Source organism: Lepidochelys kempii, unplaced genomic scaffold (assembly GCF_965140265.1).
Source record: "Lepidochelys kempii isolate rLepKem1 unplaced genomic scaffold, rLepKem1.hap2 scaffold_95, whole genome shotgun sequence".
Lineage (NCBI taxonomy): Eukaryota > Metazoa > Chordata > Testudines > Cheloniidae > Lepidochelys > Lepidochelys kempii.
Window position 1 is genome coordinate 10,079 of NW_027333649.1, and position 70,651 is coordinate 80,729.

Below are 70,651 nucleotides of genomic sequence, written 5' to 3' on the forward strand. Positions count from 1 at the left end.
CGTGCAGTCCCCTTGGGTTCTCCGATCTGTCTCGCAACCCAGGTGAGCCTGCCTTTGAGAGACAGATGGTCTCTCACACTCAGAATCACAACAGTATTCAGGTTACTCCCAGTCTCACAGGTCCAGGCACCCCAGGTGAACTGCACCTTAGACGTCACACCAAAGACTGCGCACGTAGCCAGTCTTATTATATGACAATTATTAAAAAGGAAATAAGATTTATTTACAAGGCTAAAGCGGGTGAACATACATACACAACGAAGCTACAAAGTTTCAAAAGGTAACAGAAGCATCTATAGCAGACATGGGGACTTTGGCATGACCTGGCACCTGGTCTGTCCGTGTCACACCTACCCCCTCCCTGCCCTTTTCAAACCCACTGGGCTCCAGGAAGGGAGAGAACAGACATTTCTCCTCTTGCTCCTCCGTTCCAGGCCCTAGGTGTCCCACGAGGAGTGTAACAGGGGGTCTACTCCCTTGGTGGGTGCAGCGCTCTTAAAACTAAAAATGGAAAATTAAAACCAGTTTAAAACATTCATGCTTTTATCCAAAGCAATATCTCGCAACAACAAAGAAAAGCAACTGGTGGTGTAAACCTGCAAACTTCAAAATCAATTGGGTTTTCAAAAGACCCCAAAAACTGACCCATAAAAAAAACTTTGTTAAAAAGTTCCTGGGCAGGGGGGCGGGGGGGGGGCAGTGGCGCGGGAATGTAGAACATCCCCCCATAGCTCTATGCCAGACCACCGAATGGGAATGATGAATATTTTTCAAAGATTCCATACATAATTTTCTAGAGTAAAAAGCTTCTGTGGGGGAATGTCAGGGCAGCGAAAGCTGAGGCTGGTGCCTTGGCTCAGTTAGGCAGAGTTCCAGGTCCAGTTGAGGTAGGTTAGAAAGGCTGGATTTGAGCCGTTCCACTGGCGGAAAAAGAGATGGCACGGGTGGGGGGACAAGATGTGCAAATAGCATATCTGGTTTTCACCTAAGTCCACAGTGCTCTGCCCAGTGATGCGCAGAGCATTCCCTGATATTCCGGAATTGCTCAGATGTGATCTTGTCAAGAGATCAGTCCGGCTTTTCCGGGACTAATTCCACAGTACTCTCCTTACAAGCCCCCTACCACGGCAGCCTCCTGTGCCTGTGTAAATGCATCGGGTTTGGTGCAGATCCAGGGTCTCTCACTGCTGCATCGCCAGCTGCTGACCCCATTCACATCGTTCAGATATGCACAGTCTCCTCCTCCTCCGATCGGAAACCTGCAAGACAGAAGCCAGGGAGCTGGTGTCAGGTAGGAGTTGGACATTTCCCATCAGTCACAGGCAGGGAGAGACGCTCTCGCACAGTGCAGGGAGCTGCTGCACTCACAGCCCCTCACGATTCTCCTTCCTGCACCTGCCACAGGCCCCAGCTAGAAAGGGGGCAGTGGGGCAGCAAGGCCAGGAAAGGTTCTAAGATCAACTGACCTCCATGGAGCATTTATGCCGGGTGGGTATTAACCCAGTTCCTACTCTCCCCCCCACACACACCCAGCTGGGTCTGGATGGGCCCCTGCAGGCCTAACCCACCCAAACTGCCCTGGGCGCAGGTTCCAGGTGACTCTCAGCGTGGCGAGGAGCAGGAGTAATGCTGCACAGAAGAGCTGGGTCCAGGGCTCCCTGGATAGTTTACATCAGCTCTCAGGCCAGAGGCCTGTCAGGACAGGCTGTATTGCAGGGGGTAGCTGGGGTGAAATGCCAGCAGCACAAACCCAGTGGCCATGGTGTGACCCCAGCCACTCACACAGAGCTTCCCGTCAGAGCTGGAGGCCAGAGCTTCCCACCTGGGAACAGGGTGGGATCCAGGTCCACAGGCAAATCCTTCCCCATGGTCCCATCCTGGCTACTCACAGTAGACATGTGCTCGGCTAGGAGAAGGCCCAGCACTATTCTTTGGGCAGGCCGGGATCTCCCTGCCCTCAGGCCACCAGCCTCTGGCTCGGGGTGAGATCTGTCCCAGAGAAGGGAGAACCCAGCTCACAGCCACCTGAGCAGATGGCTGTGGGTGGCTCCCCCACCGGCATCACCCCAGACGAGCTCTGAGGGGATGGCAGTGATTAACCCAGAGCCTTCTGCTGGTGTGGGCGCCCACAGGGTGGCAGATTTCAGGGTTAACACCCCACTGAGATGCCTGTTTACCCAGTTCTGGTAAATTGGCGTCACATTAGCTATCCTCCAGTCATCGGGTACAGAAGCGGATTTAAATGATAGGTTACAGACTACAGTGAGTAGTCCTGCAATTTCACATTTGAGTTCCTGGGACTGGTGACTTGTTACTGTTTAGTTTCTCAATTTGTTCCAAAACCTCCTCTAATGACACCTCCATCTGGGACAGTTCCTCAGATTTGTCACCTAAAAAGGACGGCTCAGCTTTGGGAATCTCCCTCACATGCTCAGCCGTGAAGACTGCTGCAAAGAATTCATTTAGTTTCTCTGCAATGGCATGGTGCCAGCTGCGGTGTGGACAGACCCCAAACAGGCCGGCTAACAGATGGACTCATGATGCAATCACAAAGACAGACTGCTGCCAACATCAGGGCATCCTTGCTGGAATATGTGAAAATATCTGACTGGGATCAAACAGGTCATCAACTGACTTGTTTTCTAAGCCTCCTCTGGGCACATTTTCCAGCTTCCCATCAACCGCAAAGGGCTCTTTTAAAAATGCCATTCAGCTGTAAGTACCTAAGACTGGCCACATGGGTCAGACCAATGGCCCATCTAGCCCAGTGTCCTGTCCTCCGATACTGGCCAGCGGTAGGTGCTTCCGAGGGAATGAACAGAACAGGGTCAGTATCGAGTGATCCATCCCATTCACACCAGGCTTCTGGCAGTCAGATGTTTATGGACACTCTGAACATGGGGTTGCATCCCTGACCATCCTGGCTGATAGGAACTGGTCGAGCTATCCTCTGTGAACTTATCTACTTCTTGTTTGAACAGAGTTATACTATTGGCCTTCACGACATCCCCTGGTAACAAGCTCCACAGGTTGACTGTGTGTTGTGTGAAGAAATACTTCCTAATAACATCAGCCACACTATCAGAGGCTAGTTCACCTGTACATCCACCAATGTGATCTATGCCATCATGTGCCAGCAATGCCCCTCTGCCATGTGCATTGGTCAAACTGGACAATCTCTACATAAAAGAATAAATGGACACAAATCAGATGTCAAGAATTATAACATTCATAAACCAGTCGGAGAACACTTCAATCTCTCTGGTCACGCAATCACAGACATGAAGGTCGCTATCTTACAACAAAAAAACTTCAAATCCAGACTCCAGCGAGAAACTGCTGAATTGGAATTCATTTGCAAATTGGATACTATTAATTTAGGTTTCAATAGAGACTGGGAGTGGCTAAGTCATTATGCAAGGTAGCCTATTTCCCCTTGTTTTTTTCTCCCCTCCCCCCCCCCCCCCGACGTTCTGGTTAAACTTGGGTTTATGCTGGAAATGACCCACCTTGATTATCATGCACATTGTAAGGAGAGCGGTCAGTTTGGATGAGCTATTGCCAGCAGGAGAGTGAGTTTGTGTGTGTATGGGGTTGGGGGGCGGGGTGTGAGAAAACCTGGATTTGTGCTGGAATTGGCCCACCTTGATTATCATGCACATTGTGAGGAGAGTGGTCACCTTGGATGAGCTATTACCAGCAGGAGAGTGAGTTTGTGTGTGGAGGGGTGGAGGGTGAGAAAACCTGGATTTGTGCTGGAAATGGCCCAACTTGATGATCACTTTAGATAAGCTATTACCAGCAGGAGAGTGGAGTGGGAGGAGGTATTGTTTCATGGTCTCTGTGTGTATATAATGTCTTCTGCAGTTTCCACAGTATGCATCCGATGAAGTGAGCTGTAGCTCACGAAAGCTCATCCTCAAATAAATTGGTTAGTCTCTAAGGTGCCACAAGTACTCCTTTTCTTTTTCCTTTTGTTTGTGTCAGACCTGCTGCCTATTCATTTAATTGTGACAGGTTTCAGAGTCGCAGCCGTGTTAGTCTGTATTCGCAAGGAGAAAAGGAGGACTTGTGGCACCTGAGAGACTAACCAATTTAGTTGAGCATAAGCTTTCGTGAGCTACAGCTCACTTCATCGGATGCATTCAGTGGAAAATAACAGTGAGTAAATTTATATATACACAGAACATGAAAAAATGGGTGTTTAAAACTATTTCTCCCCCCCACGCCCCCACCACCACCACTGCTCCTCAGATGCTCTTGTAAACTCCTGGAAATGTGCTGGAAATGGCCCACCTTAATTATCACTTCAAAAGGTTTTCTCTCTCTTCCCCCACCCCACTCCCCTGCTGGTAATAGCTCATCTTAAGTGAAAAGAAAAGGAGTACTTGTGGCACCTTAGAGACTAACCAATTTATTAGAGCATAAGCTTTCGTGAGCTACAGCTGGCAGTTTCCACAATATGCATCTGAGGAAGTGAGCTGTAGCTCACGAAAGCTTATGCTCTAATAAATTGGTTTGTCTCTAAGGTGCCACAAGTACTCCTTTTCTTTTTGCGAATACAGACTAACACGGCTGTTACTCTGAAACCTGTCATCTTAAGTGATCACTCTCCTTACAGTATGCGTGTTAAACACTCATTTTTTCATGTTGTGTGTGTATATAAATTTACTCACTGTTATTTTCCACTGAATGTATCCGATGAAGTGAGCTGTTAAACGTTTAATTACATTATGGTCACTATTACCGAGCAGTTCAGCTACATTCCCCACTTGGACCGGACCCTGTGCTCCGCTTAGGTCTAAATCAAGAATGGCCCCTTCCCTTGTAGGTGCCAGGATTAGCTGCTCCAACAAGCCGTCATTGATGGTGTCTAAAAATCACTTCTCTGCATCCCATCCAGAGGGGACATGTTCCCAGACAATATGGGGATAGTTGAAAACCCCCATTATTATTGGGTTTTCTGCTTTTGTAGCCTCTCTAATCTCCGTAAATTTCACAGTCCCCATCCTGGTCAGTAGTATATTCCTGCTGCTAGATTCCTATTCTTCAAGTGTGGAATTTCTATTCTGAGAGATCCTAGGATACAGTTGCATTTGTTTAAGATTTTTACTCTAATTTACTCTATGCTTTCCTGGACATGTAGTGCCACTCCCCCGCCAGCGTGACCTACTCTGCCGTTCTTTCAGCACTGATGGTCCAGGGTCAAACCCTGCTATCGGATCAACTGGGGTTTGGTTATTTGATCCCACCCACATCCCACTGAAATCCCTCTTGGGATGTCGTCTGGGCCATCTCTACTGTACCCCACTTCTCATGGCAGCCCAGGCACTCAGCGTTTGTGACTATCAGGCATCTTTAAAGCAGATGGCCCCACTAAAGCCAGACAGATCTGAAAGCTTTAGCCAGTCTCCCAGCAGACAGCACTTGCTTCCACCCATCACTAATACACAGAGTACATAGCACTGACTGGTGCGTCGGCTTGAACTCGCTATCTCAGACGCCAGGGACCCAAAGCCCAAGGAATTCACAGAGGACTTACAGGTTGTTGAATTTGGTGCCATTGGCCCATTTCGAGAGCTGCCTAGGGTCCCTCCGGAGGCCAATCCAGTGGTCAAATCTACCTTTATAGCACAGCAGGAAAGCCTAAAAACAGCAGAGGGAGAGGTGGGGTCAGAGCACAGGCTATGTGCACCAGAGATTCACAGGGATACACTGACGGGCTCTGTTTTCAGGGAACAGCTGGGGATTTTCACCTCCCTCTTGCCCAGCTCTGGGTAATTCAGTATTAACTTTCTTATCCCAAACCCAGCTCCCCCTCACACCAATCCGCCCAGGGCTGGAGCACCTCTTGGGTGCTGCTGAGTCTAAGCTGCCCCAGCACCTCTCTACAGAAGGCCACATTCTGTGTCAAAGCCTTGCCTTACAGAACAGCTGAGCTCCCCTCCCCATCACAGGGGAAGGGGAAGGAAAGAGCCCAGCTGAGCTCAATAAGGGATGCTGGGAAAGGCCAGGGATGAGAGTAGAGCCACCAAATCCTCAGCTAGAAGGGGCCAGGGCTAAGAGGAGCCCCTCCCGCCCCCCCATCCTCATCTGGCTACCCAAGAGCACTGGCTCTTCAAGTCAATCTGGGATCTCAGTACCCCTTTGGCCCCATGCCACCCAGAAGACACTCAAGCCAGCCTAGCCCGAGAGAGGGGCGGTCTCCTTTTGAGAGGGCTGACAGTGAGTGATCCCTGCAGTCAGACACGGACACTAGAGGTGCCCTGGGACAGACAGCCAGGCCTGGCATTCAGCAGCTGGAAGCTCATTTACTCAGAGCTGCTCCTCGAGCCCAGGTTCTCCTGCAGCAGCTGCTGAGCCAAGACCAGAACGTAGCAATTCGAGCATCTCTCACCATTTCCTGCTCACTGTTGATCTCAGCCAGGGAGGCGCTGAGCGCAGAGCAGTGGGTCAGGCTGCAGGTCCAGTTCCTTTCGGCCTCAGAGAAATAGTAGCATTTCCCTCGGTATCCGATCCAGCAACGGGCCCCGGTTCAGCTGACGGAAGCTGAGGTCTCCACACTGAGAATGAGACAGTGACACGAGGTGTGAGCGAGACCCGCCAACGAGGAGAACAGGGGGAGATCAGCCCCTGCGCCCCAGGCTTCTGAGACACCTCGAACCAGGGTGGGTACTGAAAGACCGTGAGGGAGCCAGGAGGACACTGGGAATCCAGCCCCAGAGGGGGGTTATCTGACTCTGCTCTCACTCTCTTGGGTTCACATTCAACAGGAATGCAGCTGACAAACCGCTCATGCCATGAAGCCCAGGACAGAGAGCTGGGCCCAAGCTCCGTGTTACAACACGGGGTGGGCAGAGAGCTGCAGAGGGAGGGGACGGTTACCAGGGGGCCAGCAGGGGGGCAATAATTAATGGGTAGGAGATTAACTGCAACATGATTTGCCAGGTCTAGTACCCCAAGGAGTTCTGCTAGCCTGGACTGCTGCCCCCTCCCCCTGCTCTGCGCTTTGCTTCCCTGGAGAGGCAGGTTGAGATGAGTACGGGAACAAACTCCCTTCCCTTCAGGAGACCGAACGCCCGCTGCCCGGCCTGTCCAGCACAGCCAGCCAGGTTCACGGTCACCATAAGCAGCTGCCATCTGCGCTCGCACACGCTGTCTGTGCAGGCGGGGACGTCAATAGCGCGACGAGACCCTGCCCTGCCGAGGTCACCAATATGTGGGTTTCACGCTGCGTTAAGGGAGGTGTCCGTACTGCGTTCCACGGCTCCTTTCAGTGACACGCCAGCACCTGCCCAGCACTGGGCACGACCCGGGGATGCAGGAAGGCCAGGCTGGCACCTCAGGGCGACACGCTGCAGGCAGAGGGCCCAGCTCATTCCTGCCCTGCACCGTCAATCACCCCCACTCTGCACGGGTATCAGTGACCGTGCCTGGGGCCCGGCAACAGTGACTTGGACCCAGAGTGCTCAGAGATGGGCTGCGGGGAGCTAATGTCAGTCCTGACACAGAGAGTGCCCAGGTGCAGGGGTCTGGGAGGGAGCAGGAGGAGGGTCTTGGAGGAACACCCCCCAGGAATCCTCTGTCCCAGGGGCAGAAGCCAGACAGGCCAGGAGGAGAGACTGACTGTGGTGGCTCCAGGGGGAATGGGATGTGCAGAGAGGGGGAAGGGAAGGGAACGGTGAGAACTCACCTGCCAGGAGAATGATGAGAACTAAGAACATGGTTGCGAGGGCGACTGGGAGCACAACTGTACGTTTCTTGTAGTTACATTTCCTGCAGTTACGACGAGGGTCTGAAACAGAAAGACCCGTCAGGCAGGGCCGCGAGGACACGTCTCCCTGACGGCACCAGGGCTGGAGCTTCCTTAGAACAGTGGTTCTCACCCACCGGTTCGTGTACCCCTGGGGGTAAGCAGAGGTCTTCCACGGGGCACATCAACTCATCAGGAGATTTGCCTCGTGTTACAACAGGCTACATAAAAAGCACTAAGTCAGTACAAGCTAAAATTTCCTACAGACAATGACTCGTTTATACTGCTCGATAGACTACACACGGAAAGGTACAGCGTTGATAGTCCAATTGATCTATTTCATAATTAAATACGCAACAATCAGAGAGAGTCAGCAATTTTTCAGGAATAGTGGCTGTGACATGTTTGTATTTTTATGTCCCATTTTGGAAGCAAGTTGTTTTTAAGTGAGATGAAACTTAGGAGAGTGCAAGACAAATCAGCCTCCTGACAGGGGGACAGTCCTCTGGAAAGGCTGAGAGCCACTGGACTCGAACATGCACCTTTCTGTTGATTGCTCCTTCCCTCAGATGCTGAACAGCCCCTCCTTCCCCTCAGCCCAGTGCCCTCCCCTGGGCACTCCCAGCCAGGCTGCCAGGAGGCCTGGTGAGCTCAGGGGCACAGAGATAAGGACCCGCATGTCCTGGTGGCAGTTGCTCCAACTGCCCCCCCACCATCCCCACCCCCATTCTGCCCCCTGCCGAGCGCTGGCTGGGCCCACACTGCCGAGTGCCCCTGTCCCCGCACACTGGGGCCTCACACTGGCCAGACACAGCAGAAGGGGGGAGAACGAACCAGGCAGAGATGGGCCAGGGCTGTCACAAGGGGTCTGACACACCCAGCCCAGGAGGGCCCTGCACAGCCCCACGACCTCCGCTGTGTGCGCCAGACAGCAGCTGTGAGCCAGGGATCGGTGCCCTGAGAGCCCCTGGGGGTGATCCAGTCCCTGCTACCCACAGACGGGGCATTGCTGGGCACTGGCTGCTGCCACTGAGAGCCTGGCCCCATGTGGGGAAGCCTCAGTGTCTCTCTCCAGCCTGTTCCCAGGCAGCGACACCCCATTACCTGGCTCTCCTCCAGTCTCCAGGTCTCCATTGCCCTCAACAGACCACTCCTGCAGTGGCTCTTCGCTCCCAGCAGGTCCAGATGCTGGCCCCATCGTCTCTCTCAGTGACGCTCGGGCTGCACACGCTGCTGGAGGCGCTGGGCTGGGGTCGGCTCCTCTCTGTGACTGGGTCTGATTCAGCAGCAGCGAAGCCGAGCTGGGGTGGGGGTCCTGGCCCTGCTTCCCCCCACACCCTGCTCTGGACTCTCCAGCCGATCTGAAAGTCGAGACGGACCCAGCAGGACAGGTCAGTGGGGCGGGGGGGGGAGGGGCGCGATTTGTGGTTTCTCGTTCCCTGCCCAGCAGCCCAACCCCCAGCCAGAGGCTGTGCCATGATGATTGAACCCCCTTAAACGCCATGGCCCCTCCATCCCCCAGGGCTTCAGAGACCTGATCTGCTGAGGACCCCACCCGCCAGGCACCACCCACGCGTGACAGGCACCCAGCTGGGGTTGACAGGAGGGAAAAACCCTCCCTCCCCACACATACTTCCCGCAATCGAGAGCAAGTCGAGAATCCTAACAGGAGTGGGGAGTTGGCGGGTGGGGGGGAGAGAACCAGGATGGAATGAGTAAAATCAAGGCAATTAAATCACCAAGTCCAACGCCTCAATTTAAATAATCAATTTTAATCAACTTATCGATTCACACTTCAGTAATTTTCTAAGGCCAAGTGCCCACTCAGTGGGTGACAGAACCATTAAAACTTCATGTCCAAAACTTCCCCCACGGGGGGGAGGAGGGGCGGGGAAATTGTGTGAGTGGCCCTTTCTTTCCCCCTTTTTCATTGGGAACGCAGGGAAGGGGAGGATGCCCGTGGGAAGCCCGGCCTGGGGCCCCCAAGGTTGGGGGTACAGGGAGCAACAGTGCGCTGATGCCCCCCCCCGCACTGGCTTGGGGCCATGGGAGGGGAAGGGCCCAGGTAGCTCCATGCTGCACACAGGTGCCCCATCCCCAGCGAGCCGACCGAGGCGTGGGGAGAGCCACCAGACACCTAAGAGAGGCCCTGCCCCCAGAGGAGAAGGAAGGGGGACAAAAGAGAGCCCCCTCACCAGCCCAGAGAGGAGAAGAAGGGAAGGGAGAGGAGGCACCTCCCCCCCCCGAGCCTGGACAGTGGGAGGGGACGGGGGGGGCGCGCCCTGTCACAGAGTGTGGGGGAGTCCAGGCCCTGCACCCCTCTTCCTGGGATTCACTGAGACTCTCAGCCAGCCAGTAAAACAGAAGGTTTATTAGACAACAGGAACACAGTCCAAAACAGAGCTTGTGGGTACCCCCAGGACCCCTCCGTCAAGTCCTTCTGGGGGAGCAGGGAGCTTGGACCCCAGCCCTGGGGTTCCCTGTGTTCCTCCACCCAGCTCCAAACTGAACTAAACCCCCCCAGCCGGCTCCCTCCTGCAGCCTCTGTCCACATTCCCGGGCAGAGGTGTCACCTCCCCCTTCCCCTCCTGGCTCAGGTGCCAGGCTCTCAGGTCTCCCATCCCCAGGGCACATTCCCAGGTCAACAATCCCCCCTCCCTGCTGCCTCACATCCTCACAGGCCTCCCCCCAGAGCCCAGATGGGGGGGGCGCGCCGCCTCCCCCCCCCCCCCGCCCCGGAGCCCAGACAGGGGGAAACTTCCCCAGAGTCCTGCCTGGCTTCATGGGGAGCAGTTCCAGAGCATCGCCCAGGGACTCCGGGACACCCCCCCAGCCCGGAGAGACGGGGGGTTCCAGCCCCTGCCCCCCCATGTACCGGCGCTCCCCCCACGAGCCCGGCGTGCGTGGCATGTTTCTCACTGGCTCAGCAGCGACCGTCACCGTCCGGAGCCTCCCCAGCCTCTGCGACCGCCCCCCCCCCCCCGGGCTGCGCTTTAAACCTCGCGCTGACTCCGCCCCCGCCCCGCCCAGTCCTGCCATAAAACATTTGAACATTTTGACCCGTGACTTCACTTGCTGACCCGCTTCCGCCCTCAGCAAAGGCTCGAGGGGGAGGGTCCTCCGGCGTGTCCGGAACCCAGCGCCCCGCCCGCTGGCTGGCTCGGACAGTCCAAAATGACATGCCTGGTTCTCAGACTTGTCCCTGCTGCTGGGGATCAGCTCTCACAGCGGGGCGCCCCCCCTGGCTTTCTCCGGGAGAAGCCCCCCCGACCCCCCCAGCTGTCTGCTGCCAGGTTCCCGGTCCCTTCCCTCCAAGCAGCTGGGACTGGCCTCTCCCGGAGGCAGAAGACCCCGGGCTGGCCGGACCGAGTCAGACGCGGGATGGTTGTGCCCGAGGGGAGAGCGATAGTAATCCTGAACTTCAGCGAGGAGGAGCCAAGATGGCAATAAACAGGGTCCCACGTCATCGGGGTTGTAGTTGGGTTTGTATCCTCTTTGGTCTATTTAACTGCACCCAGGCTGTTCTGGTTACCAGCGCTTGTCCCTCGCTCGTTTCCAGCAGGGAGCAAGGGGACTGGACTAGGAACTGTGCTACAGAGAAAGGAGAGGGGAGTGTAATTGTTTGAATTAAGCGTCAAAGCCCAAGCAGATGGTGGAGAGACAGGTGGGCAAAGGACAGAGCCGAATAAATAAGGTGACAGAACAAATAAAAGTGTATTTTTACACCTCAAAATAAAGAAATACATTCGTCTTAAAAGCATCTGGTTCAAAACCCTGGGTTTTCTACAACACAATCCCTTGCTTTCCAGTGTCATAAATTATCAGAAGAATAGAAACGTCTGATATGTAGCAATACTGCACAGACGTACAAATCACAGTGCATTCAGATCCCTATCCCAGGTTTTAATGCCCCTGCTAGGATATATCTTTTAAAACAACGAAGACTGTTAACAGTGTGGCCTCTAGGAGAGCTGGTCAAAATACAAAAAGCCATTTTCATGCACAGTGGCAAAGTTGTTTTCATTTCAATGTGTTTGAAACAAACCCACTTTTCTTCATTTTTGTTCGAATGTTTAATCCAAAACAGTTATTTATTTTGTTTGCCAAAATCCACTTTTTCAGCAAACCAGGATTTTTGCTCTGCGTTTTGGAAATGATCAAAAAGTATTAAAATATTTATTTTTGGCAAACAAACAAAAAGGTCGACAACTGTGCATGAAAAATCTCACTGTTGGAAAAAAAAGCTTTTTATTGAAAAAACCATTGAAACATTTCGACCAGCTCTCATCTCCAGTGTTTCAAGAACAAGAATCCACCATTCAAACAGCTTTGCACAGTCAGGAGTGTTTACAGAGATATGCCCACTGTTGCACCCCCATTCCAGCTATTGTAACACCCTCCCTCTAGGGTTCAGCTGGGTAAGCAGATGGCACGGGCAGTGCTGGTTGGAAAAAGTGGGTCCCCCCACCATGGCAAACTGATGAAAATGTGGGGGGGGGAATAATTTTCACTGAAATTTTCTACAGAAAGTTACACTTTTAGGCAAAAAGTTGAAAACCAAAATATTTCAGTTCAATGTAATGCTGCCATGAGGCCACATGGTACCCTGGTAGGATTACATTGAACTGAAATATTTCATGACATGAAACAACATATAACATGGTGCATTTTTCTCAGGAGGCTTGGTGGTTTCTTGATCTGACTGCATCTCCCACAGTGCACCACAGTCTCTCCTCAAGGTGAGGGGAGCCAGCTGTATCGTGGGTGTCTCTGACTATGGTGCATCATGGTAGATGTAGTCCAGCCAACCAGAATAAGGACAGTCCCCCCCCAGAGCAGAATGGGGACATGAGACACCTGGACCACAGCTCCCTTGCAGCATCCCAGCAGGCTCTACAGATTGAAATGTTTTTGGTTTAGTGCAAATATTTTGTTTTTCAGACATTGGGGGTGGTGGTAAAAAAAACAACAAAAAGAACTTTCTGCAGAAAACAGCCAATTTGTGAAAAATCTGAAGTCAGTCACATTCTGCCCCATTAAGTAACTCTGGGAGGCAAAGGGGATTTAAAATGGGTGTAAACAGCCCTTGAAAATTCCCCTGCACAAGGCATCTCCCTGGCTGTTGTGAAGGCTCGGCACGTGCTCTGCTCCTGGGCCTATGGGGAGCAGAATGTTACAGCAGCCTCAAGGCTGCTCTGACTCACACCAGGTCAGCACAAAGCCTGCCGGTCGTTCGTCTGCTCTCGGATCACGCTGTCTGGATTGAAGAGATTTGATGCACCTTACCCTACTGTACCCGTATCGTGTCCGAATCCCAGAGCTTTCGACACAGTGACATCACTGTAAACGGAACATTCATTAATCCCCAAATCTGCTCAAAGCTTGTAAGTGCAAAGGAGAACGTAATAATAAAATATATTTTAAAAAATCCCTGAGAGGTTTAGGTCTGTAAACAGTGCCCCTCCTATAGGGGCACATCCTATGGTCCATATGCACATCCAGCACTATACAGATCAGATTCAGAGCGATGTTCTAATCCACGTCCATCTCCTCGTCCTCTTGTTCTCCCATCTCTTCCTCTTCCATCTCCCCCACATCGCTGCTCTTGGGGTCATCCTGGGGCTCTGTCGGGAGCAGGGGACTGGCTCTTTGGCCATCTGCTGCTCTGTAGTGACCCCTAACAGCATCTCCCAATGGCAGCTGCAATGTGATGTTCACAGCAAGGCACGAAGCATGGTTGAAATCTACAATCCAAGCAGAAAGCCCCATGGCTGGGTTAAAGGGCCGAGTGCAGGGAAGTTTGTGCTGCCCATGCAGGCAGACGGATGAAGGCAAAAAGATTGAACAAGGAACCAAATTGGACAACCATGTCAGGCTATGAGCTGTCTCAGTGTAGACAAACACCTCATTGCCCCTCAAGCCCAACCTGCAGCTCCCGGCTATCCCAGGCCTTGGCTCCCTCCACCAGAGATTTGTCAATACTCCTCAATCCCACCTCACCCCCCTGCGGTTATGGCCCTAGGTTACCCCGGACAACTCTTGATTCTCGTCACTCCTTCTGTGGCAGATACAGGATACACAGTGGGGCGGTAAGCGGGTTCCTTTGACACTCACTTGGAGTGATCTCTATGGAGATGGAGTTCATCTGTGAGGCTCCATCACAGCCATTATGCCAATTTTATAGAAATTGCACCCGTCCTAAAGTCTCATAAATGCTTTTCAAATTTCTTGCACTGCACAGGCCACAGGGGAAGTATTTTACTCAATATTTTAAGCCATCAAAAAAGTGGGGGAGGTGTGGGGTTTGGGTTTGTTTGTTTTTTTTCTGCCCCACTAGCCAGGTATCTCCATTCCCCAGGCAGCGATTTTCAGAGCTACCTAAGGGATCTGCATGCCCAGTTCATCATGAGCCATGAAATCCTCTTGAAAATGAACTTCCCAGTGCCCCCTGTCTGGGAGTTGTCTGCTGGGGCTGATCAGTGACCTCTGGAACTGGAAAGCAGGTGCCTCTAACAGAACTGATTAAGGGAGAGATACCCAGTTGGTCCCAGCAAAGGATTTGCCCCCCACACTGCAGAGGAAGGCTAAACACCCCCTAGCTCCCTGCCAATCTGATTTGGAGGAAAATTCCTTCCCAACCCCACATATGGCAATAACTGAGACCCTGAGCATGTGACCCAGCATTAGACCCAGCCACCCAAGCTCCTGAGAGAACGAAAGCTTGGTTCCACTCCAGAGAACTGGCCCACCCCATCCAGTGTCCCACCTCCAGCCAGGGCTAACTCTGATGCTTCAGAGGATGGAAACAAACAACAAACACCGCCCCCAACCCAGAATACATGGGGCGCGGGGGGAGAGAAGTCCCTTCCTGACCCCTGCAGGTGACCAGCTGAAGCCCTGAAGCATGAGACTTGGGACTATAAGACATATGCCAGAAAAGACCCCAGAGTTGGCCAGTCCAACCCCCACCATCACAAGCAACCCTGTCATGCAAATCACACTCAAATGTGTCCAAAACTATCTTAAAACTAATAAAGTTGTTTGTTCCACAACTCCTTTTGGAAGCTGATCCAGAACCACCCTCCTTGGATGGTTAGAAACCTTCTAATCTCCAGCCTAAACTTCTTCTTGGCCACTTGATCCTCATTTGTTCTTGTGCCTACATTGTCCTTTATGTAGAACAGCTCTTCACCCTCCCTGGTGTCTACCCCCCGATGTATTTATGGAGAGCCATCAGATCCCCTCTCAGCCTTCCTTTTGCTAGACTAAACCAGCCCAGCTCTCCCTTTCTCCTCTCATAGGACAGACCCTCCATTCCAGATGAGGGCCCCCCAGTGCCATATACAATGTCATTAATGCTTCTCTATCTCTACTGGAAAGGCCTCAGCTGATACATCCTAGAGTCACATTTGCTTTCTTCATGGGTCACATCACATTGGTGGCTCCATCATCCTGTAATCGACCAACTCATGAAGGTCTCACCCTTCCTCTGTCTCCTCCAGCTGATGAGCCCCCAGCATACAACAGAAATTCTTATGATTAGACCCTAAGTGCAGGATCTTGCACCCGGTACTATTAAATTTCATCTTTTTCTGTTACTCCAGTCTACAAGGTCATCCAGATCTTCCTGTGTAAGATTCCAACCCTCCTCTGTACTGACCACATTTCCCAGCTTTTTATTAAGTTTTAAGTAAGTTTAAGTAAGTTTTGTTATCACTCTCCTACTTTTCGTGTTAACACCATTAGTAAAGAGATTAATGAAGATGGATCCCAAAACCGATCCTTGAAGAACTCCATTAGGAACCTCCCTCTGGTCCCATAATTCATCTTTCAGCCTTCTCCCCTTCAGTCGGTTCCTCACCCACCTTACAATTCTTGTGCTGATCCCCACCTTCCTTAATTTAGCTAATTATTTCCCATGTGGTACCATATCAAATGCTTTACTGAAGTCCAAGTATATTAGATCTGCTGCATTTCCCTTGTCTAAACAATCAGTTCTCGTCTCAAAGACGGAACTCGGGTTAGTCTGGCCCCAGCTACCTTTGGTTACATCCCCCTTGCCATTTACCTCCATGAATTTCATCATCCTTCCCTCACAGCGTGTTCTACAGCCCCTTGCCTACTACTCAGCTAGGCTTCGATGAATGGGTCTGGAGTCGCCTGGATCACTTTTTTATCAGACACTAGATGGGGAAGAAGAGCCTCACCAGCTCTATAAAACCAGCTGGGGGAAGGCTGGGAGCAACAGGTATCAGAATAAGCTAGACCCGGGCTTCTCAAACTTTTGGTTTTGCTGGCCCCACTTTGAAAGTATTTCAGGCTATGACAACCCCCGACCCCCAAACAGTCATAGCAAGTTACTGTACGGACTCATAGAAACATACGCACGGTATTGCCACCTTTACTTCTGGGCTGCTACGGGCGGGGCACTGACCTCAGAGCTGGGCAGCTGGAGAGGGGCAGCTGTTGTAGCCCTCTTCCCCTCCTGCCCCCCTCCCCTGAGAATATTTTTGTGATCTCTTGACCCCCCCCCCTCCCCGCACCATAGCTTTGCAACCCCCTTTTGGGTCAGGACTCCCAGTTGGACAAATGCCAAGCTAGACAACCTCAAACCATGAACTAGTTCCCAGGCAACCCCTGCGAGATGCTTGCTCTACCTTCGGTTCCTGACCCCTCCAGGAGCCGAGTGCATCTCCCCCAGCTTCAGGCAGAGCTCAGAGCAGAGTCAGCAGCAGCAGCCCCTCCCCGGCGAGAGCTCCAAGCGAAGGCAGGGGCCTGGCAGAGAGAGGAGAGGGACACAGGCAGGTCAGAGGAGGGGTGGAAGGTGGATCCCACCTCAGGAGATTTAACAGAGAGAGGAAAGCGGGGCTGTGAGAGCATAGAACAGAGACACCCCCCAGGAAATCCCCCCACCCCAGACACCGAGATCCCGGCCTGGGAGAGGGGTTCACTCCCCAACACTTACTCACGACAACTGCAGCAAGGGGTCCCTGTGGGGTGGGAGGAGCTTCCACCCCGCTCCGGCTGGCTGGATCTGGAGAGAGAGAGAGAACAGGGAGAGGAGAGTGCGGTGAGGAGTTGGTGCCCAGGGGTCCCCCTGCCCCGCTCCTAGCTCTGCACCCCCATAGCAGGGGTATCTGTGGGTGTGTTCAGGGAAGGGCCGGGGGCTCTGCTCCACCAGGGCTGAGAGCGTCAGAGCAAAGCGACTGTAAAACCACTGAGTATTTTCAATGTTGCCTCACCCTGAATGTCACTGATCCCCCAGTTTATAATGTGTCTCCCCGGCCACTTCTCTTGCTAATTTGAACTTCAGGGAACACATCAAATCTCTCTCCTGTCCCCCACAGCTGATGGGTATGGGCCACTGCCAGGGCCCTCTACACTGGGGTTAACATCTGGATCCTGGCCAAGCTGGTTCTAGCCCATGTGGCCAACCCCCAGTGACCAAAAATCACAAGTCAGAGCCCCCAAAACCATCAGATTGGCTTAAACAAGAGGAGATTTTGAAAACAATTTTGGGTTCTGTTCTTGATCTCCTGGTGGTGGAGCCTTTAGGGGTCACCTTTTCAAGCTTTTCTCCCCAGCCAGGAGGGCTAGAACAAGAAAAACTTCCGACAAAAATGGCCAACCACACCAAAATCTTCAGAAAAAATTAGTTCCGAATGATTGAAAACAGAACAATTTTTGGTTTTTGAATTTTCCAAGAAGACCGTGAATGTTTTCTATTAAAGCCGACACTTTCCACAAAAACTTGCCCTTAATCAAACACCCAATTTTTCCTAAAAAAAAAAAAAAAAAAAAAAGTCAATGGAACCATTTCAGTCAACTCGTTACAGCTGCTCTGAAATCCCCCATCCCTCCCACCCCAGTTCCCACAACCTCCCCCCCAACTCCAGCCCCTGCACCCATTGCACACACAGCTGCGCCCCCTGCCTGGCCATAGGGCCCCTTCCCTGCCCCCCAAAGAGCAACTGCAGCAGATCCCAATGGGGGGATCCGCACAGGGACCAGCCAGCTGCACCTGCTGCCGCTCAGCCCTGCAGGGTCCGTGTTTAGCCTCTCCCCGTCCCCGTCCCCGTCCTGGGCAGAGAAGTGCGGTACCTGGGGCTGTGCCAGGCCCATCCTGCCATGAAGATGCCCTGTGGGCTGCGGTGCCCTGGCAGAGGGAGAAGCTGCTGGATCCATCTGGGCTCCAGGCGAGCGCTGGGTTGGGATCAGGCCCCTCTGGGGTGGCTCAGCAGCTGGTTTGCAGGGCTGGTCACCTCCTGGCCCCATGCAGATTGTCTGAACGTGGCAAGCTTCTCTCTAAGGGGAGCTCGGACAGTTCCTCCCAGACCTGTCAGTCACGACATTGCCTCTATTGTTTAGAACCGGTTGTGGGGTCCCCGTATCAGGATTCCCCCCTTATATCCCCTCACCACGCCCTGGAGGGACCAGATGGAGGGATCTCACTTCAGTCCTTGGCCCTGGCCTGCTGGGATCCCTCAGGCACATGGTGACATTCACTCGTGTTCATCCACTCCCCACTTACAGGATTGTGACCAGTGGTGTCTCTCCCAAGCACCCCTGTCCCAATGCCACCCCAATGGGCTCCGGAGCTGTTGCCCCTCCATTCCCCACCCAGTTCTCTGGCTTCATACCCTCTCCCATGCTCCTGGTGTCACGCCCCACAATCTGATTGGCTGAGAATTCATTCCCAGTGCTTCCAGCCCAGGGTCCTTGTCCCTCCCTTCCCCCTAGCCAGCCTGGGACAGGGGCAGCAGCTACCCCTGCAGCCCCACCAGCCGGAGCAAAACGGAGAACACGAGAAGCAAAAGCGCGTGCGTCTCCTTTTCGGGTTGTGCCTCCAGCCCAAGAACCAAATGGATTATCCAGTGGTTCTCCAACTTTTGTCCTGGTGACCCCTTCCACACAGCAAGCCTCTGAGTGCAACCCCCCTCCCCCGCCGTTATACATTAAAACACACTTTAATATATTTAACACTGTTTTAATGGCTGGAGATGAAGCGGGGTTTGGAGGTGGAGGCTGACAGCTCGTGAACCCCACATAATAACCTCACGACCCCCAGTTTGAGAACCCCTGGACTACACTGAGCATGCACAGACAGAGAGCCAGAGGGTTGAAAGGCCGCTGGGATGGACAAGACTTGTGGGGCTCCGAGAGACTGTCCCCCCCCCGCCACCCAGCAGCAGTGTGAATTCAGCTCCAACCAGGGGCAGGAATCTGAAATCAGTTAAACAGCAGAGACTTCATGCAGGCAGAGGTCCGGCTTGCCAGGCAGGGACAGTCCTTCCCTTCCAGGACGTGGGCATCGGCAAAACTCAAGCATCAGAAACCTGGGAATTACAGAGTTACTGTCCATGCCCAGGCAACCTCAACTCTGCTCCCTGGAGCAGGCAATGGGCACTGGGATTATCGGCATGTACAGCGGCTGCACTCACTGTGGGACCTGTAGCTGTACTGAAGGGTGGGGCAGGTTGAGAGAGGTGATAGGCGTTAGTTTGAGGAGTGTCCGAGCTGTGACTGGGCTACGAGGAAACCAGGGGTTGCCCCCACCCCATCAAAGCGCAGGAAGCCTTGTACCTTGAGGATCCAGTCTGCCTCATTTTGTTGCAAACTTGTGTATGTTGTCTCAGTAGCAAGGCACTGGGGGGGTCTTGCCATGGGGATTGGCAGCAGTGAGGTGGGATGCCAGAGCAGGCTGTGGGTTGAATGGTGGGTAAGGGAAAGTCTACGGTTAGATGGTATCCAGTGAGTGAGTGGGAAGTGGTTGGTACATTTCACATGTGCAGTATTGTGCAGGGATTGTGCTTAGTGTTTGAGCCCTGGGCAAGCGGAGGCAGCTCCTGCCCATGACAGTGAAAAGGCCGAGTGTGAGCGTATGATGGACCTGTTGGGACATCACTCAGAGGGCGGAGTTACGGCTACCTGGGCACGTACCTGTATTTCCTGGCTTTTAGGTGGCTGAGATTTGCTGATCTCGATATTCTGGAACTGCTCCATTCATGGCCATGGATATTCTCATCCCCACTGCTGGAGAGCCTGGGATATGCATCAAGCGTGCCCGGACTCAGCTCCTCACCCTGGTGTCAGCGGTGTGTTCTTGGTGCATGCTCCCAGTATGCCTGTTCTCCGCTCCACACCCACAGTGGTAGGGCTTCCCCACATACTGGCTCACAGGGGGTGCAGGAAGAGGTGCTCAGACACCCACAGAGGGGCAGAGACCCACAGAGCCCAGCTCACATGAGGGGGTCGAGGATCTTTGGGAGGGAGGAGGCACAGGACCCTCCCTCAAAAGCAATGGCCCCCCAGAACCATGTTCACATGAGGATGGAGGGCACAGAGGGTGGGGTCAGAACTACAGAGTTGGCCAGGGCCCTCCCTCCTCCCCCAGATCCTGCCACTCGCACAAGGGACAGGCACACATGGGAAGTTTTAGGGAAACAGGCTCAGACTCCTCAAGGACAGGCCAAGGCCTTCCAGCTCCCAGATCCCATGGGGGTGTCAGCCATATATGGGCTGGGAGGTGCCAGATCACGACCCACACACCTCTGCTCCTATTCTCCCCCAGTCCCCATCCCTCTCCCCCACTCCTCCCTTCTCAGTGCCCCACCCCACCTAGCCCCCAACCTCAACCCCTCTCTGCCCCTATTCCCAGCCACTCTTCCGTCCTTCTCACCCTCCGCTCCCAGCAAGCATTTGCATGTGGAATTCATTGTCATTTCAAAGACAGGGTTAGCACCTTCTGAGTATTCTGCTGTATTTGGATTAAGTTTCCCCAAAATAAATTATAATAATAATAAAAACCCTTGGAGAGAGACAGATTAGAGCAAGATGCCTCCTTTTTTTAAGATACAGATTTCCTACCAAGGCTTGGATTTGAACTCCTAAGAGCATACGACCTCCCACACTGCGTCAGCCCAAAGGTCCATCCAGCCCAGTGTCCTGTCTTCCGACAGTGGCCAGGGCCAGGTGCCCCAGAGGGAATGAATAGAACAGGGAATCATCAAGTGATCCATCCCCTCTTGCCCATTCCCAGTGTCTGGCAGAGGCTAGGGACACCATCCCTGCCCATCTTGGCTCATAGCCATGGATAGACCTGTCCTGCGTGAATTCATGGTGCCCGCTGCGGTTCAATGGCTGGACCATTCCCCCTGGTGTCATAACTGGCTTTCAAGCTCCTTCCCCTCTCTCCCTGCACAGGCACAGTGTGATCTGCTTGGCGTGTGAGTCTCACACCGGCTGAGCAGCCGGCCAACCTAGAATCAAAGTGGTTCATAACGTGGTCATTTGATCTCCCCGAAAGGGCTGGGGGATGCCCTGCACTCTGCTGGGAGAACTTTCAGCCATCTAAAAAAAGAACAGGAGGACTTGTGGCACCTTAGAGACAAACACATTTATCTGAGCATAAGCTTTCAGGAGCTACAGCTCACTGCATCGGATGCATTTAAAATCCTGGTGCAGTGATCTCAGCCCTGGCTGTAAGGAAAGCAGGTCAGGTTGGGGGCTTTGTTTGGGGGAGGAGGGGATCTCAGAAATCCCTTGTCCAAATGGCTCTGTGGGCCCCCCCCCCCGAGGCACACAAACTGTCAAGGCTCCAAGTCAGTGGGTGGATTTCAGAGCAGGCAGGAGATCGGTGCTTCAGGCAGAGAGCTGGCGCTTTGCTAGAATAAAATCTCTTTAGCTGCCCTCCACTTAGATCCCGTCCTTCAGCGCCTCGTCCCCAGGGCTCGCTTGGGACTCCAAGTGAGGGTCAGACCCAGACCCCCCACATGGCGGGCTGAGACACACGACGCTGCCGGGACGGCAGTTCAGAGGGTGTGTTAGGACACTTTGGCCCATCAGTTAAAAGACAAAGAAACAAAGTCTGTCCTGGGGACCAACAGAGACGTCTTCCCTCACGACAAGGAAAAACCACTTTCCCTTCAACCCCAAAACAATCCGCGCTCGTGATTTGCTGCCCAGCAGCGGAGTTCTTGTCTCGGGAGGCAACTTCAGCTCCTGCAGGTTACCCGCCTATTTTGCCCCCCTTAACCCTCCTTCCATCTGGTCAGCGCACAGCCCCCTCCCCAATAGACCCCGCCCGCCCCCTCCCTCCGCCATCTGGTCAGCGCACAGCCCCCTCCCCAATAGACCCCGGGTTCCCCAGTGTGATCGATGCACCCACCCAGCTCTTCTCCTCCCCCCCAACCCGGCACCTCCCTGCTCACCCCCTCCCCGTTCCATGCACAACACCAGCCCCTCCTCACCTGCTGGCAGAGACCCCCAGCCCCTGATCGCTCCGCGGGCAGTCGGAGCCCGGCTCGCAGCTCGCCCAGGCTCATGTCCCCTGGAGCCAGAGCCCCCCTGGGGAGCGGGCTCAGAGCGACCCCGGCGGGCAGGCAGAGGGAGCAGCGAGGGGACGGGCTGCCCCGCTGGGAGCCGCCAGGCTCGGGGAGAGGGTCCCACGGCTGCAGCCCCGCTCTGCTGGGCAGATCAGCAACACCGAAGGGAAACGCACCCAGCTGTCTGTCCCCAGGGAGCGGGCGAAGAGCAGAGGCTCCAGCCGGTCAGGATCCCGCAGCACTCCCCGCTCTTGTGTCGCTGCCTCCCGGGCTTATGGCTATCCCTACCCCACCAAAGCAGGTCCGCGTCCCTGGGTGGGCTCGAACCACCAACCTTTCGGTTAACAGCCGAATGCACTAACCGATTGTGCCACAGAGACTGGGCAGCCAGGCCCCAGGCAGGGAGCAAGCGGCCATAGCCAGCTGCTGGGGAGAGCCCGGCTGGGGAGGGGCGGCAGCCCAGTCCCCCCCACACTCGGTTTTCCGGGGCAGTGGAAGTACTTAAAAGTGTGTGTGTTGGGGGGGGGGGAACCACTGGTGCCCGAACCTTGGGCCCCGCCCCCTGCACCACCCTTTCCCCTGAGGCCCCACCCCCTCGCTCCTCCCCCCCACCTTACAATGTGGAAATGGGAAGACAGGCGCTGGGAGGGGTGTGTGTCTGTCTGTCTGTCTCCTTCTCTCCCCAGCTTGCGGAGGGGCTCTGACCCACCCCATCCCTTCCTCTCCCTCCCCCCAAGTTGCCTTTTGCCCCCTCCCCCAATACTAAAACAGACAAGTTCTTATAATAAAAAAAGGGACTAGGGCCCCCCCCTTGAGCTGCTGGGGGCCCCAAGTAATTGCTTAGGCTGAGTCTCTCTGTGTATACCCAGGGCTCTGAGTGTAGGTAGCCCAGCCCGGCACATGTGCCTCAGTCTCCCCGTACCCTGCACCACCACCTCCAGCTGTCAAAACTGAACTCACCTGGGCCTGGGCCCCCCTGCCGCCCTGCCCCGGAACTGTACACCCTTCTCTGCCCCGGCCCTGCTGGCTCCCCCTGGGGACGACACTACTCTTCCTGGTTCCACACTGGCTGGGCCATGGAGCTGCCCCCACAAGAGTACCCCCACCTCAAGATCAGGAAAGACTGTGACCAGTGAGGATCTCTGGGCGCTGACCCCGCTGAGCTGAGCCCTGGCCGGTGCAGCTTGCCCGGCACTGTGCGGATCCCCCGATGGGTCTCCGGGGGCACAAAGGAGCCAGGCAGGGGGCACAGCAGTGTGTGCAACGGGGGTGGGCTGAGGCTGCAGCTGGACTTGGGGAGAAATGTGGGGAGGGGGGTTCCCTGCTACATTTAACAAGAGGTTAATATGTGTCCAACTTTTTTTGAGGGAAAATTTTGCTCTGGGCGAAGGATTTGGGCTTTAGTTACGTAACCCCTCTTCCAGGTGGTGTCGGCAGCAACAAGGGCGCGGTTTAGTTTCCAGGGGTTCCCCTTAACAACTCAAAACAGAACCAGCTCAAGCCCCCAGCCAGTAATCTGAGAAAACTAAACACCTCCGGGGGCACATCTACGAGGCAACACTTTCCCCCTCATCAGCATGGAGTCTGTGTAGTAGAACAAAAATACCCTGACTTCTATTAAAAGTTCTCACCTCTGCCTGAAGGGGAGAGTTAACCACAAAGGAAAGGAGCACAGGAGACGTGCACGGAGAGGAGAGGAGCAAAGGAATCCTTTGCAAAGGGATTTCCTGTCTTGCACCCACCCAACCATCACAAAACTTCTCTTGCTCGACCCTGTTCCATTGGGGTTGGGCTTCCCTCCCCTCCAGGTTAGGTGACCCAGAGCTGGGAGGCAGAAGCAGAGTATAATCCACATTACACCAGGAGGCCGCGGGACTCAGATACACCTCCAACACACAGTTCCTCGTCTGCTTCCTTCTGACTTCTAGGGAGTTGCACTTTCTCTAAACCAGCTGTAACTTACTGCCCATTCTCCCCTTTTATGGCTCATGATATGTGGTGTTTTTCTTAAAACCCCAGCTCCTAGAGTCCTGTGAGCAGGCCAGAATCTCAGTTCTCATGGTTTTCTTAGGGAGGGCAGACAAAACAAAGTCTTTAACCCTTGCAGAGCATGCTAGAAACCATGACCGCCAAAGGCTCGCAAACCAGGAAATAAAAAACTCTGCATTTAGTATTTTAAGTCTCATGATTTTTAAGTGGGTCTCACGGTTTTGAGGCCCGACTCATTTTGAACTCTTGCGTTTATCAATACAGAAATTATCTAACCCCTCTCTCTCTCTCTCTCTCTCTCTCTCTCTCTCTCTCTCTCTGTCACACACACGTGCGTCACTTAGTCTTACACACCTGCTGTGGGTGCTGACTCCCTGGGCGCAGGAACAGGGGGCGCGAGGGTGAGGCCTTGGGGGAAGGGGCAGAGTGGGGACGGGGCCATGGGACAAATCAAACTTCCCAAGAGCCTGTCTGTGTCCAATATAGTTTTAAGGGGCTCCTACCTCCCCTCTCCTGCCATGGCTCTTAAAACCAACTGAGAATCTGAACCGTCTGCTGCCCAGGGCCCTGGGGTGAGCGGAGCTAATGCCAACCCCAGTATGGCCTGATACGGCCTGCACCCTATTTGTGAGACGAAGGGTGAGAATTTTCACCGGGAGTGGGCTCAAGACACTGCTGGGTAGCAGGCCCGGTACAGCCAACCAGATATCCCCCCTATCATCACTGGGGTTGGGTCCAGGCGAGCAAGGAAAAGAGAGACATCTGGTGCACCCCCCTCCTTGCATTGCAGGCTGACATACGCGGTGGAATGTGAACTACCGCCCTGCACCGCCTCACATACTTGATTTGCCACGGCTTTCATGGGACGGTGGAGGTTGATGCTTCCCTAAACCCTCGGGATACAACTTTCCGACTCTCTTTTCCCCTCCCGCAGCCACTCACATGCTAAACCCCCTGAAAGTAGCAAACACTGAAAACCCATCGCAGGCAGCCTAGCTCCGGGCAAGCAGCAGGAATGGGACGGAAGGGCAGAAGCTCAAGTGTTCTCCTCGCCTCTGGCAGAATGCCTTGTGCGGGCTGTACCTGGGGGGTGCAGGGGTGGAATGAGCCGGGGACGTGTGCCCGTTTGAGCGATTCATAGCAGGCAAACGAGGCACCTTTGGGGGAGCCTTGTCCAGTCCTGCCATGGGTCAGCTCTCTCAAACCACCACCCCTGGCAGCGCAGGCCTGACCTTCCAGCCCCCTGCAGGCCTCGCTCTCTGTGTACAGGTTAGTGATCAACACCCCCAAAGCCTCTGAGTGTCCCTTGGGAGTGCTCAGCCCGTTCCGCTGAGCACACGCAGAACTGTGACTCTCTTCCCTCAGGCGCGGTCCACAGCAGCTTGTAAGATTCAATTCAGGCCAACCACTCTATTGAGAACCCAGCACTTAGATATACAGAAAACAGGAATGAGTTTATCATCAAAGAACAGAGATGCAAGCGAGAGTGAATAAATACTGGAAAGTAATGGTTACATAGAAAACCAAATCCTCACACTTTCTAGAACCGGGGTTCTCACAAATTTTTGGCAGCCTCAGCATGCGGCTCTGACAATACTTAACTAACTGTAGGAAAAACAAACAAATAAATTACATGTGCATATTTACATAGGGATTTTTTGCAGACTCAATAATAAATATAAGGTACAGTTGTGTCCTATCTTTACTGGACCTAAACACAGAACAAACCAGTGCTTTGCACAGTCTTGTCTTTTTTGTTGTTCTTTTGCTTTTTCGGTCAAAGGTGATAATAGTAACAACAAAATCTGAGCCGTTGCTGTTGTCTTTTCAGCTTGGTTTTTGCATCATTTAACAGCTTGCGCCTCTGAAACTCACCGTGGTAATTTGGTTCAACTTCCCTTGCACGAGTGCTGTAGGGACGTTGCACGACATACGTTTCAATTTGATGAATTTCTCTCGCACACTGCAACTTGCTCAGAAACAGAATCGGGTGGCTTCAGAAACACAGGAAACTGCCTTTCCCCCTGGTGCTGAAGTGTTCCTTTTTCTTTCTATGTTTTGTTTTTCTTCGCAGAAGGTCCCAGAGGACCGAACTGCTGTCACATTCAAGGTCATGTTCTGGCACTAGATTATTTGAAATATTTTCTGATATCAAGTCACATTTTTAACTCTTTCACCTCCCCCGCCCCCATGAACAATCGCAACCTACCCAAACAGCACGCAGTGAGATGGCCCATAGCCACTTACAGAGCTACAGTAACATGAGATGTGAATACAGTGCTTAGAGGTCTATAAAATCATGAGTGGTGAGGAGAAAGTGACTAAGGAAAAGCTATTTACTTGTTCCCATAACACAAGAACTAGGGGCCACCAAATGAAATTAATGGGCACCAGGTTTAAAACAAATAAAAGGAAGTTCTTCTTTACACAGCGCACAGCCAACCTGTGGAACTCCTTGCCTGAGGGGGTTGTGAAGGCTAGGACTATAACAGGGTTTAAAAGAGAACTGGATAAACTCATGGAAGTTAAGTCCATGAATGGCTATTAGCCAGGATGGGTAAGGAATGGTGTCCCTAGCCTCTGTTTGTCAGAGGGTGAAGATGGATGGCAGGAGAGAGATCACTTGATCATTGCCTGTTAGGTTCACTCCCTCTGGGGCACCTAGCGTTGGCCGCTGTCGGCAGACAGGATACTGGGCTGGATGGACCTTTGCTCTGACCCAGTCTGGCCCTTCTTATGTTCTTAGCCAAAGAATACACTTTGCAACTTCAAAGAAAACCACACCGATGTAGCTCAGCTCTGCCGGCATGGTACTATGTAAAAGGGAGCGCACATTAGGATTTATGGCATTTAGAAGGCACCTTTAATACCTAACATCTCAGCGATTGTTGGGGCACTTTGGAGGCTCTTGTGGCTGCAAAACAATCAGCTGGTGGCTGCATTTGAGAAATGCTGTTCTGGAGTCTAAACGAACAAGGCCTTCCCTTCTCTCATTTCCCCAGCGTGTGGCTGAGACTCCTTCTCATGAGATCACTCCCTCTCAGCTGCAGAGAAAAGCTTGACAAACTCAGGGACCCTGAGTTTAAAGGTTCAAAAGCAGAAGGCACATATGAAGAATCCATAGTTTAAATGAGACACACTTATTGCTTGAGGGCCCCACTGCCTGATTTTGAGATCCTGGCCAGGCTGACGAATGGGGACTTGGCTCGTTCAAGTAGGTGTGAGTTGGATCAGTGTCATTTCTAGGAGTCTCATTTCGAGCCCCCTTCCAGTGCAGTCTCTTTTCCCATCACATACACCTCAGGTTTACTACAGATCCACCGTCTTTCCATGTAGCACCGTGAGCTGCTGACCCCGTTCTCCTCGTTCAGATACGCACAGTCACCTCCTCCTCTTATCTGAAACCTGCAACACAGAAGCCAGGGAGCTGCAGTCAGGCAGAGGCTGGGCATTTCACACCAGTCCCAGCCAGGGGAGCCGTTCTCCACAGTGCAGGCCTGAGTGCGGAGCAGCTACTCTCCCAGCCCCTCAGGAGCAGAGCTCAGGATAGCGGGGGCTTTGCAGAACCGCTGACTGTTCATGACCCTCTATGCTGAGCAACCCACAGGGGTGCTGGAGAATGGAAAGTCCCCAGCAGGATGGAGAGAATTTGTTAGACTGATTGTCAAAAGGGACCGATCCTCTAACAAGAGGGGCAGACCATCACCAGAATCAGACAACCGAGCAGGAAAAGCGGGGGGCAGGAGGAATCTCGCCTCCTTGAAACACACGGAGCAGAACCAAGATGAACCTGAAAGAGGAAATTGCATTCAGGGGTTTCCTTTTCCATTGATCTCTAACTCCTGAGCTTTCCATTGGGGATGAGGGAAAAAGAGAGTGTTGAAGAAGTTCCTTTGTGAAAGCATGTGTGCCTTGTTTGTAATCCTCACGTGACCCTCCCAGAGTTCCTCTGGAGTGGAGGGTGGAGCTCTAGGGACAACATGCCTCTCAGGAGGTTTGGGAGGGTTCAGACCTGGTTTTGGGTCCTACAGCAGCTGATCTGCAGGGTCCCACATCCTAAGGAGGGAACCAGACAGGGAGTCCGTACCCCAGGAGAGGGCCACAGAGGCCCGAACTCAGGACAGTGTCTGGTGGCTATTCAGACCCAGTGAGGCTGGAAGCAGGTGGGATCCAAAGGTTGGGTCCAATACAGCAGAATGGGGACTGTCCATTGGGGAGCCCTGACCCAGCGCCATAACAGCCTGAGTTTTCAAAGTACTGAAGTAACCCAGACCAGGGAAGTGGGGGGTCTCCATCCCCCTCTAATGGCTGGCCTGCATAAGAGCTTTATCAATCGGGGGAGGGGGGGTTCAGTTAAAGAAGTGGATTCTTTCGCTCCTATGGCAGAGGCTCATGCTTCTAGTGCTGAATTCCGGGGTTCAAACCCTGCTCCAGGCTCAAGGTTTTGTGATCACACTTGGAGCCCACTGAAACCCATCGCGGGGTGTTGGCTGGGCAGCCATCACTACTGTACCCCGTTCCAGTGGGAGCCCCAGGCGTCCAGCACCTGTGAACCGCAGGCTCCCTTAACATCGGTGCCTTGCTGCGGATTCAGAGGCCTCACCAGCCAAGTCACTCAAACCTGCCGGCTGCAATCCCCAGCGGGACCTGCACCTGCCATGCACTGCTCGGCATGCTGCCCTCTCTAGCAGCCACTGTTAACCTGAGCTCCCTGCTGCCTCCTTTCCCCGGGGGGGGTCAGACACCCCAGGGACCTTGCTGAAGAGGGCTGGGGGAGAACAGCGAGTGTCCCAGCTGAAATCCCAGCGCGCAGCGAGGGCACCTCTGGCTATGGCGGGCTCTGTCTCCGGCCCAGCACCGTGCTGCGGGGAGGAGCCGAGAGTTCAGGGACACGCCGGCTCCCATCGGTCTCCGATACACGCAGGACGCGAACGGACCAGGGTCGTGTCTGGTGGTTTCACTAGCACTGAATGGTGGATCTACCTGAGCTCAAACCTCTCAGACACCAGAATCCCCAAGCCCAGGGAATTAGTCCAGAGGGGTGAGAGAGACTCACAGGCCCTTGAATTTGGTGCCGTTGGCCCATGTCCAGGGCTGACCCTGCTCCCTCCGGAGGCCGATCCAGTCATAGACACCCTTATGGTGCAGCAGGAATGCCTTAAAGAAAGCCGAGGGACAGCAGGTATCAGCCCCAGCTCCCGTGCTCCCCCCACCGCCCCTCCAGGGCTCTGTGCTGCAGAGAATCCCAGTCACATATTGAAGGGCGCTCAGTTTATTTTCGGGGGGGGGGGTTTCCCTTCCCTCTTGCAAAGCACAAGACCACCCGGGCAGTCTTAACCCTCCCACCGCACACAGCAGCCCCACCCCAGTGCTCCCAGTCACCCACACCCCAAGTCCCCCTGGGCTGGGGGCAGCTGCTGGGTCTGAGCTCTCTGCAGAGACGTCTCTTCTCACAGAGCAGCCCCCGCTCACCACAGCAGGGTAGGAGGAGGGAGCGAGTCAAGCTGAAGTGGGAGGGGTCAATGTGACAAGTTCCCACCCCCACCCCACCCCCCCACATCCTCACCTGGCTGCTCCTTTCCCTTCCCCCAAACAGGAGCACTGGCTGGGTTCTCAGTCCCACTCCCACAGCCAGTAGATGCCTGAGCCAGCCGTGCCCTAGAGAGGGGCTGTCTCCCTATTTGGGGAGGGTTAAGCTGAGAATGGCCAATCCTCGTGATCACACCCAGACAGTAGGGCCCTGGGCCCAGCCAGGGCTGGCGTTCAGCAGCTGGAAGTTCATTCACTCCGGCCTCCCAGCACGGGAGGGGGCACAGCTGCTCCTCACCCCACAGGGGCAGAGCCCAGGTCCTACTGTAGCAGCCGCCGCTGAGCCAAGGCCAGTGTCTGGCAATTCGAAAGTCTCTCACCATTTCCTGCTCACTGTCGATCCCAACCAGGGAGGCACCCGGTGGAGAGCAGCGGCTCTGGCTGTCGGTCCAGCTCCCTTCCCTCTCTGAGAAATAGTAACATTTCCCTCGGTATCCCATCCAGCCGTCTAGGCAAGCAGGGCCAGCAGGGGGGCACAGATCAGCTGATGAAAGCTTAGATGCCAGCACTGAGAATGAGACAGTCACATGGAGGGTAAGAGTTGCACCTAGAATTGGGCATTTGACTGGTACAAAAATTGGTTAACTGACCAGTCAAATGTGCCAGATAGTGGTCAGATATTTTAAAATACCAATTTATCAGAACAGTAACAAAAAAGAGCAAGACGTCATTGTCTCCAGTAGCTTTAGCTTGATATGGATCTACTGAATTTTTTTTTTTAAAATGTACTTCATTGAGTTATTTTAACTCAGAAAGCAAAGACAAAACACTGAAACCAAGTTCTGAAAAACACCAGCCAGGCTCCAAGACGCAATCCGAAAGGCAGGCTGCCTCCTGCCCCCAGGGCTCTCGCTGGAGTATTTGACTGTGGCCAAACGAAAAGGAGGACTTGTGGCACCTTAGAGACTAACCAATTTATCTGAGCATGAGCTTTCGTGAGCTACAGCTCACTTCATCGGAGTGTAACTCACGAAAGCTTATGCTCAAATAAATTGGTAAGTCTCTAAGGTGCCACAAGTCCTCCTTTTCTTTTTGCGAATACAGACTAACAGGGCTGCTACTCTAAAAGAAACAAAGAGGATCAATCAGCTCCACACGCTGCCAACTCATTTGCGGAGGGGTTTGGAGGCAAGGGGACCCGCTCCCCAGCCTGGCATAAGGGGCCCCTGATCTCGAGCGGGGGATGGGACTGTCTCTCACTGTGTCTCTGGGCAGCGCTCAGTACAAGACAGCCCTGACCTCAAGAGCTGAGCTCTAGGTGCTGCCATAACACTCACAGTCATTTATAAGTGACCCAACTGCGTCTCCTTCAAGGCCCGGAAAGGGTTAAATCTCACACACTGATTTTGAGTCTCTCTCTTGTTTAACCCGTCTCCTCCCGTGAGAAACAAGCCCCCCCCCCCCCTTTAAATAAACGGTGAATCACGTTCTAGCAGTGTCTGGAGTTAGTGTCTAACAGTCTGGGGCATGCAGTTCTTCTCGCACCGCCCCACATGCCCACTGCCTGCCACTGAGTGAAAATCACAGCACTTTTCCAAGCCATTCACCCCCTTTGAATACCCACAGGTTCATTCTGAAAGGTTTTTTTTTTATTTGTTTAATGAAGCCATCACAGTCTCTTTAGCACATTAATAAGCCTGATATTTCCCAGCTGCTTAGGAGAGAATCCGATCAGACTTTCTGCCCCCTTATTTATTATTATGATGATTTTGTATTACATCAGCTCTTAGGAGCCCCATGCATGGACCAGGGTTGTGCTAGGTGCTGTACAAACCCAGAACACAAAGCCAGTCCCTGCCCCTTGTGCGAGAGTGGCACTGTTAGCCCCATGCGGGATTGATGGTAGGAATCATTCCCTTTGAGGTGGGTGAGACTGGAGGAGGAAGGTAGCTGGGTCCATAAGCGTGTGCCATGAACACAGCTGTGCAGGAAAGGAACAAACCGTGGATCAGGGTTTTAAAAATCAATGTAGAATAAAGGATTAGATGAAAAGCAGATGATGCTATAAAAGGAAATGCTCTGCTACATAATGCGTAATTAGCCTGCGGAACTCATTGCCCCAGGATGTTGTTGAGGCCAAGAACTTGGCAAGATTCCCAGAATAATTTTATTTGGATGAGGTGAGTATCCAGAGTTAGATACTAAAGGTTGTTTTGGAATCACTAAAAAAATTGGGAAGGGCTATAAACCCTCATGCTTCAGGGCACGATCCAACCTAACAAGGGTCAGGAAGGAACTTGCCTTGGGAGCACTTTTCAGAATTTGTTCATGCTCTGGGAGCAGCAAGACTGGTTCTTTCTTTAGGCAGCAGGAGTGTGGGAGGGTGGGGCCAAAAACTGGCTTTACCCAGCAAGATCCAACTTACACTCGCTCCCAGGAGGGAGGAAATTCCTACCTGCTATGAGGCCACAGTTAAAGAAAACATGGATGCAGTTGCAAGAATATGAAATCAGGTCACGTAGAATATCAAGGTTGGAAGGGACCTCATCTAATCCAACCCCCTGCTCAAAGCAGGACCAATCCCCAATTTTTGCCCCAGGTCTGTAAATGGCCCCCTCAAGGATTGAACTCACAACTCTGGGTTTAGCAGGCCAATGTTCAAACCACTGACCTATCCCTCCCACCTCCTTGCCTTCTGCTGACACACATGCACTCTACATGCCTGTCTATAGAAATCTGGGGTCCATCATGTTTGCTGGAACCCCACCCCTTCCATTCCACCCCAGTTACAGATGTTTTGAGCTCCGGGTCCCGGTACAAGTGTCACACCTGTCCCATCTCTCATCAGCCTCACACACTCCACTCTCTAGGCTCCTCCTGGTCCCCTCTCTCCCAGGCCCAGATCAACAAGGTATTTGGGCTCCTGACCTCTACTGATATTATGGGACCCTGTCGCTCCCCCAAGGATGCAGAGCTGCCTGGCATCATTCACCTTCTAGCCTGGCCTGGCTCCTGGTGGAGTTAGTCCCTCCCTAGCAGAAGGGGCCGTGGCCAGGCTGGCACTGAGCCCGTCGTCACAGTGGTGGAGCGGCCCACGAGGCTAGGGCCGCGACTGCGGGCGGTGCTCGGCGCTGCTAGGGAGCCGGGCCCAGCTTGTTGTAAATGCTTTAGTAGGACATGAGGATGTTTGAATGGTTCTGTCAGCCAGGGAGTGCGCACTTTCCCCTAGAAAGTGACTGAAGTATTAATGGAAAAGCTGATTTTAAATTGCTCTTAGCGAGTGGGGCTGATTTGATCCTGGGAGCGGCTCCTAGGGAGCTGGAGGCGACGTTACGGACCGCGCCGATCGCCTTGGGATCGTTGACCCGACAGAGCCAGCTGTGCGAGCAGCCCAGCGGGCTTCAGCCGAAGCCGGGCTCTTGGCGAGACTCGCTTTTAGCCCGCTTCAAGGGCCCCCAATCCTGTGCGAACCGGGCTCTGTTGGCCTAGGCTCGGGCTGCTTTGGCACTCCGGCGGCAGATGGAGCCATCGGCTTCTCCCCCTGCCCAGGCAACACAGCCCGCGGGGCTTCCTCATGGCAGCAAAGCCAGGCCCAGTGTCACTGGGGGGAGGTTTTCGCCTCCCTGCTCCTGCCCGTGCGAGCAGCACAAGTCTCTGTGCGCTCTGCCTTCTCCCCTGGCCGTGCTCTGCCTTTGGATTCACCTGCTGCGGTGCTAAGGGGAGGTGCTGCTGGGGGTCAATGTGGGGCAGCAGCCGGTCACGGGGCCAGTGCCCCAGCGAAGCCCCAGCTCCAGGAGGACCCCGACAGCAGCAACGTGAAGGAGGTGGAGGAGATGGGGGGACAGGAAGAGGAGGAGATTCAGACGTGGGGATTCCTGGCCCTACCAACACCCTCCACAACCTCCCAAGGCGGGCTCCTGACCCATGAAGCCAGAGAAGGCACTTCTGGTGAGCGAACCTTTGTAAATACAATAAGGGTTTAAAAGCAAGTGTGTTTAGTGATTCATTTGCCCTGAAGACTTGGGATGCATTCACGGCCAGTACAGCTACTGGAAAAGTCTGTTCATGTGTCTGGGGACGGAGCGGGAATCCTCCAGGGACATCTCAGTGAAGCTCTGCTGGAGCTACTCTGAAAGCCTTTGCAGAAGGTTTCTGGGTGGGGCAGCCTTATTCCGTCCTCCACGATAGGACACTTTACCACGCCAAGCCAGTAGCAAGTCGTCTGGAATCACTGCAGCACAGAGCATGGCAGAGAATGCTCCTGGGTTTTGGGCGCATTCAAGCAACATTTGTCATTTATCTCTCTGTGTTAGCCTCAGGAGAGCGATATCATTCATGGTCACCTGGTTGAAATAGGGGAATTTGTTCAAGGGGACATTCAGAGGTGCCTGTTCTTGCTGAGCTGTTTGGGTGTGGCTGATGATAGCCACGCGGTGGGGCGAGGGGTGAAGCGATCATCCCAGAGAATTGGGTTGATGGGGGGTGTGTTGTGTTGCACATCCACCTAAAAACTGCAGCCTCTCCTTTTCAGTGGCCAACCCACCAGGCATTGCTTGGTATGGGAAAGGAGGGCACCGCAGTTCGAAAGCATTCCCACATGTTATGAAGGCGGAAGAAGCCAAACTCCGCGGGCCCCTTGGGATTACTAGGGCTACCTGCAAGCCAAATTCTGGTGCCCAGCCACATGTGATGTCTCACACCAAACCAGCAGGCACTCAATATAACAGGCAAAATGTGACCTTGTATCGAAAGAACATGTGCTGTGTGGTTTGAATCGCTTGATTCACTCTGAAAGAGTCTCCCCTTTGTTCTCTAAAATGTATCTTTTTTAATTCTGCTCTCCCTTTTTTTCCTCCCACAGGTGCAAATGTTTCTACGCTCCCCCTATCATCTCCATCCCAGAGGCTATCCCAGATTAGAAGGCAAAAAATCCGCACTCGTGATGACATGTTTTCCGAGCTCATGCAGTCCTCCCGCCCCACCACAGTTGGGGAACCCCATTGCAGCAAAGCCATCCACTATGACCTGCACATTTCCCAGAGTCACTACCCTTGGTAGCAGCAGCTCAGTGATTGCGTTGGCTACTTGGATCCAGCAGCCCCCAAAGTTGATTTGCCCACTCCAAATTAATTCCCAACTGACTGGTAGCAGTCAGGCGTTGCAAGCTTCCAGAGGGCTATCGCCACTCGTTTCTCAACTGTGAGGGCTCCTCCCATCTTGGTATTCTTGCGCTTCAGAGCAGAGGAAAGCAAGTCACAAAGTTCCATGAAAGTGCCCTTACGCATGAGAAAGTTTTGCAGCCACTGGGAATCATCCCATACCTGCAACACTATGCGGTCCCACCAGTCTGTGCTTGTTTCCCAGGCCCAGAATTGGCGTTCCACGGCATGAACCTGCCCCATTGCCACCAAGATGTCCAAATTGCCAGGGTCCGTGCTTTGAGAGAAGTGCGTGTCCATGTCCTCATCACTCTCGTCACCGCGCTGCCGTCGCCTCCTCGCCTGCTTTTGCAGGTTCTGCACGTACTGCAGGATAATGCGTGAGGTGTTTACAATGCTCACAATTGCAGCGGTGAGCTGAACGGGCTCCACGCTTGCAGTACTTTGGCGTCTGCACGGGTAATCCCGGAAAAAAGGCACGAAACGATTGTCTGCCGTTGCTTTCACGGAGGCAGGGAGGAAGGGAGGGGACACTGACGACATGTACCCAAAACCACCCGCAACAATGTTTGGTCCCATCAGGCATTGGGAGCTTAACCCAGAATTCCAATGGGCAATGGAGACTCCGGGGACTGGGGGTAGCTACCCACAGTGTACCGCTCCAAGAATTGATGCTCCCCACTGTACTGTGGACGCACTCCCCGATGTAATGCGCTTAGTGGGGGGACACACAATCGACGAAATAAAGTTGGTTCTGAAAAATCGACTTCTGTAAAAGCGACCTAATTTCGTTGTGTAGACATATCCTCAGTAACAAAAGTAGTCCCCCAGCCTCACTACTTAGATCTGTCCTCTCTTGGTGGATACTTTCCAAAGCCAGTCATAACGGTTGCAGTAATTTTAAGACAACTGCCAAGAATCACTCATAAGAAAGCCAGCAGGTTTTCCCAGGTTGGACTCATTTGAACTTCAGTCCCAGTGTATCTTCTATTTGTTTCCAAAATGTTCAATCCTTTTGGACTCTTGCTGAAAAAAGAGTCATAAAAAAACCATGAAATTTGTGGCTTTTTAATGTCTTGGAGATTCTGCAGCTTGTACTAGCGCTAGTTGGCGTAGATGGCCTCTACAGTGTGTGTAGGAGAGATTAGGGTGACACTTTTCTCTGAGCAGAGCTTGTACTCCACTAAGTCTTCCAGAGAAGTTTGTAGCTCCATCAAATGCACAAGCAGCCATCTCTTTGGGGTTCAGTTGACAAGCATTTAACTCTTCTAAAATGTCACAGATGCAGCTGATGTGTCTCCTATAACCTGAACATCTAGAATGCACCTACTGGCCTACCAGAGACATCAAGATAACATATGCAATGACTTAATAATTGATGCCTATTTGCATTGGTGCATTCGCCAGCCATGTATGCACATATTTTGAATATAGTGAGAGAGTTCTTCATTTTTTCAGCTCCTGAGTCTTTCCCTGTTGCACTGCATGTTTCTAGAGAGTCAGCTGAGCTTCTTGCAGAAAGATAGTGAGCATTTGCCAGTCTTGTTCAGAACCAGTGTCCAACTTCAGGATTAACAAGTGACAGTGCGCTTAACATAGGCCTCTAGTTTGTAGTGTGTGGTATCTCCTGCACAAATCCAGGTTCTCGTGTGTGTGTGTGTGTGTGTGTGTGTGTGTGTGGTTTTTGGGAGGGGGGTGAGGGGGTGAGAGAACCTGGATTTGTGCAGGAAATGGCCCAACTTGATTATCATGCACATTGTGTAAAGAGTTGTCACTTTGGATGGGCTATCACCAGCAGGAGAGTGAATTTGTGTGGGGGGGTGGAGGGTGAGAAAACCTGGATTTGTGCTGGAAATGGCCCAACCTGATGATCACTTTAGATAAGCTATTACCAGCAGGACAGTGGGGTGGGAGGAGGTATTGTTTCATATTCTCTGTATGTATATAAAGTCTGCTGCAGTTTCCACGGTACGCATCCGATGAAGTGAGCTGTAGCTCACGAAAGCTCATGCTCAAATAAATTGGTTAGTCTCTAAGGTGCCAGAAGTACTCCTTTTCTTTTTGCGAATACAGACTAACACGGCTGTTACTCTGATAAACTGAGTTGTGTCTCCAGCATTCTTAACAGCCTCCTTAAGTTCTTCTAAAATTGGCTTTGACAGGGACTGGCTTAGAAGGCTTTCTGCATGTCGACGCAGTCCAGAGGCAGCCTTTTCATGTCGGTTGTCAGCATTGGCTTAGCTGATCAGTCTGGCAAACCAAGCTCCTCCACTTCTACTATATAAATCCATGACATGCTCACATCTTAAATACTGCATGTAGTTCTGGTCACCCCATCTAAAAAGAGATATATTGGAATTGGAGAAGGTACAGAGAAGGGGAACAAAAACGATTAGGGATATGGAACAGATTCCATATGAGGAGAGAAGACTGGGCCTTTTCAGCTTGGAAAAGCGTGGATAGGATAGAGTCTTATAAAATCTTGATTGATGTGGAGAAAATGAATAAAGAAGTGTTATTACCCCTTCATTTAACGCAAGACCCAGGGGTCACCCAATGACATGAATGGGCAGTACGTTTAAAACAAACAAAAGGAAGTATTTCATCACACAACGCACAGTCACTTTTTTGCCAGGGATCTTGTGAAGGCCAAAATTATAACAGGGTTCAAAAAAGAATTCGATCAGTTCATGGAGGCTAGGTCCATCAATGGCTATTAGCCAATATGGGCAGGGATGCAACATCATGATCTGAGTGTCTCTAGCCTTTGTTCGCCAGAAGCTGGGAGTGGACGACAGGGGACGGATCAATCAAAGATTCCCTACTCTGTTAATTCCCTCTGAAGCACCTGGAATAGTCATTGTCGGGAGACAGGACACTGGGATAGATGGACCATTGATCTGACCCAATATCACCATTCTTACATAAAATAGAATTATAATAAAAAAAAAGTTTAGTACAGAAACTCCCCAAGATAATGACCTCTTGAGATAGCGATGATGTGAGATAATGACGTTGGCAAATAACGCATTTTAAAAATCTTGGCCTACTAGGGAAGATATATTGATGTAAGTTTCTCAGTCACAAATCTAGCTTCTGGAGAAAGGTCACTAAAACATAGTCCAGTGCTCTGGCTGCTGTTGTTTGTCAGGCCACCGTTCACCCGATTGCTCTGCCCCAACAGCCCTGCGCTGTCACCGTCTGCTGCCACCTGCCACTGTGACCTCTGTGAGTTGGTCTCTCGCGGTTCCCACCCAGCTCTCAGTGGGGGAACCTCCCTGCTAGTGCAGGCTGGGCCAAAGTGTCTTCCACAGAAACACTGTCCCACAGCAGGTCTGAGCACTTAGACCTGATTATCAGAGATTTCAGCTGCAGTGGTCACTGAACAGAACAAAAGACTCTCTATGGAGCCTAATCAGCTCTGTCTTTAAACAGTGGAGAGGGACAGGTCCCCACCCTCTCTCTTGATGCCCTCAATCAGCGCAGGCTAAGTACAGTTCTGCTGCCCTTTACTCATGCAATAAGAACAATAACCTTTCTTTCCCCCCCCCCGCCCCCCCCACCCATTCAAGGGATTTGTAACCCAGCCCCAGCCAAAATCTATCACTTGGGCAACAGAGCTCTGTTTGCTGGATACCAAGGTAGATTAGGTGTGAATGTAAATATAATCTGGTCCTGAAGCCTTTCCCCCCAGTCCCCAGCTCATCACTAGCTCTCAGGGGGAGCTCATTTAGACTTTGCTTACAAATCATCATTTGAAATTACTAGGTTGGCCAACCTCACTGAAATGAATGCGCTGACATCGCCACCAAAAACAACAGCTGTATAAGGAAGCTAGTCATGTTCATACTTTTCAAATCTATTGTATTTTTTTCAGATACACGTATTTTATCATACACTCTACATGCTTTTAAAGTGGGTATTAATGTTTCAATTTCAATTCAAATTTCCAAACAATCACGAAAGTGGCAATGCTGCAGGTAACTAGTTCACAAAACTGTGTGTGTGTGGGGGGGGGGGGTGTTGGGAAAATTTGGGGGTGGGGGTGTAGGGAAATCCCTGCCCCCAGCTTTCTCTGTGAAAAGTTTGCTGGGGCTGTGAGAAGGAAGCTGGCATTATTTCAAATCCCGGAGCTGTGCTCCACCCATGCGGTGGGCATGGGAATTGCACCTTTCCACGTTGCTTTTGAACACACAGTTGCATGAGCTGGCTTTCAGCACCCCCCACTATAAAACCGGATCGAGCCCCGCTGCCCTTTGCCCCCTTGTAGCCCTTGTAAAGAGCAGGCAGTAGAATCTGATTCCAAGTAAGGGGAGGCTGAGGACTGCGGCTTCAGCAGATGTTACCGAGCATGCTCAGGACTATCTAAGCAGCAAATTCTGTCAGGGAGCAGTTTTTTCACAGGACACCTGCCCCCACCCCCCCCCGCCATGGGTGGAGTCTAGAGGGGAGGGAGGGGGTGTAGGCGTGAGGTGTTGCAAATATTATTACAATCTTAGGCGAAAAAAAGACAATTTCCAGGGTGAAACTGGGGTGGCCAAACCCTGGGGCGTTGGCGAGATCCGATGTCGTCGCTGTAGCCGGGTTGCAGGCTCCTGGCATCGTTAGCACTGACACAAGGTTTACTCTGACTTGGACAGGAAACCTCAGGGCGTTGGGGCATTTTTTATTGTGCAGGGGGGATTGCCAGCCTGAAAAGGTGGGAAACTGGTGGTCTGCATGATGAACAGAAAGGCCGAATGGAGGGAGGAGGAGGGAGAGGCTAATGGGGAGGGGCATGTTCAAGGCCGTGAGGGAGAGGCTCGGTGTGGTGGGGAGGATCCAGGGGCACCATTTCAGATTTTGGGGAGGGGGCAACTCCAAGTCCATGAGGGAGGGGGGAGAGGAGCAAACAATGGGGGGGAGTTTGCTTCTGCCTGGTGGTACAAAACTATGGCCACCCCGGGGGAATCAAAGTTTGAAACCTCTGGGGAATTCAACTCCTTCCCTATGGGGTCCGTTCCCTTTTAGGGGGGCCGAGAAAAGGCAGCACAGAAGAGCTGCCCCTTGCTCTCCTGAGCAGGGTAAAGGGAGCCGATGCCAGGGTGAGTCACTCCCTGTGGGTTCCTGTGCTATGGGAAGTATTAGGACAGGCCGGGCTGGGCCTGCCCAAAACTAAAGGCCCTGTCCCTTGACAAAGGGGGAGGAACCACTAAGTCCAGGCTCCAGTTGATGGTGGGGGACAACAAAGGAGAAAACAGGAACGGGAGCTTGGTCTCAGGTGGAAAATCAGGGATCCGGAGGGGGACGCCGAGCAGAGAACCCCCAACAGCCCCCACCGCTCCTCCAAGGCATCCAGGAGTCAGTGGGCACTGCCCAGAGGAACTCTGCCCAGAGACAGGAGCGGACAAGGGACCGGAAATAGGCCCCACAGTCGCAGGACAAACCCCATCCAGCTTTCTGCTCCTAGAGTGACAGATGGCTGTCGGGCCGGCGCCAGGAGGTTGTTGAGGAGGAATCTTATGGCTTTGTGGGGCGGCCGGGGCATGTGTGCAGCTCAGGAGGTGCAGGGAGAAATGCAGAGAGGTTCTGGAGGAGCCAGAAGAGGGGCTGCAACAAAAATGCCGTGTGCCTGGGTCTCTGTCTCCACAAAAGGGAGAGGCACCGGGGGAGCTGGGGAGCTGTGCCAGGTACACACCCCTGCTTTGGCTCCAGGGAGGAGCCACCCACGAGTATCCTCGGCTGGCCGTGCAGCCGGACAGCGGTACTGGCCCCCTGGGGTTCCTCACGCGCTCAGGGGGCAGCAGGCCCTGCCACCCGCTGTTGAAGCTGGACGTGAGGGCGAGGACATGGGTGGGGTGAACATGAGAGGGTACAGATGTTCTCTGGTGCAGTTTGGAGGCGGAACATCTGGCTGTTCTCCAGCCGGATCAGGTGGAGTTTTTCCTAAGGGGAGAATTCAGGTTAGATACACAGGGACATTGGAAAGATAAATCCATCCAAAGATTGTGAGATGCTCCCGTACTACAGTGATGGGGTGCGGGGGACATAAGTGCCATAGATCAATGTATAGCCTTCTCTTCACAATCCACACCCTACCTGGCCTCTCTCATTCACTATCACCCCTAGGAGGAGCTCCCCATCAACATTTGCAAAGCCTTCGCATTGCCCTCTTTCAAATCACCCCTCAAAACCTCTCCTGTGTCGGGAAATCTGAAACCAACTTGACACTGGTTAGGTTACTGGGGTGTTGAGACCACAGCCTCTACAGAAATCAATGGTACGCCCACATCTTGAATACTGCATGCAGATGTGGTCGCTCCAACTCAAAAAAGAGATATTGGAATTGGAAAAGGTTCAGAAAAGGGCAACAAAAATGATTAGGGGTCTGGAACAGCTTCCTTGTGAGGAGAGATTAATAAGACTGGGACTTTTCAGCTTGGAAAAGAGACAACTAATGGGGGATAAGATAGAGGTGTATAAAATCATGACACGTGTGGAGAAAGTAAATAAGGAAGTGTTATTTATTCCATCTCATAACACAAGAACTAAGGGTCACTAAATGAAATTAATGACAGGTTTCAGAGTAGAAGCCGTGTTAGTATGTATCCGCAAAAAGAAAAGGAGGGCTTGTGGCACCTTAGAGACGAACAAATTTGGTGTTTAAGTGTTTAAGTGACCATCGCGTATTAGCAGCGTAGTGTCCAGGAAGTGGATCTCTTGTGTGGACTGGTCCAGGCTGAGGTTGATGGTGGGATGGAAATTTTCTATTTTTGGCTTTTTGACCATGAGCGAATCTCTTTGCTTCTCTCTGCCTCAGTTTCCATCACTATAAAATAAAGCTAATCAAGGTTCTGTTTTTTTCTCTCCTGTTTCTCAAGGTAGGACACTTAGATACATTTGGGGCCTGTCTACGCTAGCAGTCTAGAGTGTATTTGTAAGCTGATGACCCCCACATGTTGTTCAGAAGCTATGGATGACACAAGCTCCTAAGGTTGTTCTGTGCTTAGCCCCTATGGCACAGCTGGGCTGGGCGGCCTTGTCTCGCTGTGCTGTGTGGAGCAGGTTCTGGGCACTAGGGATATGAAGAGGTTCTCAAGGACTAATTCTTGAAAATAAATATCAATGAACTCAACCCAAATAAAAAATCACTGCTGTTAACATTGGTGGGTGATAAAATAGTAGCAGCATGGTAATTAATGATGAGGACAGGGCAGTCACACAGAGCAATCGGATCCCTTGAGAAGCTGGACCCATTCAAAGAAAACAAGTTTGAAAATAACCAAAGGAAGGGTCCTATAGCTAGCAACAAAGCATGCAGGCCACACCTACAGAATGGGGAAGTGTAGCCAGGAAAGCACTGAATGTGAAGAGGACTTCGGGGCCATGCTGGGCAAGCCATTCAACATGACCACCCAGGGTGATGCTGTGGTGAAGGGGGCTAAAGCCATCATTAGATGTATGAAAAGAGCAGTGAGGCGCATAGGGAGGTGACACACCATGAGGAAGACTGATCATGGAATACTGTATCCAGTCTTGGCATCCACCTTTGAAAAAAGATTTTGAAATCTTGGAGATGGGGCAGCAAAAAGCAATGAAACGTTTTGAGGGTTGGAGAAAAATGCCTGCGAGTGAGCTATTGAAAGAGCTCATCCTGTTTAGATGATAAAAAAGATCGGGAGGTGACGTCATTGAAGTGCTGAAGTGACTTCATGGAGAGAAAATATCAGGTATTAAAGGGCTCATTAATCTAGCAGAGAAAAGCATAACAAGACCCAGTGGCTGGAAACTCAAAAGAGACCAATTCATATGAGAAAGAGGGCACACATATTCAACCGTGAGGATGAATCACCAAAGGAACAAACTAGAAAGGGAAGTGATGGGAATTCCACATCTCTTGATGTCTTCTAATGAAGACTAGATGCCTTTCTGGAATGTGTGTAGTCAAAAACTAGCTCCTATGCTCTACAGAAAGCATGTGATATGCAGGGGGCCAGATGACATGCTCTAATTGTCTTTTCTGTCCATAAAGTCTGCTAATTTATGAAAAACTGAGCATAGCAGGGGGAGAAGCCTCTGATGTTTTACTGTGTTCAGCTTGAGCCCACAATGAATGCTCATTGAGAAGGGTGATCCAGGGAAAGCAGGTCAAAGATCCAATGTAGCTGGATAGGGGCAGGCCATCAGCACTGCAGGGGAGGGGTGGGTGTGGCAGTGACATCACAAGGGCCTTTGGCAGGACCTCAGCCTATTGGACAAAGCTGGTGGGGAGGCGATGACCTCACAGAGAGATCTTGACATCAGCCAGGCAGGACAGGGGCGCAGGACAGGGGCAACCTCGGAGATCCCTGTGGCTTTGCTTCAGCACGTCTCCTTCTCGAGGTCTCTCCTGGAGGACTGAGAGAGCATTCACTTGCACGTACGTGAGCGCAAGGAGGACCCTCTTCGGAGTTTTCTCCTATTCTTTTAGTGGTTTTGCTCGAAAACAGACGTCCCTGTAGAGAAGGTAAGAGCCTCGGAGAGGTTTGGAACCTGTTCAGTCTGATCCATGAGGTGCTGGCTGATTTTTAGGAAAGGAAAACATTAGATTGTGGGGGCAGTATTTTATTTCCGACCTAGGACTTTCTCCCTTAGAATTACTGGGGACATTGGGGTTTCTCCTTTTTGTTTTCCCTTTTCTTCTGTCCCTCCTACCTTTCTCTTCTTGCTTCCTTTGTCCTTTTCCTCTGCTCTCCTCCCACCACCAGGAGCTCTGTGTGTGGAGTGGGGGCCGGGGGGGGGGGGTTGTGGGAGGCCCTCACAGAGAGGTGAGACTGGACTAGTGCTCCGAGAGTGATCCCCTCGGTGGTGACCAGGGCCATTCTTTGGGCTATTTGATGAGAACCCTTAGCCTCCCACCCCTCAAAGTCTCAACCGTGATTGGCTGAGGAGGGGGCTATTGACAGGAAGGAAACTCTGGTCTTTGTTGTTCTCTTTTATGACCAAGCAAATAAGTCACAACCAGTTATATGTGTGACCAATGTGGACGCTGCTCTCCATTCATTGTCTCGGAGCACTTCATGATCCTCTCGAACATTCCAATTCTTCTGAAATAATTGCTGAATAATTACTAGGAACAATTGTTGGTCTGTAGCTCATTTGAGAGCAACTCTGCTACTGACTGGCTGCATCAGCTAAGACAAGTCACTGCTCCTTTCTCAGCCTTCGTTTCTCCTTCTGTCAAGTACAAATAACAATCCTCTCCCACCTACCTCGCCATGGGTGGATGCTGGGGATCCACTGAAGAGTGTCACTCGGAGCAGTGCAGACTAAGGGGTGTCCTATCACACTGAGCCATAGCAGATTATGACCTAATATTCAATCTCATTTGTATTTTATTGTTTTGAAATTGTGAAGAGCAGCAACTACTCAGACTGAAGCATCTCATCTAATTTTCTAGAGCATAGTGTCTCCCCTTTGTGTACGATGAGACAGTTTAATGCACTGTGACGGACAGGAGATGCTCTTGTTTTGCAAACAAATATTTTTGCAAAGAATTTTCCTCCTACTTGTTACGATTTCAAGAAACAAAGTAGTTTCGTCTGAATGGATTTTCTGACAGAAAACGGTTTCCATGCAAATGTTCACACCTTATTTCCTGGGCTTTATCCCTGCCTCCGGGGGGGAGGGGGTGTTGTCTGTTAGAACAGGAGTCAGGACTGTTATCTTCTCTTTCTGGCTCCGTCACCGCTTTGCTGTGTGACACCTTGGGTAGGTCCAATGGGAACAGGGTCAATTCTCTAACTCCAGGCAGCAGGAGCCTGGGTGAGATAAGGGATGTTAAGGCCGTCTGCGAAGGAGAAAGCGATGTTTCCAGGTGCTGAATATCAAGAACTCTAAACTTTGCTAAAATGGCTAGACTCGAGAAACAAGAATTAGTTGGGTCCAAACTTTAACCATTGTCTTTTTTAAAGCCCATTCAGGGATGTGAGTCCCAGAGAGCCATAGAGAGGGGGAGCAACTTGCTCAAAGTCCCACAGATCAAGAAGCATCAATGGAAGCAGGAGTGACCCTCCCTCTCAAAGGCAGGAGGACCAGCCATTAGGGCCTGGTTGCAATTGCCAGCTGTGGGAGGGAGTGAATGGCAGTGGTTAGTGAAGGGGTCCATCCATGGCTCTGAGACTCAGTGTGACCCTGAGCTGGTAGCTGAGGCCCGTTTGCCGTCAGTTGGGTTGGGGTCTGATTGCTACAGCCCAGCGGGGTTGGGAGGCTCCAGGAAGGTGTGTAAAGAGCTGGGATGTCAGGATCCTGGAGGTGCTGACATCTCCGCCCTAGGGCAGTGTTCTGCACCGCCCTGCTGCTGGCTGAGTTTCTCCGTCCCTTGGCAATAAGACAGACTCTTGTTTTCACAGCCAGTCGATCGCCCTCGTGTCATCACCCTGCCTGCTGGCTGGGCAGGGTAACTCCTGAGGTCACCACCCTCTCCAGCCTGCCTTGGGCTTGGAGAGTGAGGAGGAGGGCGAGGGACGTCTGCTGACCCTGAACATCCGCCATCCATCATACCATCACTGAGAGCAAGTGAGTGGCATTCGGGTTCCTCGGTGGCTTCCCCTGTCTGTCTGGGGAGAGGAGAAACAGGGGGAGAGACTATCTCCAAAGGGGGATTTCCTTTGCAAACAGCCCCCAAGACCCCCTCACTCTTAGGCCAGGCAGGGGCTTCTCCAGAGCCGTCTCCAGTGTGTTTGGAAAGGTTCCAGCAATGGGGCTCCCAGCCCTTCCCTTGTGGGACACTGTTCCGCAGGCTGAGAGTCTCTGAGCTGGGCCAGACCCTGTGAGCTGCTGAGCCTGGAAATCAATGGGGAATGAGGAGGGCCCTGGTCTTCCTGTGCCTAGGGTCTCTGTGACTTTGACATGGGGAATGGTTTCGCAGGAGAAGTCCGGGCTCCTGGGTTCTGTTCCTTCTCTAACCTGGATGGGAGAGTGGCCTGGGACGACAGGAGGGGGCTGCTTGTCCAGAGTAACCAATGGTCTTTGGGACTGACCCCATTGCTGGAAAAGGATGAGACTTCCTGGCTATTGCAGCAGCAGGGATTACAAGGGGGAACGTTGGGAGCAGATCATGCAATGAACTCCTGCCCGTGTGTGTAGATGGCACTCCCTGCACTCCTGTGGGGGCAGAGGGGGCGGCTGTGGTTGGACGAGGGAGGAGGAGGGACGGAAAAGGCCCAGGAGTGAAAGGCTGCCTTGAGCCCAGACTCAGCCCTGCTCCCCGCTCGGTTCCAGGATGGCCAGGCTCCTGCGGATGTTCAGGAGGAAGGCTCTGCAGGTGGCCCCAGAGCCTGAGGGAAGCAGCTGCCGTCTTCCCAAGGGGCAGAGCAACCCCTGTGTCCCCGCTGGCGGGGAAGCAGCTCCCGTCCAGGCCAGACGGCGGAAGTGCCCGGCCTTCTGGAAAAGGACCCCGGCTCCCGGCGCAGGCGCCGAGCTGGGAGCGGCCCCGACCAGGCCCCAGTGGAGCTGGCCCAGGCTGCGGTTTGGCAGACAGGACCCAGCCCAGGAGGGGCGCCGGGCAGGGTGGCTCTGGGGCTTGTTCTGTGGGCAGCAGCGGCCCCAGGAGCCCAGCCCTCCTTCCCATCAGGAGGCCTCGCCCTGCCCGGTCTCTGAGGACCTTCCAGCCCCCGCCGGCCAGGAGGTGGAAGGTCCCTGGCCCAGCACCGGCAGCTCAGCCTGGGACAGCGGCAGCACTTGGGCCTCTGGCAGCAGCCAGGCCGACGGGCGCCACTGCTTTGTTCCAGGTGAGGAGCCAGGCTGGGCTCCGGGAGGGCTGAGGACGGGATGTGAACACCCTGGGCCCAGACGCTCTCCCAGGGATCCGGGGGGGGGGGGGGGGGTCCCCAGCCCAGGTGTCTGGCCTGAGCCCCGCGAACCCCACGGACAGCAGCAGCCGTCACACAGCTGCCCCTTCCGCACGGGGACCTGGGGGTGGGGGCGTGAAGAGCTGCTGCCAGTTGGTCCATGCTGCTCCGGGCGGGGGGAACAGGCACCTCCCCTGGAGTCCTGGGCAGGGGAGGGGGGCTCTGCTCTGGGCTTTGGCAGCTGTTGGGGGCTGAAGGCATCCCTGAGAGGGAGGTTTGGGGCCCCATCTGCCCTGGGGGCCTGAGGTGGGAAGGGGGGTCTTGAATCCTGCTCTGCCCACCACGCCCCTGTCCTTCCCTCCCTGCTGCAGGGACCCCCCTGGATTCGGAGCAGGAGGAAGGGGTGGACGTGGCCAAAGATGAAGCTGCTCTCAAGGTCATCCGAGAGCAGCTCCAGTGCAGAGATAAGGTACAAATGTTCCCCACCTGGGCTGGAACCAAGATGGCCCTGTCCCTTCCCAGCATCCCCATCCCCTGCCGAGGGTCTTGTCCCTCCTGATCCACCACCCCTAATGGGGCCCTTTTACATCCATGATGTGGGACCCCCAAGATGGGGGTGTTTGTCCCACAACAGCCAAGGTTGTCTCCCCCGACAGGCACTGTCCCAGTTCCTGATCCTGCTTGCGTAGGAGTGGTGGGGGATTTGGACAATCGGCGGGTCCCCACAATCTCCCATTGAGGCCTGAGCCCTGGAGCTGGTTTGGGTAGGGCAGGAAGGTCCCTCGCTAACAGGTTCTCTCTCGCTATACCCCACTCCTGGTGGGTACAGGATGAGGGGCAGCAGCTCCTGTTCCTTCAGGCCATCTACCCCACATGTCTGGCTGCACGGGAGAGAGGGGAGGACACGCTGGAGCCGCGCTGCTGCAAGGCGGCTGTGGTGAAGAGGATCGTGGTGAGTGAGACATGCCATATGGCAGCTGGCGAGAGGAGAGAGACATGGGATTGGCAAGGGTATGGCCAGGCTAATGGGTGGGGGCTGGGTACTGTTGGAGGGGGCAGCAGAGGGCAGGGATTGCTGTCGCTGAAGACTTGGGAGAAGAGAAGGGAGAAATTCTGAGATTGGTGGGTAGTGGGCAGGGGGGGAATTGTGGGGCTGGAGGGCAGCTGAGAGTGGGGGACAGGGAATCACATGGTCCCAGATCGGTCATCGGGATGGGGCTAAATGGGGGATGTTTTGACAGGGAGGAGGAAAGAAGGGGATTGGGAGTGAGCTGGGCAGGAATCCGGGAAGGGGGACAAGTCGGATGCGCAGGAAGGAATCGGAGGAGCGGGAGGTTGTGGGGGATCCTGCTGGCCACGTGGGGCAGTGGCTGTGTCATCTCACCACTGGGAGGTGTCAGTCGGGCCTGAATCTCACATGCTCCTTTGTCTCCTTCGCGTCTCACAGGAGCTCATCGAGGAGCTTCCCGACGACTCGTCACCCAGCGCCGTCCTCGCCCACTCCCTGGCTGCAGTGGGCAACCTCTGGTACCGAGACAGCCCCACCCCCCCACTCCGCCGGCTCCCCTCACCCCAGTGCTGCTCAGGCCCAAGGCTGGGAGTCACCGTCACTGTCCCTCCCAGGTTACCTCCCAAGAGTGGTGCCTCTGGCAGAGATGGTGGGGTGGGAAGGGTCACTCTCTCCTGGCAGGGCTCTTCTTTTCACTTCCATAACATGACAGGGGCCTTGGGGAGGGGCTCACTCCCGGGCTCAGATACAGGAGGGGCAGCAGGCTCCAGGGAACAGGAGCTATTCCTGTCCTGCCACTGTCTGTCTGACGCCTTGGCCTTGTCATTCCCTAGCTAAGTGCCTCAGTTTCCATTCTCGCCAGCCTGTGCCTCTATCCCTGTGGGTTGGTGTCTGTGTTGGCGACAGTCCCACCCCTGTACTGTACAGTCTAATACCAGCTCCTCTCTCTTGCCAGCACCATGAAACCTGCCCTGGAGCCAGCCCTAGAGACCCACCTCTTGCGAGCTGCCCTTCACTCCGTCTTCACCCTGGACACGGAGAAGGACGCCACCGACATCCAGGTACCTCCTCCTCCTCCATCCTCTTACTTTTCCAGAGTGCTCCTTGGTCCCTGCTCCCTTGATTCGCTAGAGCTCCAGATTTAGGGGTGGGGTAACAGAGTTGGAACAAGCTGCAGGGTTGGATTCTTCCCTCCAGCAGGGAAGATATTACCCCTCCCTGGGGGATTTCTTTCTTTCTTTCTTTCTTTCTTTCTTTCTTTCTTTCTTTCTTTCTTTCTTTCTTTCTTTCTTTCTTTCTTTCTTTCTTTCTTTCTTTCTTTCATAAGCCATGTTTTATCCAGAAGCCCAGCTTCCATCCATAGCAAGTTGGCTGTTTCATACTCTTCTGCCTACAAGATCCTCTGCAGAGACCTGCTAAGCTCATGGATCAAAGGTCCAGGGGTCATCAATTCTTGCGAATTGCCTGCCGTGGGATGTGAAGGAGAGAGGCCAGGAGATGTGTTTGGAGTCTCCCCAGTGCTTCCCAGAGACCCCTCTTCCCATCCTGTGGCACGTGTAGGCCCAGGTTCCCTAACTCTGACCTATGCTTTGCAGGCTCTGCACAAAGTCATCCCAGAGGTCCTGGATGCCATGCTGGGGAACCTGCTGGCAGAGTCCCCAGACACAGACAGGCTCCACTTCATCTTGGAGGTGAGCCCCATTTCACCTGAACTCTTTGGGGGACTGGTAAGGAGAGGCTGGAAGATCCATTTTCTACTGTGTCCTCCTAGCTGGGTCCCCAGTGGGCCGTCCTTGGTTGGGGAGGTCAGTGCAATGCAGTGTCAGGTCCTTCCTTCTTGAGGGACAGAGGAAAGAGCTGGGATTTCAAGCCAGAGCTCTGCCTGGTTCTGCTGAGCACTAAGCACAGGGCTCCTGGCTGTCTTGGGGAGTGAGAGTCTGAAAACCCACCCTTCCCCCACCCCTCCAACACACAAACCCCATGAGATTTGGGAGATGGTTCTCAGAGGAGAGGCACACGCTCCTTCCTAGAGAAACAGGAGGAGCCCAGGGAATCAGCCCTTCCCTCTGATCTGCTCTGAAATTCCTGGGGGGATTGTGTTCTCAGTCACTCCCTCCATCCCCCCAAGGATTTTTGTAGCAGGGAAGGGCCGAGGGTTCAGTCTCCTTTCTGGTGAACTGTTCAGGAATCAGGAGTTCTGGGAGGATGGGACCAGCCCTGACCCCGAACGTTGTCCCAATCGAGAGAGACGCTGACAAGTTGTGACCTGCAGGGTACAAGCTGTTTCCAGGGGGAAAGAATCCCCTTCTAAAGCTCTGCCATCAAGGCCTCAGATATTCCCCCCTGTTCAGAATGTCTCAGGCCCCTGGGGCTGGGGGCGTGGGGGGCTCATTTGCAAAGCAGGTGCACCTGGCCACTGAGTCTGACCTGCCTCCTTTCCCCACAGGATATCAACTTGTGGGTCGTGTCCAGGGTGTCGCAGGAGCGAGCCAGGGCCATCAGGAGCAGCACAACCCTGCTGAGATATACAGTCTCCCTCCCTGAGTTTGACGTATGTGACCTCCGACCCCAGCTTGCTGGCTCCAGGCAGAGGCAGGCTAGCTCCAGCGGGCTGCAGGATTTGCTGCTGCCGGGGCTGTGGCTTAGGAGGGTTCTTCATGGGGAGGCAGAGTCAGAGCAGGGACTGAGCTCGGCTTGAGTCAAGTTCTTCTTGTCCTGGTTCAGTGTTGTCCCTGGGCCTTTAAGGAGCCCATGCTCCACCCCTGCTTGGCATCCCAAAGCAGCTCCGGGCTCCCTTGGCAGCAGAGCAAATGAAGGGTCTATCTCAAGCTCCTCTCCCCCAGCATCTGCTGCAGAGGAGCTAAGGGGAAGGAGCCCTCTGGCCCAGGGGAGCTGACAGGAAAATGCTGATGGAGTCCCCTCTCCTCTCCCTTCCATTAGATCTCAGCTGAGTTCCCTAGGATGGGTCACCATGTGGCCCAGCTGGCTCTATTTGTCAGCGATCCAGACAAGGACATCAGCCGGCAGGCCAGGGAGGGGACTTACCGGCTCTACCAACTGCTGCTCCAACAGAGGGGTAAGGAACCCAGCTGGGACACGGAACCCAATAGGGGACTGAGAGTGACCACAGGTGGATAATGGGACCCCAGACCATTTCTCTCAGACTGACTCCAGCTGGAGGACAAGTCTCTCTCTGCCTCTGTTCTTCTCCACTCCACTGTGGAGCCACCAATGGGATTGGAAGGACACAGAAACTGCAACCAGAATGAGGAGAAAAGTCTCTCTCTCTCTCTCTCTCTCTCTCTCTTCCAGGCCTGACCATACATGACGTGGAAGATCTCTGGTGCTATGACTGGCACCAGGACAGAAGGCTCTTGGGCTACAAGAACACAGCCAGAGTGGGGGAGGTAAGGGCACTGTGCCAGGGCATGACACAGCTCAGGGAGTGTGGCTGGCTGGGTTCCCTGCAGTGGATGCCTCCTGGAGACAGGAAAAGAGCCCACTCCTTATTTCCAGCTCAGAGTTCCTCATCCAGCTACCAGTGGCACAGGCTGGTGCTAAAGGTCCCCCATTGGAACCTCGCTAGTTGCCGTGATTTGAGTGTCTTACATGGCTGCATTGCTCCGTGGCATAAGGAGGATCCCCTGGTGGGTGAGTTTATATAGGATTATGGCTCTGGGTGTCTCTTCTCCTTGTCCCCCTGGCTGATCCCCAAGTGTCTGAGAGGAGAGCCCTGAGTCAGTCAGTCACGATTGCTTGATCAGACCCTTGTTTAATTCCCTGCACCCTGTAGAAGCAGAGAAAGGAGGTGGGCTTTGCCCAATTCCATTGCCGGTCAGGAAGCAGAATGCCCCAACCTGGGAACTGGGTAGGGGACATAGTGAGCTCCAGAGCCAATATGGACCACATGCGCCCCCCTCATGTCTCCAGCCCTGGCCAGGGAATGGCAGAGTATCTGGACCTCAGCCACTGTTCCAAAGAAGCACATTGTCACTGAGACAAGTTGCGGCTTCTTGCTGCACAAGTAGAAAATCAAAGACACCCTCCCACCCCCATCTCACAACTGTGGTGAGAATATCCAAACCTTCGAACACACCGTAACACAATGCCCCCAGCCTGGAGTCAAAGGTGAAATGGGTGATTGCCACAACATCACAGAGGAGGACCTGGAGCGGCTCCTGGATCGACAAGGGCATCAACAGAACGCTGCTCCACAGACGCCCCGTGAGAAAGACTGTGTGAGCTTGTCCCGCCTCCCACAAGCTGAATTGCTGCAGCGGAAGAAAAGTCTCCGAGGAGCGTCTGGGATGGGGACTGGGCCATGAGTCTTCTTGTCCTTGTCAGGCTGCAGGTTGGATTCCCCTTGAAGAAACCAAGGAGATGCAGAGGCCATTCCCAGCAATGAGAGAAATCACTAAGCTGGGGTGAAGAGACCTTTGGTCTGTCAGCTCCAACCCCCTCGCCCCACACAACGCACACACAGACTCCTGTAGCCGCTGAGGTGCAGGAAATCTCTCTGCTGGAAGCAACACAGGGTCCCCTGTCGTCTTGGTGCCCTGCACAGCAGAGTGGGCCTGCTCACACACATTAGAGATCCATTTCCAGCCCATTCTGGCCCCTGCCAGAAATTGCCCTCCCGAAAGAACCACTGGAGGCTTTGGTCCCTCAGCATGTGTGACCTTTTAATAAAGGGGCTTCCCTGAGCCCTGGGACCCTGAAAGCCTCCTGGGGAATGAACTGCCTTGGCCACAGCAGCTCTCTTCCCCGCCCTTTGGGGCACTAGACGGTGATGTCATTTTACAGCCAGGACTTGGAGGCTGGCTCTGGCCAATCTGCTCGAGCCTCATGTCCTCTTGGTTTTAGGTCTTTGGAAAATTCTTCTCCATCGGTCAGAAAAGATCCTTCCTTCAGACAGCAGTGCTGGCTATCCACGACCCCGTGCTACGTGTCAGCCAGGCTGGGCTGGTGCTTGTCTACTCCCTCCTGGGGGAAGCCCAGCAACTGATGGGGGTCACGGTAAGCAGCTGCAATCGACTCAGGAGCTTGGGGTGGGGGCCAGGAACTGACTTCCCATCCTATCGCCATTCGCTGGCCTGGTGGCAAGGAGCCTAGTGGGGACTTCTGGACTTCATGGACTTCTCTTCTTAGGATGTGGTGCTCTGCTATCACTCCTGGAAAGGACAGGAGAGTCCCCTCAGAGCCCTCTGGGAACCTTTCCTGCCCCACAGAGCTGCACCCATTTCCCCATAACCTAGTGTCCATGTCACCTGAGCCACCATCGAGAGTTGCTCCCTTCCCCGGCAGCCTGGGAGGCCAAGGACTGACTGGTGATGGCAACTGAGCAGGAAGGGCTGAGGCACATGGGCGTGGAAAGCTGGTGTTGCTGCTGGTAGGGCTGGACCCGCTCTCAAGAGATTGGGAGGATTCAGTCAGCAGGGGCTGCTGACCTGCCTCGTTCACCAGGGCTGCCATCCTGTGGCTTCAGCTTTTGTCACTGGGGTGACTTGGGGAAAGGTCTCAACCTCTCCCCATCTGACTTTACTGCTGCCAGAATCCCTCCTGCCCCCCGCCACCCTGCTAGAGCCCCCTCTCTGCCCTACCTGGGTGGGGATGGAGGTAGGGGTGGAGGAGAGGGTTCTACGAACTTGAGCGGTGTCCCCAGGTGGGTTGGAGGTGGAACAGCTGTCAGGGGCAGTGATGGGGAGGTGGCAGGAGCTCACCCGACAAGGAGGGGGGTTGGCACTGGAGGTCACTAGAGAGGACAGCAAGCCTCCATCCTGGGTGTCAGAAGGGTGAATCCACCACTCAGACATGAGTAGCTGCAGGGTGGAAATGATGGTGCTAGTTCCAGGTGCCCTTAATCCTCCCTGATTCCTGGGGAGTGTCTCCGTCTCTGACATGTTCTCGTTCCCCTGCAGCACGAGGATGTCACAGCCAAGGTCATGGGCCAGCTTCACATCATCAGGCACTTGCACCAGATGCCCAAGGCGCTGCAAGGGCTGTGGCTCGTCTGATGCTCTTAAAGGTTCCCCTCCCTGTTCAGCAAGTCCCGCTCTCTGCTGCAGGTACTGCTCTGTCTCACTGTAAATGCGGGGCTCGTGGAAGCGGAAATGGAGTTCCCTGTCATTCACAGAAATTCTCTGCCCTCTCTGTGGAGCTGGGTCCTTCCCTCAGCCCCCCAAATTCCTTCATCTGGGGCAGGAGCTCTTTCTCTCCCACCCATACCCCTCCCCTCTTTGCTTGATCTGACCCCCATCCCATTCCCCGTGCTCCCAGGCAGAGATCTTCCTGCCCCATATGGCGCAGAAGGACCTTTGTGTCAGGGCTACAGACTGTCTGCCCAACTGAAGCTCAGGAAGATCCACATTTGCGGAGGTGAGGATGGGACAGAGGCTCAGGGCTAGCTTCATCTCCTGCCCTTTATTCTTCTTTGGGCTCTCAGAGTCTGACATGAAGAGGAGCCTCCTCCCCCCATGTCTTCTAGGCCATGGGGTGTGTGACAGGTTCCCAGATGGCTGCAGTCAGAAGCTGAACCACCTCAGGGAGCAGAGGGGGCAGGTCCCTTGTCCGAGGAAACCAAGCAGTGGTAGTTCTCAAAGAGGCTGAGAGGGAAGACCCCACTCCCTCATGGAGGTAAGAGCCATTGACTTCTTTGGGCATCTGGGTTTCTTGGGGGAGAAATGGGATACCTGCTGCATAGCCTGGCTGGGAGCTTCCCCCATCCCTGGGACAGAGACATCTCCATCAATGTGCCATCCTTGTTTTTTTCCTAGCAAGAGACTCCCCAGAGAACTCCTCAAACCTGTTCTCCTGGGAGCGTTTCTGGGAGGAGGCTCCCATCCCTCAGTCTCCAACTCCATCATGCAGTCTCTTTCACCTAACTTCTCCGCTCTCCAGCTCCACTTCCCGCAGCAGGACAAACGGACCTTCAGCTCCTAGAGAACAGACTCTGACCTCCTTCTGATCAGCAATGGGGTTTCATGATCCCCGCAGCAAACCTGTCAGCCGGGCTGGACCAGATTTGAAGAAGGAGGGTATCTAACAGGGTGGCTTGCCCTATGGCTGCCTAGCCTGGGGCGAGGCCAAATTGATGACCAAGTGAGCCCCACCTGAGAGGAAACAAGGGAAAACAGCAGCAAAAGTCCAGAAGCAGAGCGAGCTGTTCAGTCGACGGCCTTGGGTCAAAACCTGGAGTCCAGGGTAGGACTGGGTTTTCTCACCGTCCCTAAGGAAGGGGACACAGAAGACCATAGAAACCCAAGAAGGGCAGGCTGAGCCGAAATCAGGCGGAGGAAGAACTCCCCACGAGGGTGGAAGGCCTTGTTTCTGTTCAAGACATTTTTGGACTTTGTTTGGAAGGAGCACGACCCAGGAAGGAGTGGAGTAAAGGCCAGTCACTTGGTTGGAGGGCTGAGTTCTCAGCCAGCAAACTGCAAGAGTATCAGCGGGGTTGCTAGCCCAGCTAGAAAGCGGTGACACGAGGCCTGGCCAGCATCTAGCGGTGAGTGAACTCTGGTACGCACCTGCTTCCATTCTGGAAACAGCCTGGTATTGGAGAATGGATGGGGAGAGCAGGGAGGTGGGAGGGGTTCCTGATGCTGGGGTGGGGAGGAAGCTGTGGGGCTGGGAGGGGAAGGACATGGCCCAGCTTGTGGGAGGGATCCTGCTGGCTGTGTCTGGAGCCCTGTGTAGCCTCTTCTGTGGGAAGTTCTCGTGGATCAGTGGGGCCTGAATCTCTCCTGCTCCTTTGGTCTCTTTGGGCTTCACAGGAGATGTCTGGTGAACTGCCCTTGGACTCTGGGCCCTGCACCGCTCAGAAATTATTCGCTACCTTCAGAGAGACAGGGCACAGCTCAGCCTGTTGGGTAGGCTGGAGACTCACACTTCACTCGAACACACAACGCTGAGGTGCTTTGGGAAGCACAGTAACAAGAGATTTAAGTGAAACTAAGCAAGAGAAAGAGACAAATTTCACACAGACAAAGAAAACAAAACACACTTTGTCGTGATGTAAACTGAACCTTAACAAGTCACAATCTTTGCCTTAGCAGTTTCCAGACTAACATCTCAGCTTTCCTAACAGACTTTCTTTGAAGTCCCTGTAGGGTGCAAAACCTCTCTGTCGAATCCACGGATTTGATTGCTTCGTCTTCTGGTTTCAGACCCTCTGTTCTCCTTCTGGGCTGCCTGGACCCTGACTGTAACATCTCTCTGGCCCAGCCTCTTACACAGATGTGTGCTGCAGCCAGCCCAGCGCAGGGAGCAGTGGGGACAGATGATCTCATCCTGTCAGACCAAGAAACATGGGTCCCAGTGAGGCTTAGATGGAAGATCCCAGGCATGTCCTGGAAGTAAGAACCGTCCACTCTTCTGGGCACTCGGGGCTGTTGCAAGAAAGAGGGGACTCCTGTTCCATAGCCTATTTGTCATCCTGACTCTGGTTTTTTCTTCTCAGAGGATGCGTCCGGGACCCTGGAGACTGTTTCGTGCAGGAGGTTTGAGCGGGGAGAGATCACTCACTGTCATGACCCATGGGTCATTAACCCGGGTGTGCAGGGTTCCTGGGAGCAGCCACCCTCCAGGACGCCACCTGGAAATCTACGAAAAACTGCTTAGCTAGGACTGACGAAGTCCAGACCCAGTTAGAGGCTCCTATTGGCAGAGTCCCAGAGCAGCTAATCGGCCCCCAGGACCTCCTTAAACCAGCAGCAGGAACAAGCTGTCTGAACACCCGAGATCCTCTCTGCCCGCTCTGGACCATGTGTTGGCTGTTCCTGTGTTCATGTGTCTGACTCCCACTCCCCAGGCTTGATTTCCTGGCATCCGGACTCGGGGTGACTCATCTGACTTGAGGTGCTGAACACAATTTGGTCTTTTGCTTCTGCTCTTCCAGTGTCATGACCCAGCTGACTCTCGACTCCTGGCTCATGAGTGTGGACTCTGCCTCTGACCACTAGGTCTGGCTGCCCATGACCCGGCCATGACACTGACTTTTCTACAATTCCTCCAGTGCCCTTTTCTGCTCTCCAGCTCTGCTCTCCCAGCAACACACACCGATCCCTTGGCTCCCAGAGTCCTGCTTGCCTGCTAGTCAAGGGCTCAGGGGGACAGCTTGTCTTGCCCCCTCCCCTACCACAGCTGCTTTTCCTCGGGGACTCTCCCTAGCGCAGAAGAGTATCCGTCCTGGCAGCAATTCAGGAAGTCACGGAAGGGACGGTCTGCTCAGCTCCCTCTGCAATGCCACTGCCTGAGACCATTACGAGTGAGTGCCCAGTGACTGCGCCGGCAGCTCCTTGAGAGACTTCTGCGGGCAGGGCAGTCATGTTTCCCGGTGAGCGCGGGAAGCCATGCAAAGTGTGCGGCATTGAGGAGACTCTCCTGCTGTCCCAAAGGGTTTCTGTTCTCCTGCACGATCAGACCGATCAGACCGTGGGGCCGGCTGGCAGAATGGGGAAGAGCTGGTTGGTGATGAGTCAGAGGAATCACCATAGAGGTGGCAGCAGCTGCAGATCCTGGAGTTCCTGTGGTCGGGTTACCATGCGTCCAGATTTTCACGGACATGTCCGGCTTTTTGGGTTTTCAATTGCCCACTCTGGGGGCTGGGGGGGGAGCTGCGTGCTCTGCGGGGGAGCACGGCACTGTGTCTGACTCCGCACCCCAGACACACTGCTCTGAGCAGCAGGGTACGGGGGCCGGGGGGCTGGAGAAGGGGCATGGGGTCCCAAGGACAGTCAGGGGACAGGGAGCAGGAGGGATTGGATGGGTCAGGGGTTCTGGGAGGAGCCTGTTAGGGGGTGGGCATATGGAGAGGGGTCAGGGGAGTCAAGGGACAGGGAGCAGGGGGGGTTAGATGGTTTGGGGGTTTTCTGGGGGCAGTCAGGGTACAGGGAGTGGTTGGATAGGTGTGGGAGACCCGGGGTTCTGTCAGGGGGCGGGGGTGCGGATAGGGGGCAGGGCAGTCAGGGGACAGGTAGGGGGGAAGTTCTAGGGGGGCAGTTAGGGTGGGGGGGTCTAAGGAGGGGGCAGTTGGAGACAGGGAGAAGGAAGGCTTAGATAGAGGGCAGGGTCCTGGGAGGGGGTGATCACGGGACAAGGAGCAGCAGAGGTTGGATGGGTTGGCTCTTCTGTGGGGGGCAGTCAGGGGGCAGGAAGTGGGTGGGAGTAGATAGGGGGCAGGGCTTCAACTCCCCTCCCCCCCCCCCCCCCCCCGGAGTGTCCTCTTTTTTGAAAGTTCAAATACGGTAACCCTACCCTATGGGCCAAGCCTCCACTCCTGAGAGTTCAGGCGAACCTCCCCCTGTTCTCAGGGAGTCTTTGGCTTTTGTGCCTGGGCCTGCCTGCCGAGACAGAGGACTCAGTGTTTCCATCAGGCTGCTCAGCTGCAAATGCAGCCACCCAAAGAGGTGAAGAATGGAAGCGAAAGAGCAAAGCTGGACCCTCCACTGAGCTCCTGCCATCAAGTGAGCACAGCCTGGGAGAGACGAGGGAAAGCTCCAAGGTGGCTGGTGGCTGCAGGAATCCAGGGGAGGAGAAATAAATAGTTCATGATGAATCCTACGGGCTTTGTCTTGTGTGGTGAAGGGTTTAAAATGGGTCTAGTTACGATCACATTCAACTTTACAATGGCTGTGTCTGATTGAAGGGCAGGTCTGGAAAGGTCAGAGGTCACTCTAGGAGCTTCAAGTCTCCGATTCTGTCCCTATTGTCTGCTTTGACCAGCTGATCTCACCCCAACACATCCCTCAGTTGGTCGCAGTGGTGAGCTCTTTCCCTCTTTTTCTGAATTAGCTGCCAGCATGGGGACGGGATACATGTGGCCAAGGAAATGGAGAGGCATGGGGGTCACTTGCAGAGGCATGCAGAGAACTTGCAGAGTTGCCTGTTAATGCAGCTCCTATGGGGGAAGCACGGTAGGGTACTGTGCACTCAGGGGCACCATTTCCAATTTTGGTGGTGGCTGGGAGGATAATTTTACCATGATTCAAAGGGCTACTTAGGCTCCTGAAAACTCTAGTGTTTTGGCAGATAACTTAGCAAAGAGCTGACAGGACCACTTGCCAGACTGCTTTCCGGGGAAGACAGCTATAAGAATGGATCCAGGGAATGGTTCTGTATCTCTGAGCTGTTTGGACACTTTCAGGGAACATTCCCGATGCAAGACAGAGATCCCCAAAGTTATCCTGGGTACCCCTGAGAGACTTATGGAAAACTAGCAGATACCACATCTCTGCTGTCACTTTGCACTGACAAACTTGGACTGTCCCAACCTGTTCATGTATTTTACCTGCTTTCACCTCTCAAGAACTTTCATCTATAAAAGAAAGAAAATTAAATATATGACGTATTTACACCGATATAGGGCCGTAGCGTAAACCCGACCTCAGAGTTGTTCCATTGAAATGGAATTATCACAGCAGTCATTAAAGTGAAACATGCATGTAAGGGTTTCCCGGGCCGAGATTAAGGCCACAGCGTAGGAGAGGAGCTGATGCAAGAAGAGAAGAGCTGTGCAAAAACTGAAATACCACTTGCAACCTGGCCCAAACAATGCATCATGACAAATAAACTCCTCTTGTTATACAGTAATAGAGCTGGTTCAAAATGGTTTTACACTCACAATGCAACCTTTTAATTAGAAATGCCACTTTGGATTACATTGATCATTTGAAAAAAGTTCCCTTTTAAAAAAAAACATTTTGGATTTCTCTGCCCACTTGAGAGAGAACGTGGAGTTTTTCCCACCAAAACTAAACAGAAATTTGATCATTAAAAACATTTGCAAATAAGTTAGAAGAATATCGGGGGGGGGGGGGAGTGGTTTCTTCTTCAATTTTCATGACCGTCTCCACCCCCGCTATTTTTGACCAATTCTAATTATGAATAAATGTCTGTCTGTCCATGAATGATAAATATGTCTGCTTCTGAAACATTTACAAACAACGGCTCTCATCAGGAGCCCTGAGGTCACATTACGCAGAGAAACACCCAGGCCTGCGGGGTTCACATTCACAAAGACATAAACCTCCTAGGATGGGAATGTCACACACAACACAGCGTGAGTGGCCCGGGTTGGTGAGGTGCATGTTTTGCTGTTGCTGGCAAATTGTGCTTTTTTGAGGTGGGGGCGGGGGGGAGTTATATTTGCAAGGAGTTCTTCATCCTCTCCCACTCTCAGCCAGGGGAGCCGGAACAGGGGAGACCAGGGCCCACCACTTTTTACTGGCCATAAGTGTGAGCGACTGGATGACAGGGGACAGACGGGAGCCGGGCGGGGGCGGTGTTTTGGGGGCAAGGGGGGGGCATGAAGTGGCAGCTCAGAGAGAAAGGCTGCATGAGGGGTGGCCTCGGAAAGGGGCGGTTTGAGGGGGCTGGACCTCGAGGAGAAGGGGTGGCACAGGGGCTGGGCCACAGTTTGGGTGACAGCAGCCCCCCTCCCCCTTTTAGGAAGCTTTTGCCCATCTTGCCCTCATCTCAAATCAATTTGTTACAGTAAGAAAACTTTGAGCAACAAGGAGACTCAAAGACCCAGAATATAACCGCTAAAATCCTCACCCACCCCTAGAGCTGGGCAAACAGAATTTTTTGGTCGCTGACAATTCCAAAAAAAAGAGATGGAAAAAAACTGGTTTCAGGTTGAACAAAAGTAACGTTTTTCCAAATTTTTCATGAACGAAAAAGCTTTAAAAAACAAAAACAAAAAGACCCAGGAACATTTCCAGGGTGGTAACTTTTTGAATTTTTTTAAAAAAAACTAAAGGACATTTTTAAACAAAAAATTGTTTCAAACTGAAAAATCAAAATGGTTTGTTTGGAAAGTGTCTAAACAAAATGCTTTGACTTTTTAACAACTGAGGGGAGGGGCTGGACGTGAACAATTCAGCAGAATGCATATGAATTCGCAAACTGCTGAACCTAAAATAGGTTTAGATGAAAGTTTCTCCCAGTTTAGTCCCCACCATTGAGGGGCATCGTAGGAGGGATCAGCTCTTCTAGCTGGTTTCCCAGCCCAAGTCTGTCTCCATTTAATGGGTCCCTCCCCCCCACTTCGGTTTAGGGTTGCCAATTTTAATTGGACCTATTCCTGAAGATTTTATCATGACATAATCTTTAATTAAAAATTAATCTTAAATTCCTGCAGACTCCCGGTCATCCTGGAGGATTGGCAATGCTACTCCAGTTTCCTGGGCCACACCCGTGGATCCCTTCCTCTGGGTTCCTGGGTGAAGCGTCTGTCCACCATTAGCAGGTCTCCTTCCCCATTCTCCAGGGCTGGGTCTCGATTCCTGTTTCTAATTCCCTGGGCCTAGTCCCCGTCCCTGTCACAAACTGCGGTGAGCTCAGATTCCTGTGAATCCTGCAGACTTCCAGGCTGCTGGGAGGGATGAGTCAGCAGCTTGCTGAAGACGAGTCGCGGGTAGGCAAACACTTTCCCTCTACCTTTCCAAAACCCACATAGGTACAGTGAGACCAGCACCCCCACCACCCCCACCACTCCACGCACCATGAGATGATTCCAGGACGCTGGCTCTGAAAAAAAAGAGAGAGAAAGGCCCCGTGACTAAGGGAGTCCGTTAAATCATCCCACTGCTGCCATGAGGATCCCAGAAGATGAAGACATTCCTGGGATACAGTAAGAGCTGAGTTGGGTCGTGTGCACATGGTCACCACTCAGAGCAGCGGGAATGAGATCTCCAGGCTCATTATCCCCATCGGCCAAGGTGACGGAGGGAGAAAGGTGAGCCCGGCAAAGCAGCCCCTGTTCCAGAGTCTGGGAACCGTGATTTTTAAGATGCTCCAGGATGGGGTCCCTCAGGTCTTAAGGTTAGAGGGGACGGTTAGGATCATCTCCTGCAGCGTCTCCTGAAGCATGGGGAAGGGCTAGCCATGGTGGGAAGAGTGGGGTTTGAAGACGAGTACATGAAAATGGGGGAGTGGGGTCGCTAACACATTGCTGGTGGGTGAGGGGCACGATCGGTTTCTTTGCCTTGAGGAGGGGGCTCAGCTTTTAAAAGTTTTGGGAAGAATAATTTAGTCTGAGCCCTGGCATAACCCAGGCCAGAGAACATCGCCTACTGATTCCTGCACCCAGTCCAGTGATTTATGGCACTGACTTGGCATTGAGAGGGATTTTATCATACGCTGAAATCCAGCTGCAGAAGGGAAAGGGCATTAGAAGCTGAAAGACCCCAGAAGTGGCTCTGGTTTTCTACTCAAAATAACCAGCCAGGGCTGATTTTCCCCGGCCCAGCGCCTTGCAGTCATGCAGCAGCGCCTAGTGAGTTCGGTGTGCAGGCAGGCTCCCAAATCCAGACAGTGGCACTTCACATCCACTTTGCTCTGGCGTCAGGGACTGCCCTGAGCGCCCATCCTGCAAACACGTACGCACCTGAGCCCTCCCACTGTGATCCAAGGCTACTCCTGCTGATGGAGTTAAACACGTGGCTAAAGCGTTTGCAGAGGTTCCAAAGAGCTGAGGCTCCATGTAAAAGGAACATTACTCCAGTTATTCCAATTTTGGGTTGATGAGATGCTCCTGCCTGCCCACCCCCCCCTTCACAGCTGAGTCTCCCACCCAGTGGAATTCTCCAAGGAACTTCCCACTCCAAGAGACAGAGGTGCCTGAAGTGGCCATTAGCCTCTTAAGTCCCTTTGGGAATCCAGCCCTAACCGTTCATCGGGACAAGTCCTCAGCTCCCTGCAGCTGTCCCGTTACCCAGGTCGCACGGTGCAGGTTTCCTCTCATCCATCAGACTTCGTTTTTAAAGGAAAGCTGAGATGCAGGAGATCAAGGTGGCGCTTCCAATGAACAAGTACCAGGTCACCCACCCCATGGGATTCAGCCTCGTATGGTCCTTGCTCCAGACCCCCTAACTCTGTGGTTCTCAAGCAGGGGTACACGTATCCCTGGGGTACACAGAGCTCTTCCGAGGAGTAGGTCAACTCATCTAGATATTGGCCTCGTTTTACAACGGGCTACATAAAAAGCACTAGCGAAGTCAGTGCAAACTAAAATTTCAGACAGACACTGACTTGTTTATACTGTTCTGTACGCCACACACGGACATGTAAGTACAATACTTATTTCCAAAGGGTTTATTTTATAATTGTATGGTACAAATGAGAGTCAGCAATTTTTCAGCAATAGTGGCTGTGGCAACATTTGTATTTTTAGGTCTGATTTTCGAAGCAAGTCGTTTTTAAGTCAGGAGAAACTTGGGGTACGCAAGACAAATCAGACTCCTGAAAGGGGTGCAGTGGTCTGGAAAGGTTGAGAGCCACTGCCCTAACTCACCTCACAGCCTGGGACGTCTTCTCGACTGACGCTCAGCAGTGAAGTTGGAGATGAAGGAGAACACCAGAGCCCAGCTTCCCATTAGCGGGAGGGGGAGGAAAAACTCACCTCTGGGCCTTTCCTTGTTACACGGACCCACAGTGACACGGACTCTCTCTCACTCTGCAGCTTCTCAGGCTCTGCTGCTGGGAACAGCTGCGGGTGGATAAAAGGCAGCCAGGTTCTGTCTGAGACGTGTGCCACGGAGCTCAAATGGATCTGCCAGAAAGAAGTGGCCGTGATAGAAACAGTGCAACTGAGGATCTACATTTGTGTACCTGTAATGTGAAGTACCCCCCTGTTCAGTCTCCTGGGTAGGGCCCGACCAAATTCACCCATGAAAGTTTGGTAAATGTCATGGTCAGGAGATTTTTAAAAGTCTTTCCCGGGCTGGAGGGAAGGGGCCCTGTGTCCCCCCTCTCCCTTCCCCCCCTTTCCCGGGCTGGGGGGGCCCTCTCTCCCCCCTCTCCCTTCCCCCCCTTTCCCAGGCTGGGGGGGCCCTCTGTGATCCCTCTCCCTTCCCCCACTTTCCCGGGCTGGGGAGGGGCCCTGTGTCCCCCCTTCTCCCTTCCCCCCTTTAACGGGCTCGGGGGAGGGGGGCTGTGTCCCTCCCTCCCTTCCCCCCCTTTCCCAGGCTGTGGAGGGCCCTGTGTCCCCCTTCCCGCACTTTCCCGGGATGGGGGGGCCCTCTGTCCCCCTTCCCCCATTTCCCAGGCTTCGGGGGGTCCCTCTGTCCCTCCTCTCCCTTCCCCCCCTTTCCCAGGCTGGGGGGGCCCTCTGTCCCCCCTCTCCCTTCCCCCACTTTCCCAGGCTGGGGAGGGGCCCCGTGACCCCCTCTCCCTTTCCCAGCTTTCTCAGACTGGGCGGGGGCCCTGTGTCCCCCTTCTCCCTTCCCCCCCTTTAATGGGCTTGGGGGGGCTGTGTACCCCCTCTCCCTTCCCCCCCTTTCCCAAGCTGTGGAGGGCCCTGTGTGCCCCTTCCCCCCCTTTCCCGGGATGGGGGAGCCCTCTGTCTCCCCTTTACCTGCCCCCCTTTCCCGGGCTGGGGGGGCCCTGTGTCCTCCCCTCCCTTCCCCGGGCTGGGGGGGGCCTCTGTAAACCCTTTCCCTTTCTCCGCTTTCCCAGGCTGTGGAGGGCCCTGTGTGCCCCTTCCCCCCCTTTCCCGGAATGGGGGGGCCCTCTGTCTCCCCTTTACCTGCCCCCCTTTCCCAGGATGGGGGGCCCTGTGTCCCCCCTCCCTTCCCCCCCTTTCCCGGCCTGGGGGGGCCTCTGTCCCCCCTTTCCCTTCCCCCCTTTCCCGGGCTTGGGGGCCCTCTGTCCCCTTCCTCCATTTACCGGGCTGGGGGGGCCCTGTGTCCCCCCTCTCCATTCCCCCCCTTTCCCTTGCTGGGGTGGTGCCCTCTGTCCCCCCTCTCCCTTCCCCCCTTTTCCTGGGCTGGGGGGCCCTCTGTCCCCCTTTCCACCCTTTCCTGGGCTGGGGGGGCCCCCTATTCCCCTTCCCCCCCTTTCCATGGCTGGGGGGAGGCTCTGTGTGCCCCTTCCCCCCCCTTTCGCAGGCTGGGGGGGCCCTCTGTCTCCCCTTTACCTGCCCCCTTTCCCGGGCTGGGGGGGGGGGGGCTGTGGCCCCGCTCTCCCTTTCCCCCTTTCCCCGACTGGGGGGGGGGGGCTGTGTACCCCTTGCCCCCCTTTCCCAGGCTGGGGGGGCCCTGTGTCCCTCCTCTCCCTTCCCCCCCTTTTCGAGGCTGGGGGGCCCTATGTCTCCCTTCCCCCCCTTTCCCGGGCTGGGGACGGGGGGCCTGTGTCCCCCTTCCCCCCTTTCCCAGGCTGGGGGGCCCTCTGTCCCCCTTCCCCCCTTTCCCAGGCTGGGGGGGCCCTGTGTCCCCCCTCTCCCTTCCCCCCCTTTTTGAGGCTGGGGGGGTGCCCTATGTCTCCCTTCCCCCCTTTTCCCAGGCTGGGGGGCCCTGTGTCCCCGTTCACCCCCTTTCTCGGGCTGGGGGGCCCCTGTTCCCCCTTCCCCCCTTTTACTGGCGGGAGGGGGGCTGTGTCCCCCTTTCCCGGGATGGGGGGGGGGCTGTCTCCTGTTGTTTCCACTCCTGTTTTTCAAACAAACATTTTTCCTGTTGAGTTGAAGCCCTTTTGCACAAACACTTCTAAATCATGCTTCCTCTTAGTCATTCCCCAAAGTAACACATCAAATCAAATTCTGCTCCCCATTATATGGGAGTGAATCCAAAATAACTCATTGATCGCTATCCACATTTACACCAGTGTAAGTGAGAGCAGAATTTGGGCCTATATAGTACAAATTGAAAAATACTGCTGTATTGTCTTGGGAGACAGCGGCTGTTTCTCTTAGAGGAACTATGGTATTGTCTTATGAAAACCTTCACGTGCAGAAGTGGTGAACAAAGATGAATGTGTGAAGCAATGTTTGAACCAAACATGCCAAACCCCTGGAAAAAAACACAGAAATTGGGCTTGTTTTTGGCTCAATTGGCTTGTGAGTTGCTTGTTGGCTAGGTTTTAGCTTGTAGCTTGTTGCCTGTTACTTTTTTTTTTTATCAGCTCCTGGCAATCAGCGGCAAGGAGGGGAAGAGAGTCATGGACAGCAGGCCCACCACAGTCCCAGACTGCATGTTCGGGGGATCTAATCGCATAGAGAGTTGGGGTTCTTAAAAAATGGCTTGTTTTGACCTTGTTTTAAAATGGGATTAGCTTGATTTTTGGCTTATTGTGAAAGTTGGGGTGCTTATTTACTACATGAAAGTAACTGTGGTTTGAACTGATCCAAACAGCGATGACATTTACTCCACTCCCCTCTTCATTAGAAGCTCCAACTTTTCCTCAGTGTTTCCCCCTCCCCCATTATCTTCCCTGTCATCAGCCATGAGAATGGAGAGTATGGCATGCCCACTTACGTACCTATTCTGCCACATGCCATAAGGCTTTGTATGAAGCAGCATCTCCCAAAAAAACATGTTAAACATGCACGGCCAAAATGCAGCAGAACCAGCCAATCTGTTGAAATACTTTATGCCTCTGACATCGCTCATGTCTTGTAGGTAAATGATAATGTTTCTGCAAATCTGTTCACTCAGTGCTTTGGGACTTAAGCACAGGAAAAGTCGCCATTCTTTTATTATTATTATTTTGTCTTTACAGTCATAAGCAACAAGATTCACTTGGCAGGTTCTTCCACTTTCTGGATCATTTCTGTTTTCACCTGTCTAGTTCCAGTTACTTTTCTGGCAGCCTGGCACCACTGCCTGGGCATTACAGTCCAGCTTTATTTTTGGTCCCTGGAGAACATCCCATTTCCTTAAAAGCCTCATGAAATTCTGCCACCAAATTCTCTGTGTTATCTGTTTGTATCATGAGGCTACCTGATGAACATTAGCAATCCACATGCACAAGTGGGTGACTATCTAGTACTATAGCAAAGAGCAGTTTACTCACTTTTAGAGCCCTGGGCGGGTACGTAAATGTGTATCCGCCTCCGAGCCGCGATCTGCAAAAATTATCTGCGGATATCCGGGGATTTTCAGGGCTGTACACCGGGGGCCGGACTCAGGCGCCGGGGCACACGCTCCCCTCTGGAGCCCGGTTAAGGAGAGACGCCCTGGCAGTTGTGAGGAGCCGCAGTGGATCCTGAGCAGCCCCCCGCCCAGTGTCCCAGCCCCCGACCCAGGGCAGGTGGAGGGACCCAGGCTCCCCCCAGCTGCCAGCGCTGGTCTCCCTGACCCGGTTCCGGCCCGGCCATGGTAAGAGCCAGGCGGACAGCTGTGTGGAGCTGCGGCAGACCCTCTACCTGCCCTGGGCGTGGGGCCCGAACAGTCGCTGGCCCCTGTCCCGGCCCCCCAGGCACCGCCCAGGGCAGATCACAGCTGCCCATCTGCTCTTACCATCAAAGCCCTGCCCGGATACAAAATTTGTATCCGCATCCATGCTCAAATGGTCCATGGATAAAAAGCGGATACCCGCGGATTTGCAGGGCTCTACTCACTTTTTCTCCACTGCACTTTGATCAAGTCCATTCATGTTAAATCAGGCTTCCCTTTAGGGTATTGTAACAGACGTCCCTCTCACCTTGGACAAGCCTGAACCTGACCCCATGTAAACACCATTGGATGGACATTTAGTAATGCGGGCAGTTGTAGCAACCATGCGACAAGCCTGAAGACCCTTGCTGTAGGTATTCCAATGGTTAGAGCCATGTGTCAGTCATGTCCATCTAACACTCAATGGACTGACCCAAAAATGACGCTCACAATCAGGGATCACAAATTTTAAGGCACCTTTATTCCCAATCTGGCTGAGACACGGCAAAAGATACAGGTTAGTTAGGATGCAGGATACTTCAATTAAAGGGGTTACACTGAACAATATCAAACCGTGAATAACATGAGGGTATAACACAAGTAGTTCTAAGCCCTGTAGCCCCACATGTTCCGACTGATGACAGATATCTCTGGGTAACCCCCAAAATAATCCCCAGGAGGGTGAGAAATTAAGTTAATAAAAAGATCTATCGAGAATTTATTTAACCATCCTGTAGCATTTCATAGCTATTACATTTCTATTAAATTATATTAAATTTCATAGGATGATTCAAACAAACCTGGAGAGAGGTAACAATTTTCTATTCGATTTTATAGGAGTTCATAATGGGGAAGATGTTGACAAAGAAAAATTAAGGCAGAATATCAGGAAAAACTTGCTGATGGTGGGATAGCAGCCTAAAGGATGAGGTGAAAGTCTTGGAACATTTAAAAATAAACCAGCCAAAATGTAAGCAAATGTACAATAGGGAACAATCCTGAAACAACAGTGAGATGGAGTAAATGAGAACTGCTGCATTAAGCCTTTTCCTTCTCGACCTTATCAGTTTATTTAAAGCTTCAGAATACACCCCATTCACAAGTTTGTTTGGGGAGTACATGGACTGCCCTGTATGTATGTCCTCAAGCAACTAAGGAGTACAAGTGTGATGCCTGGCAACTTGGCCAACACACTAGGAATTGAATCAGGAGCCTCTAGAGGTGGTTCTCGGGCTGCCAGCTGCTTGCAGCCCAATCAACACATGGCTGCAGCCCATGTGATATCCTCCGGGCCATACAGGTAATATATAGCGTGGATGCAGCCCACCTAACACAGAGAGAGTTGCACATGTGGCCCACAATGGTAAATACTTTGAGAACTACCGTGAGCTAAAAGCATGAGCAACTACAGCTTGAGCTAAAGAGCCAGATTTCTGTTACAGACTTCTATCTTCTGATTGGGCACACAAGGGCAACTGTGATACAGTACACAGTCACCAGTGGGTTACACGAGTTACATGAGTAAAACAAAACAAGCTCAAATTACAATCTGATCATTCATCCTTTTATTACTCTAATACATTTCTCTTAGACCCAGCAAGACAAGAACTGATATGGAACTATGTCCCCATTAATTCACATTAGGGTGAAGTAAACAAGTATGATAATGTTCATCACAGCAAAGGATGCACATTATGATAAAGCAAGTTCTAAAATTAACAAAGCAGTACAGAGAAACATGGAACACTTTTCCATGGATACACAAAACCTCTCTTTTTTATCAAGAGATTAGCTTACAAAATGTCTGCTTATCAGCAACAGAGAATGAAACAGCTTCTTTATCTGTGGACTAGGTGATACTGGAAAACAAAACAACAATGGAATTCTTTTTTTAGCACTTTAACTGTCCAATTCATGCCTAACCTAAAACTTGATGACTAGGAGAGTGATTTATCATGTTGATTTATTCAATGCTTTTAGGAAAACCGCCAGTCTGAACACCCAACCTCACTTCATCTGAGCTTCCCTTAAATTTACAACACATTGTAAGAAAAAAGGAAGGTCATGGACTAATGGACAACTTCCTGTCCAAATAAAAGACTATGCTGTGGATCTAGTGCAGGAGGACCTGTGAACTGTTACATCCAGACGGTATTAAAATGTACTAGAAATATATCTTTTAAAAAATCATAGAAAAACAGTAGCTTGATTTTCAAATAGTCTCATTCCCAGTCCAATCAAACAGTTTCATGGAGGTACAGATGCTTTCATACTCTGATGCCATAACTTGGATCCCTCAAATGGATTTTGCTGTCAGCCTGAACAAAATTATGGAATAACTACTTTGTAATGAGCTGGCCATTCATACATTTAGTGAAATAACTTCTTCCTCTATGAATTGGCAATGGGGAAATAAGCTAGATGTTCACGCTATTGCTATGGGAGAAAATTGGCCGCTTCCCAAACTACTTTGCTTTCAAACTAGACCACTTTAGCAGTCACAATGCACCAGAGAAATGTGCTTGAATACAGTGTGAGAGACTGTCATGTCACTAACCATACATTACTTTTAAAAATGTAATACTTCTCTATGAATTATTTAAAATGTTAAAAAGAAAAACAGACTGTGGGCAGGGTGTACCAGGTCTTTGTGGCTTCCTTCTGGAGGCTCCTCTGCTCTGCTGCACCCAGCCTCCGGAGCAGTTCTCTGAGAGGAAAAGAGCAGCAAGTGTTAAACTTCCAGCGTTGCCTAAAGAGACATCCAGAGAGCAGCCATTTTAGGAACCATTGAGAGCTGGTCCTCCAGCAGCTAGAAAGGCTGGGGACCAGTTACAAACAATCAAGGCTCAGCAGGCCAAAATAAAAGGAGCTGCCTGGGTTTAGCAATATGGTTCCTGGCTGGAGCCAATGGAGCAAGGTGGGATGTTCCCTATGCTACAGCTAAAGGAACTGGGCTGGGTCAGGCCAAGCCTGGATCTGTTTCTGGTCACCCATGAGAGTAGGAGTGTGGGAGGAACCCTGCTGAGTTAATTCCACAAAGGGAGTTAAGTCGTAGGTGGGTAAGAAGCCATTTTTGTTATAATGGCCAATTCTCTGCAATCACATCCGCCAACTCCTTTAGCACCCTCAGATGCAGTGCATCCGGCCCCAGGGACTTGTGCTCGTCCAGCTTTTCTAAATAGTCCTGAACCTCTTCTTTCTCCACAGAGGGCTTGTCACCTCCTCTCCATGCTGTGCTGCCCAGTGCAGTAATCTGGCTGCTGACCTTGTTCGTGAAGACAGAGGGAAAAAAGGCATTGAGTACATTAGCTTTTTCCACATCCTCTGTCACTAGGTTGCCTTCCTTATTCAGTAAGGGGCCCACACTTTCCTTGATCTTTTTCTTGTTGCTAACATACCTGAAGAAACCCTTCTTGTTATTCTTAACATCTCTTGCTAGCTGCAACTCCAAGTGTGATTAAGCCTTCCTGATTTCACTCCTGCATGCCTGAGCAATATTTTTATACTCCTCTCTGGTCATTTGTCCAATCTTCCACTTCTTGTAAGCTTCTTTTTTTGTGTTTAAGATCAGCAAGGATTTCACTGATAAGCCAAGCTGATCACCTGCCGTATTTACTATTCTTTCTACACATCAGGGTGGTTTGTTCTTCAACCTCAATAAGGATCCTTTAAAATACAGCCAGCTCTCCTAGACTCCTTTCCCCTTCATGTTATTCTCCCAGGGGATCCTGCCCATCAGTTCCCTGAGGGAATCAAAGTCTTCTTTTCTGAAGTCCAGGGTCCGTATTCTGCTGCTCTCCTTTCTTCCTTGTGTCAGGATCCCGAACTCAACCATCTCATGGTCACTGCCTCCCAGGTTCCCATCCACTTGTGCTTCCCCTACTAATTCTTCCTGGTTTGTGAGCATAAGGTCAAGAAGAGCTGTGCCCC

The 70,651-nt window shown here is 52.9% G+C and overlaps 2 long non-coding RNA genes and 1 other non-coding gene across 3 annotated transcripts; 1 reads left to right on the forward strand and 2 right to left on the reverse strand.

The window, feature by feature from the left end:
• Positions 1 to 917: 917 nt before the first annotated feature.
• Positions 918 to 6,518, reverse strand: LOC140904856 (uncharacterized). The gene is made up of 4 exons (XR_012156661.1): positions 6,398 to 6,518; positions 5,543 to 5,646; positions 3,098 to 3,179; positions 918 to 1,259 (listed from the first exon to the last, which is right to left on the reverse strand). It is a non-coding gene; the product is annotated as an uncharacterized lncRNA (long non-coding RNA).
• A 15,865-nt stretch (positions 6,519 to 22,383) lies between these two features.
• Positions 22,384 to 22,457, reverse strand: TRNAN-GUU (transfer RNA asparagine (anticodon GUU)). Its single transcript has one exon. It is a non-coding gene; the product is annotated as a tRNA-Asn (tRNA).
• A 24,993-nt stretch (positions 22,458 to 47,450) lies between these two features.
• LOC140904859 (uncharacterized) lies at positions 47,451 to 48,581 on the forward strand. Its single transcript, XR_012156662.1, has 3 exons — positions 47,451 to 47,516; positions 48,012 to 48,091; positions 48,529 to 48,581. It is a non-coding gene; the product is annotated as an uncharacterized lncRNA (long non-coding RNA).
• Positions 48,582 to 70,651: the final 22,070 nt, after the last annotated feature.